This window comes from Talpa europaea, assembly GCF_964194135.1.
Source record: "Talpa europaea genome assembly, chromosome: 16".
Taxonomy (NCBI): domain Eukaryota; kingdom Metazoa; phylum Chordata; class Mammalia; order Eulipotyphla; family Talpidae; genus Talpa; species Talpa europaea.
The window spans coordinates 1,966,247-2,037,201 of NC_140084.1; the positions used below are offsets into that span (position 1 = coordinate 1,966,247).

General features: G+C 49.9%; 2 protein-coding genes across 3 annotated transcripts; one reads left to right on the forward strand and one right to left on the reverse strand.

Annotated features, from left to right (window-relative positions):
* Positions 1-13,047: 13,047 nt before the first annotated feature.
* Positions 13,048-21,602, forward strand: CIBAR2 (CBY1 interacting BAR domain containing 2; the record flags this gene model as incomplete). The annotated part of the gene is given in 10 exon segments (XM_084256536.1): positions 13,048-13,067; positions 13,805-14,039; positions 14,522-14,590; positions 14,673-14,789; positions 15,653-15,757; positions 19,124-19,237; positions 19,364-19,468; positions 20,323-20,409; positions 20,411-20,465; positions 21,508-21,602. Coding segments are annotated over 10 exon segments (1,002 nt in total).
* Positions 21,603-24,613: 3,011 nt separating this feature from the next.
* Positions 24,614-50,570, reverse strand: BRD7 (bromodomain containing 7; the record flags this gene model as incomplete). Of its 2 annotated transcripts, none has more annotated exons than XM_084256778.1 (17): positions 50,517-50,570; positions 49,923-50,131; positions 45,929-46,058; positions 45,559-45,616; positions 42,551-42,695; positions 39,610-39,720; positions 35,718-35,905; positions 34,750-34,873; positions 34,050-34,125; positions 32,362-32,469; positions 31,839-31,974; positions 29,676-29,787; positions 28,013-28,069; positions 25,659-25,770; positions 25,238-25,381; positions 24,903-25,046; positions 24,614-24,669 (listed from the first exon to the last, which is right to left on the reverse strand). In XM_084256778.1, the coding sequence occupies exons 1-17, from the start codon at positions 50,563-50,565 to the stop codon at positions 24,614-24,616; spliced, it is 1,959 nt and encodes a 652-aa protein (XP_084112904.1). In that variant the 5' UTR covers positions 50,566-50,570. The 2 variants fall into 2 exon arrangements, with proteins under 2 accessions (XP_084112904.1, XP_084112903.1); XM_084256777.1 differs by having other exon boundaries at positions 25,659-25,773.
* Positions 50,571-70,955: the final 20,385 nt, after the last annotated feature.

Here is a 70,955-nt window from a genome sequence, read left to right on the forward strand (position 1 = left end):
GGTGCTCAGCAGGGGCACCTCGTGGTGATTCTCCTCCAACATGCAACCTTCTGAAAATCTGCCCTGCAAAATTTAGGCATTTTGTGCCTCAGTTTACCTAGCTGAGAAGTGGCGGGAACTCGCTCAAAGATCATGGACCCGGGGGAGGTTCTACGTTTCCAGTCCCCTTCCTGATTGGATTGAAATCCTTGCCCCGAACTTCTCCAAATTTGGTCCTGCCAGACTCTGCACACTGTTTCCTGCCCACCCCCCCACCCCTGCCGCCACCCCTCCGTGCTGGCCGCCAGAGGGGCTGCCTTGTTGGGGCCCTCCCTGAGCCCCCAAAGCTGCTCAGAGAGGAAATCCTCTCCCTCCTCTTAGAGGCTGGAAGCTACAGAATGTTTCTTTTGGAATTTTTTGGCTTGCATGCTGTAGAATGTTCTAGCCTCGTCAGCCACAGGCCCCCTCCCCTTTCCCTCTCTGTTGGCTGGTAAGTCTTTGGCCAGAGACAAGCTGGGACCATCCCTCCCTCCCTTCTCCTTCCCGAACCCCTTCTTCTCTTATGTTTGGTGCAAGCAAAACTAAACATGCCAAGGAGCCCAGAAGAACCAACCGGAAATGGCCCAACGTGCCTGCAGCTGGTCCTCCCCAAACCAGAGAGCTGGGGCGGCAGGGACACGCTGGACGGCGTCCCCGGCAGGACGAAGGGCAGACAGGGGGACAGCTGAGGGGCTGGGCTGGAACCTGCCTGGCCTCTAAGAAGAAAAATCCAGCTCTTTATTCATTTAGCGCCTCCCCTCCCCTCCCCTCCTGGCAACAAAATAATTAAATATTCATGCATTTTCTCCTGCCCCGAAGAAAGTGATAAGTCAGATTTCTGCACACACATAGGAAAAGCACCCGGAGGCGAGGGCTTGGCGCCAAATTTCAGCTGAAGACAAAGGCTCCACTTCAATGTACGAATGAAAACACCCTTCACCTTCGCTGCTGTGAATTTCCTAGATACACTGGGTCAGGACAATCCGAGAATTATGAGGCTCCAGGACCAATTAGGGCTGTTTGTGTTGACGTAGAGTCTGGAGGAATTTTTTTCTTCCCCGTGCTAGTATTTATGATACTGACAGATGCAACAGGAAAAAAAAAAAAAATCCCAGAACAGGGATAAGCCTGTGGGGCCGCGGGGATAAGGATTCAGTGTGAAAGCCCCGGCTTTGGCTTAAGCTGCCAGGTCTGCCTGTGCCCCGGCTCTGCGGCTGCCGGCGCCGAGACAGGGAAGGCGAGCAAATGACTGTGCACCTACTGCACGCCCTCACACTCAGCCTGTGATAGCCACCCGAGGGTCCCCCCAGTTAGCAAGGGGGGATGTGAGGCCTCCAGGGGCTCATTGCCTCCAGATGGCTGAGGCCAGGGAGGGGAATGTGACCCGGCTCTTCCTGCCACAGAGACCACCACCTGTCGGGAAGCCTACTCCACATCAGTCCTACTGGGTGCAATGAGCAATGGGGTGAACGGAGGTGCTGGGTGAGGCTCCTGCTCTGCCGCAAGTGGGAGGCAAAGGTGGCCCCTTGGGACTCTGCCCTGAAGCAATCCCCCTACCTGGGGAGTCGGGGAGGAAAAGGGTCCCCAAGCAAGCTCCTCTTCCCAGGGAATGAAGTCCTCACCCCAGGGCCGCTGGTGGGTTTTATTGCACCACAATGCTCCCTCAAGCAGACCTACTGTGTGCATGGGGACAGCATGGCCTCCTCCATGCTGACCCTGCAGCCTGGACAGTCAACTGAGCCCTATGGTGTCAGCCTTCCATGTGGAAAGTGTCCCAGCAGGCCGTGAGAAGCCCCTGTGGCCTCTACCAACCCCGCGAGGCCTGCGTACCCTCTGTCCCAGTATCCCCAACCGGAAGATGGGAGGGGGACTTGGCTCCTTCAGGGGCTGCCGCGAAGGACAGAAGAGCGTGCTTGTGCTGCACAGATGCAGTTCATGTCCCATGTTGTACCTGATACAGACAAAGATGGCTGGTGACTGGCGGCGGAGAGAAGCAAGGCTCATGCAGCCCCTGGGTGGAGTCAGAGTCAGGAAGCACAGATTATTATCACTAGCTTCTACCCTGCAGTCAGCAGGAGCCACAGAGAGTCTCATAGTGAGGGGTGGTGGTGGTGGTCACACTTAGCAAAGTTCTGTCTCAGGCATGTCAGAAGCCAAGTACAGGCATTGGAACCACCAGCCCCTCTGTGTGAGTGGGGAGAGGGCCCCCAGTGGTGGCCAGAGCCCCAGGCAGGGCACACAATGTGCTGCATGGAGCTGGGCACCCTGGTACAGTGCACTACCTTCCTGGCCGTACCTGGCAGCTCTGGTCACAAGGAAAGGAGATGTCTGTGGACTGGGGAGACTCCACCTCTGCCTCTCTCTGCCTCGCTGGCTCCACCTCACCCCTCCATGGAGCGGGCAGCCCTAAGCCTGGAAGCCCACGCAGCAGATGGAAAGGCTCCCCAGCTGGCCGGCGGGCATGTGTGTGTGGGGGGGGTGGAAAGGGGGCGGGTGTAGCTGTTTCCTGTGCCCCAATCCCAGCTCGCTAGCTCTCTGACCACATTTTTCCACCTCACTTTTTTCCTTATAATGCGTTCACGCGTCTCAAGATCGAGATTGTTTTTGTGAATGGAATGTAACTTGAGAACTGGAAAGTCCCAGTGTTGGGGGGGGGCGGGGGGGCGAGAATAGTTGGGGAGGGTGCCCCTCTCCATGTGAAAGGCAAGCCAGGGCGGGCCAGCAGCCTCCCTGGTGGCCCCTGAGATGGACAGGGCCAGGTGGGGAAGGTCATGGCGCCGGCCAGGCCGACAGGGGTGCGGCCTGGGTCCCGCTTCCCGCTCCCCCACCACAGCTCCCCGTGCAGGCCTCTTCAGCCCAGATTTCTGGGCTTTGTGCGTTCAACTCCAGGGCAGGACCACCCACGGAGAATCGACCTCTGCCCAGGATGGGGTTCCTGGGGGCTGTGGCCTCTTTTGGGAGGGGTCTGGTGACTTCCAGAGGCCCCGGCCCCATCTCTGCCCTGCCCAGCAAGGACCAGCGTTCCTCCTTCCCATGCTGACTCCCTGGTCCGGATGCCGCCCAGGCTGCGTGGGCCCTGGCACAGCTGTGATCGCCCGCAACGGGCGGGGAAGTGACCCGCGGTGGGCCTGAGCCGCTTGTGTCCGCCCCTCAGCCTGTGTCCCTCGTCCAGTCCTTGCAGTGACTCTCCGAGGGGATCAGCCGCTTATTTCACAGATGAGAGCATGGAAGCCGCGGGGATTAGACAACTCGCACCAGAGCAGGGCTAGCTAGCCGGACGCAGGCCCCGCTGGCCTGGCAGTCTGACCCCCATGTCCCTGGCACAGGGAGCCCCGGTGGTGGGGAACTCCCGCCTCCCAGGGGCCTCCCAGGCGTGCTCAGCAGGAAAGTCAGGCTCCTGCTGGAGTCGCCGCCGTCCTACCACAGCTGTGACAGGGGCGTGGATCTGGGTAATGAGGAACCCCCCAGGCCCCGCCACCCCACGTGCAGAAGCAAGTCTCACTGGATGGTGCACGTGAGGGTTACAAAGTTCCTCAGAGGTAAAATGACATCTCTGTGTCTGGCATACAGCAGCTGCTCAAGAAAGGCTGCTTGCACGGTGAACAAGCTGGCCCACAGTATCTCACAGGACCTGCCCTGTCCCTTCATGGAAGGGCTGGACGGTTAGACTGAGCACCCAGCAGCGGCCGGCTCGGACAGGCAGAAGGCTGCAACGTGTGCAGACCTCCTGAGAGAAGCAAGAGGGCACCATCTCCAACCTCCCTGCCGCCTCTAACACGCCTGTCTGCGGCGAGCACTTTCTGGGCTCAAAATGTTCCCGACCTGCCCTGGGCAGCGCGAGTCACAGACCTGCAAAGATCTTGAAGGAGGAGCCGGTTCTATTACGGGCCTTGGACACTTGGAAGGTTTAACAGGAAAGTGTATTGTGTGTACTTTTCAGGCTTATGAGTGGAGAGACCCTTAAAAGATCAAGAACCCTCATTCTCCCAGCCCTCTCCGCCTTTCTAAGCATGCAGAGATAACTCATAGACTATATAATCAGTTTTAAAGTGCACCACTCAGCCGTGTCAATATCTCTGCAAGGGAGCACGCCCATCACCACTACATAATTCCAGAACATGATCACCACCTCAAAGATATCTCCTATAATGTCACCCCCCTGCTCCTGGCAACCTAAATCTAATCTACTTCCTAACCTATGTGAGTCTAAACTAATCTACTTTCCATCTCTATGAATTTGCCTGTTCTTGCAGTTCACAGGAATGAAGTTGTACAATATGTGGGGCTTTTGTGTCTTCTTTCACTGGGTATGATGTGTTCAAGGTCCATCCACATTGTAGCATGTAGGGGGCCTTTGTTCTTTTTCATGGCTGAGTAATATTCCACCAGGTAGACCTGGTGAGTATTGCTGCTGTGGACATTTGTGTGCAGGTTTTTGGTGGACGTTTTCATTTGTCTCACGTGGACACCTTGGAGTGGGTCACAGGGTCTATGTTTAACCTTCAGAGACACCTCCAGGCTGTCTTCCAAAGCAGCTACCCCATTTTCCCACTTCAATTCTGTCACATGCTTGTCCACACATGTGAAAGTCCGTCTTCCCCATTCCAGTCACCCTGGTGCTGGTCTCGTGGCCCCACTCTGTTCTTAGCTCCCCCTGGTACCAGAACTTTGGAACAAAGTCCTTATGCCCATGGAACAGGTCAGTTTTTGTGGACCTGGGGCCTCCCCTGGAAGTCAGGGTGCCTACCCGGTCCCTTGGGCACAGCAGTTGCTCAATAAAACTGGTCCTAAAGCATTGCCATGTTAAGGCGAGCCCTTAAGATGATTTTATCACTGAGAAGTCCGAGGAACGATACCAAACTGGTCTTCCGTGGAAATTTCCAAGTTCTCATCCAGTGACTTATCGTCGCTCCAGGCCCTGCCTGGCTGGACGTCCTCAAAGCGGCAGCTAGGGAGGAGGTCTCCGGGTGGCGGGAGGGCGGTGTGGGTGGGGAGTCAGGGGGTGACTCTGCTGGCCCTGGGGCTGTGGTTTTCTTCCTGGACGGCGCCCTGGCCTGGCAGGGGCCCAGCCTGAGTCTTGGCCTCTGAGGTGGTCATCTGGGCCAAACGTGGCGGAACGTCAATTGCCGGGCGGATGTGCCGATGCCGCCCCGGGAGAGAGGAAATGCAGGCGCTCAGCACTTATTGTTTAAAGAAAGGAGTTCTGCAGGCGGCCAGTTGTCCTTGCGGAGTCAGGGAGCCCGCGGGGAGGTCACCCTTTGTTCCCGCTGACAGAGGCGGCGTGGACATGGCCAGGGCCTCAGGGGACCCTGCCGTCAGCAGAGTTGGCCTGGGGTGCCTTCCACTGGCCGGCCCTGCTCCCCATTGTCCCCTCCCCGTGGGAATGCTCCCCCCCCCAGCCTGGCCACGCCGGCCCAGGATGGGGGTGAATGTGGCTGGGGGCGCCTGATCACATGCCGGCCCTGAGGGCCGCTGTTGTTTCCCCCTCCTTGAGGAAGGGGGCTGGTCTCCTGGCCCATTTCATGGATGAGGAGGCCAAGGCCCAGAGCAGTCGGAACTGCCCCGGGGCAGGTGGGAAGGCAGAGTCTTCCGTAGCAGCTGTTTGGGAGTTTGGTTCCCAAAAGGTGCCTGGGGTGCATGGGGGCTGGGGGCCAAATCATTGGGATTGCAAACAGAAGAGCAGGCTGGGCCTTCAGGAAGTGAGGGCGGGGCGGGGGGACAGCTGGCCTCCCTCCTGAAGTTGTGGCTTTTGCGGGGGGTCAGCGTTACAGTCGTCTCTCTCCAAGTCCAGTCTCTCTGGGGGTTCAGGTGCTCTTGCTCAGCCAAGTGCAGAGGGGTCGTATTTGCCTCGGTGTCCCCAGGACGGTTTTTACCCCCCGCATTCCTAAACTCAGGTTACAGAGGAGGGAGGACACGGGTGTCCGTCGGGGGCTCCACTCCTTGGACACAGATCGCCGACCGCCCCCTGCCTCAGTTTCCGCGTTTGTCGGCCAGGGACAAAGTCCCAACCCGGTCCGCCGGCCCAGCCTCACCCTCCGCCAGCTCCGCCGTCAGAGCGCAGGCCGGGCAGGCGTTCCGAGGGGCACGTTCTGTTTCTACATCTCAGTTGTGGGGACCAACAGAGCGTTGTTGCCAGTCTTCTCTACCAAGTAAGGGATGTGAAAAGGACCCCACTGGCCCAACAAGAGGCGCCCGGAGGAAGGGGGCAGAAGGCCTGGGTTGTTTGCGCTGGGAAAGCGGCCCCGGCCTGGGTTGCTTCTGCTGGTGCCAGGGCCAAGCAAGGCCTATTTCAGGACGTGGCTGGCTTTCGGGGTCCACTGGGCTGGGTCGCCCTCTGCGTGTGCCGGTTGTGGGTTCCCTGCCAGCGGGGGAGGCCCCCAGGACATTGTCTTCCTGAGGAAGGGGGCCCCAAGGGTCCTCCCCCTCACCTGAGAGGCACCCCCATTTCCCAGGAAGGTGGGTGTGAAAGCCCCTCCCCCTGCCTCTGAATCCCAAAAAAGGCTTTATGCAAAGTGGGGCTAAGACGCACCTTAGGGTTCGTGGCTCTGCCATCCCGCCCTCTCTCGTCCCCAGGGAGCTGCCCCTGGGCCCGCGCCACCCTCTCTTCACTCGGAGCGAGCAGCCTGTCCACTCAGCCTCGCGAGAAGAGGCCGCTTCACCTGGCACTGGAGGGGGGCTCGGGGCTTCCTGGGCTGGGGGGTGGGCCCGGGGCGGCAGGGACGGCGGGGCTGGGTCCCTTCTCGTCGCACAGATGAGAACGGGAGCAGAGAGGGGATGTGGCCTGTCCAGGGCCACACAGCACAGGGTGGGACTGGCCCCCTGGACCCCCGAGTCCTTCCCTCCAGGGTCCCTCTTTTCGTGCCCCCGCCCCATACCCCCGCGCCTCTCTCTGCTCGGCGAGCTCAGACAGCAGCTGCCCCCACCGCTTCCCGACATCCTGCATCACCCGGTTTTGAAATCATCCCTAGGGGTTCCAAGGGAAACATATTGTGAGTTTTCTTTCTTTTCTTCTGCTCATTTGAAGAAATCCGAGAACCCTCCCTAATCGTTTGGTCAAGACTGCAGACAGGCAGCGAGGCCCGCCACAGGCAGGATCCCGAGCCAGAGACTCAAGGCCGCCGCTGGCCTGGAAGGACGGGCCTCCAGGCTGTGACTGGGGCTTCCTCAGCACGGAGCCGTGAGTTCTAGGGAACATGGGAGCTTGCCAAGTTCCCAGATCCCTGACCTTGGGCCCCAGACAGGAAGAACTGTGGAGTCTACGCTGAATCCTCAGAGGCTGGGGCCTTCGTGGCTGTGAGTGCTGACAGCCCAGGGGAGCTGACCTGCCAGAGTGAGGCCCTGTAGACTACATTTCCCAGTTTCCTTTTCAAGTAGGTGTGGCCGTGTGAGCAAGTTCTGGCCAGTGGGATGGGAACATAAAGTGATGCACAAAACTTCAGCAAAGTAAGGGATATGGCTTCCTCCCCCCCTTCTTCTTGCAGACCAGAGGGCTGGTGTGATGGGTGGAGTTTCAGCAGCCATTTTGCTATGAGGTGACTCTAGGAATAGAAGCCAATAGAAACATAAGATAGGAGAAGCTGGGGCCCTGACACCAGGGAGTCTCCTACAAGTGAGAAATCATTTTTCCATCTTTCAAAATCCAGTTATTAGGGTTTCCTTTTTCCTATAACCAATACTATTCCTAAGTCATGCACTTAGGAATAGTATTGTAGTATTGGATGTCGGGTAGGTTGCAGTCATTTGCAGAATAGTTGCAGGGGGCTCTGAATTGGATCATGGACCAGGAGAACATTATGGCTGCTTATTTGCCAAAATGACATTACTAGGACAAGTGTGAAATCTGAACAGTCTTCAGATTTGATAAATTGAATATAGTGTTAATAGGTAACACTCTTGTATTTGTCCTGTGGCCAAGCCCTGTTCTTAGGAAACAGACCCAGAGTGTTGGGAAATGACTGGTGGCCTGCAACCTGCTCTCAAGTGGTTCTGAAAAGAAAGCACAATCTTAGAGAGGATAAGACAGGCTGAGAAAAATAGCAACAGTTGGGGAGTTGGGAAAAGCCTTTGTTTTAGTGTGTGTGTTTGACTGACATGTGACTGACATGAAAAGTGATGGAAGAGAAAGAAAAGTCAGCATCCTGAAAGCAAAAAAGGTTGGGTGGCGGCCTGCAGCTCAGGAGAGACTAGATGGGAACAGCCCTCACAACATGTCCCGACACAGCGACAACCCAGCAATCATGACATTAGTGGGGCAAGAGGGGAGATGCAAATAACAGCAGCACATTCATCTAGTGGAGCTGGTGTACTGCTTGTGTCACATGAAGGCTTGCAGCAGAATGTCTTTACTCTCTGGAGACTCACGCTAGACTTTGGGCAAAGGGTCAAGATGTCCACAACTCTCATGAGGTTTGGCAAAAATGTATTTACAGAGGCGAGAGTGAGGGGAGGGAGGGAGTGCCTAAAGACTCTAAACAGCCTGGATTGCACAGGGGTTCTGTCACGGACAGATTGAGGGGGCCCTGGGTCCATGGGCAGGGAAAGGGTGACTGGGCTGTGACCCTTCCTTAGCCCCTCAGGCCTCTCCCCGATCTCTTAGCTTCTCTTGCTCTCTAGCCACTAGAGGTTTCTGTGTGACCCTATAGAAGGTGGTGTTTCAAGAGTCTCGAAGTGTGTAAGTGGTGAAGTAAGCCCCCAGTGGTTCTCTTCCACCCCTGCTCTGGCTCCTGCTCTGCCCGAGGCTGTTTTTTTCTGGAATGCACACCCTCTGGTGTTTCCCAGGGATCATCAGCCCTCCTGGCCCTCTTCCCTGATCATAGTCCATTAGGCGGTCTCTGCTGCTCTCCAATGGTCACTGCCTGTAACTGCCTGTAGCCTCCTCCAGGGTCTCAGAAAAGTTCAGGTCTCTGCTGCCCTCCGGTGGCCACCTCCTGTAACTGCACCGTCCTCCTCAAGGGTCTTAGAAAGGTTTGGGTCTCTGCTGCCCTCCGGTGGCCACCGCCTGTAATCACACCATCCTCCTGCAGGGTCGCTGAAAAGTTCAGGTCTCTGCTGCCCTCCAGTGGCCACCACCTATAACTGCATCCTCCTCCTCTGGGGGCCCAGAAAAAGTTCAGGTGTTTGCTGCCCTCCTGTGACCACCACCTGTAACTGCACCGCCATCCTCCAGGGTCTTAGAAAGGGGGGGGTCTCTGCTGCCCTCCGGTGGCCAATACCTGCAACTGCACAATCTTCCTGCAGGGTCTCAGAAAAACTTAGGTCTCTGTTGCCCTCCAGTGGCCATTGCCTGTAACTGCATTGCCCTCCTCTAGAATCTTAGAAAAGTTCAGGTCTCTGCTGCCCCCTGGTGGCCACCACCTGTAACTGCATGGTCCTCCTCAAGGGTCTTAGAAAGGTTTGGGTCTCTGCTGCCCTCTGGTGGCCACCGCCTGTAATCGCACCATCCTCCTGCAGGGTCTCTGAAAACTTCAGGTCTCTGCTGCCCTCTGGTGGCCACGACCTGTAACTGCATCACCCTCCTGCAGGGTATCAGCAGCATTCAGGTCTCTGCTGCCCTCCGGTGGCCAATGCCTGTAACTGCACCACTGTCCTCCAGGGTCTTAGAAAATTTTGGGTCTCTCCTGCCCTCTGGTGGCCACAGCCTATAACTTCACCCCCCTTCTGCAGGGCCTTAGAATGGTTTGTGTCTCTGCTGCTCTCTGGTGGCCACCACCTGTAACTGACTGCACCCTCCTGCAGGGTCTTAGAAAAGTTGAGGTCTCTGCTGCCTTCTGGTGGTCACTGCCTGTAACAGCACTGCCTTCCTCCAGGGCCTTTGAGGGGGTGCTGGTGCCACTGCCTGTAACTGCATCGCCCTCCACTGGGGTCTTAGAAAGGTTCAGATCTCTACTGCCTTCCAGTGGCTTCTGCCTGTAACTGCCTGTGCCATCCTCTAGTGGCTTGGAACCTGACAGTTTGCAGTCTGCCCATTCTTAGTACAACATACCCAGTGGATATACCAGGAGATTTATTTTAAGGAAATGAAGACTGCAATCTACAAAGGGAGCTGGGAGCTCATGCGGGAGGCAGAATTTCTACATGTTAGAAAACCTGAGTTCCTGTTGCAGGCTGTCACATGATTGGGGAGGTTCACCCAGACTCAGGCTGTGGAGAATGTTTCCTTGACTTAAAACCACAGACTGGGGCTGCTAATTCCACCACACATCTTCACAGCACACAGAATCATGTCTGATGAAGTGAATGGAAAACATAACCCGCCTGAGTTGATACAGAAAACAAACCCTCAAGGTTGGTTAATGGAAAAGATTACATCTAAAAGTAAAGTTTCAGCAAATTATGTTGTGCTGCTGACTTCCCACCCCTGCTTACAAACAAGAGAACCCCACCCTTCTGAGGGTGACTAGTGAGTGACACAGACATGATGGCTCAGGCCCCGGCTGGAGCAGTGTTGTCCCTGGTAGGCTTGTAGACTTTAGCTGCTACTACTGTGAGAATGCCTGCAGGAGTCATTAATGCAGTCAGACAGAGACGGAGACAAAGGGAGAGGGAGAGACATTGTACAAAAAGATATACTTGAGCCTGGGCATAAATAGAGCTTTTCTCCAAAATTGCAGGGAGTGAGGGATGCAAGGCTGCACAGGACAAAGCTTGCACTGCTGGCCCAAGGACAAGTGTGAAACAGTTGTGAAAGGACAGAGTCGAGAAAGTCTGGGGGTACTACAGAGACACCAAATTCCATTTTGAGTTTTTGGGATGGGAGGAGTGTCCTCCTGGGGCTATCCCTGAGCAGTGGGGGTATTTGCAGTGATTCAGTGGAGGTGTGGTCTGGAGTGGCTCCTCTCCACTCCCCACCCCAGGCTCACCAGGGGGAGAGGAGGAAGCCAGGAACTGGGCAGCCTCCAGGGGTAGGAGTTAAGATGCAGAGGGTGGGGACCAGAGTAGTGACATGGGGGTGACTGGGGAAGGGGCAATAAGAAGAAAGTCTGCTGGTTTGCAAAGTACACAGGAAGGGGGAGAGGAGAGGAGACAGAATGGACAAAGGGAATGTCTCCATAACAAGGAGGGATCTGCTCGTGCTGAAGCCTGAAGGAGCAGGTCATGGTGGAGGGCCAGAGTAGATGGGCTTGTCTGCCCAAGGACCCAGAAAGATCCCAGGGGAAGGCCCTGGGGATCAGGACCAAAGGTGCCTTGAGGGGAGGCGTCCTCTGTTCTGGCACCTCTGTTCACCAAGGAGCCCTTGGCAAGGTTGGTGATGAGGGAATGAGCAACCAGTGGGGTCCTTAGAAGGGGTAGGCACCAGCCATGAAAAGGCCAGTCCTAATGGAAAGGGAGGCTCTGAGCTGGAGAAGAGAGGTGGTGGGTGGAAAACTAAAGAATGTGGAGATTCTGCTGGGCAGGACAGCCGGCCGCTATGGGGGCCCAGACAGGCTGTGGGATCCCAGGTGGGGGCCCTGGAGCTGCTGTGACAAATATCCACAAAACTGGGGCTTCAACCCACAAAGATTCAGCCTCTTCTGGCTGGAGGCCAGAAGTCCAAACTCCAGAAGTCACAAGACCACACTCTGAGGCTTCAGGTGAGGCTCCCCCACCTCTTCAAGGAGGTTCCGGGCTGGTGGCCACACCCTTGGGATCTGGCCAGCTGCGCTGCAGCACCCTTCCCTGTGTTTCTGTTTGCTCGTCCTGCCAGGGTCCTGCCATCAGAGCAGAGCCCACCTCCTCCAGTAACCTCCAGCTGATGCCTGACGTCCTGGTGGCAGCGCTGAGGTGTGAGTGGGGTGTGATGCGGGAATAGCCATGGCTGCTGGACAGACCCCTCCCCACCCTCACACAGCGAAGAGGACCAAAGCCTCAAGGGCTACTCAGTGCCTCCATGTGGGGAGTCACAGGGACACATGTCCAGGGCCCCCTGGAGAGAACGTGTCCATGATAAACAGAGAACGTGGGAAGGGGGTGTCACCATTTGGGGCTTGACCACAGGGGGGTCTAGGCTGTACCCTGACACCTGCCACCCCACCAGGCACTGACAACTGCTGACACTGAGGAAGTACACACTGTGCCAACCCCATGGTACAGGGGAGCAGCAGGTGCCCAGAGAGGTGGGGAGAGTTGCCCCAGTTCTCAGAGCAGGCTGGGGTGGGCTTGACCCTGAGTTTAGCTGACTCTACAGTCCCAGCTTCCCTGCGCACTTCAGCTCACCCAGCAAAGCGCTTCACTGGACAAAGCTCCAGACACACTCGAGGCGAACAGGCTGGCGCTGGGTCCGGGGCTATTCTTGTTGGTCTCGGAGCCCCCTCCGCAGCACTGCGGTTACCCCCAGGTTTCTACTCTCTCGGCAGAGTGCGGGGCACCTCGAGGGACAGCCCTGACAGTCAGCAGGATGTACTTGAGCTGGCACAGTTCCAAGGTGCTGTTGTATTTGCTTTTGTGCCATGTGCTATGCTGCTAACAATGAGCAGGCAGTGTCTGCTGCGCGGGGGAGCACAATAAAATGGTGGTGAAAATGCATCTGATGTTCCTGTGGGTTGATGCCCTGCCCCCTCCATCCAACTGCAAGGCCCCAGAGCCATGGCCCCAGAGCCCAGGCCCCCAGGTTTACTCTGCGCTTGCTTGCCCCTACCCCTGGGGAAGGGCGGTAGCCTCCCAGAGGAGGAGCCCCAGCTCCCAGCACCCATCAACAAGGCGGGCCCAGGGCTGCACCCCAGCCAACAGCTCTAAATCCAAATGGTGCCACCTCCAGGGCCCCCCAGTGCTGCCTGGCCCACAGCACCTCCATCTGACAAAGGGGGCTCTCTGGGACCCCCTGGTCAATACCGGGCAGCGCCAGGCCTTCTAGCCCCCTGGGTGGGCAGGGCTGGGAGAGGTTGCCAGGCTACCAGTGAGGCTCCTCCCCCAGCTGCTGTGGGAGGTCACGTTGCCCAGCAACCAGGTGGCAGCGTCCCTGGAGCCCGCAGCTGCCTGCTTCTCCCCCACCTGGGAGACTCCTGGGGCGGTGTCCTCAGTTCCCAAGCCCAGGACAGCGGCCATCCTGTCACAATGAATATTGTCCTCTCCAGGTGAGTGGCCCTGTGCTGGCCCCAGCTGGGACAGAGGGGGAACCTGGGGCTTTGGGGATGTGATACACCACATGGGGTGCAGACGGGGTAGCTGAGACTGCTGCGAGGGGCAGTGATTAGGGTGCTCTCCCACCCACACCTCAAGCTTGGGGGAGGACAGGACTCCGGGCCAGGGAGGGTGGCAGATCTGGCATCTGTGCCCGCGGCCCTGTGGCCACCAGATTCAGAGTCTGTCCCTCCTCCCCCAATGGCCCCACCTGGAAACTCCCTCGCCGTGCCTCAAAACCCTGGAGGGCACCACCCCTCTGAGAGCCGTTCGGACCCCACTCTGTCCAGCCCCTTGAGGGGGGATGGGCGAGGGTCTGTGGGACCCTCTGGGCTTCCTACTCCTTCCTGTAACCCTCAGCTTGCTCCCTCCCCAAAGGGTCCATGAGTTTTTAAAAGCCTCAGGGTTCAGTAGAGGGAAAGGAGTCCCACCACTTGGGGAAAAGGCAGAGTGGGGAATTTGGGGGGACTGATGGGCTGATGGAGAACTCCTCTGAGCCCCAGGCCTCGCTCCAGAGTCAGCAGGGGAGGGCCGGGCTCGGAGGCTGAGGCTCATAGGTGCCCGCTGGTCTCCCGACCCTGCCCGCCCTGCCCCCCGATGCTGAGCGCCCTCAGGGCCCGGAGGAGGGCGAGGGGCAGGCGGCTTGGCCCCTGTCCTGCCCCTGAGCGGCCCCTTGTCCCCGCCTCCCCAGGGACAGCCAGGTGCGGGTGATGGAGGACACGGTGACCCACGCCGAGAGGTACTTCGGCCAGTTCTGCGCGCTGCTGGCCTCCTACACGCGCAAGACGGCCCGGCTGCGGGACAAGGCCGACCGGCTGGTCAAGCAGCTGCTGGACTTTGCCAACACTGAGAACCCCGAGATGCGGGCCGCCATGAAGAACTTCGCGGAGGACCTGGCCAAGGTGCAGGACTACCGGCAGGCCGAGGTGAGGGCCCGGGGAGCGGGCGGGACGGGCAAGCCCCGGGCCTGCTCCCATCCGTCAAGTGGGGACCGAGACGCACAGGCTAAAGGGAGGGCGAGTTACCCAGGGGAGGGAACTTAGCCAGGGGTTACCCCGGGGTGGGGGTAACCTCGCCTGGGACCTGTCAGAGTGCAGGTTCTTGGGCCCGGGTCTGAACCTACTCCTGGACTCACATGGGGGCGCGGGGCCTGGAGCACCTGGCAATGGGCTCTTTGAGGCGATGTCGGTGGGGTGGGGACGCTCCTTTGCCTGCTGATCCGGACGGCGCTGGGTGCAGAGTGGGGACTTACTCAGTGTCAGCTTGGCTCATGTGCCTTGAGACTCAGTGGCCCCCCGGGACCTCCCGCCCCCCAGCAGCTCTGGGTATACAGACAGAGTCAAGGCGGGGCTGCCTCCCCCTTCTCTGGCTCGGCCTGCTCCCATTTTCTATGTGTCTGTGCCCCCAGGTGGAGAGACTGGAGACCAAGGTCGTCAACCCCCTGAAACTGTACGGGGCACAGATAAAGCAGACACGGGTGAGGGGGGCCGCATGGCAGGGTGGACAGTGAGGGGGCAGCAGGGCTTGTCCCTGGGAGTCAGTCTTTCCCTGGCCTGCAGGCAGAGATCAAGAAATTCAAACGTGTCCAGAATAACGAGATCAAACAGCTGGAAAAACTGGAGAAACTGAGGCATAAGTCACCTTCAGACAGACAAATGATTGTATCCTTCCGGGAAGTGGGCCTGGGCGGCGGGGATGAGGGTGGCCATTTGTCACAGAGCCCTTGGGGCCCCAAAGGGCTACTGTCCACCGGGCTCCTTAACAGCATGGTCTGCAGTCCCAGGTGAGTGCCACAGGTCGGCCTGACCCGCAAGCAGGTAATGAAGCACCTCGCAAAGGGCGGTGAGGTGAGCTTGCCCCTGGGCAGGTGTGTGTGGACCAGGACAGGTGAGTGGGAGGTGTAGGGAGAGTGGGCGGCTGCGGGCCAGGGGACCTGGTTCTGCCCCCTCTGGGTGCTAAGCAGCAGCTGGCCGAGCCACCCCCTCCAGGGCCGTTTCCTGCTGGGCTGCCTGTTCACAAGGCGGGCACTTCTGGAGGGGGCACCGAGGCTGAATAAGGTGACTTGCCCAAGGTCACACGGGAAGTTAAGTGGCAGAGTCGGAAGTCAGTGCCTGTAAGATCCAGGTCCTTCATGCGGGGCTTGGCGTGGGGTCAGCCTATCTGGGTCAATCACCCAAACACCATCCACACGTGGGATTAGTAATCACCAAAGGGGCAGAGCAGCTGGGCGCACAGTAGCTGTTTAACTCTCACAACAGCCCTGCAGAGCTGGTCTTCCTGTTGTCTCCAGGTTACAGGCAAGGCAGGTGAAGCTCAGAGACATTGAGAGACTTGTCCAAGGTCACATAGCCCAGAAGCAGGTTTGCCCAGGCGGTCCCTGCACCTTTAGTCAAGGTGCCACAAGGCCACACCTTTGATGATCAAACTGGCAAGAGGCACTGCTGACACAGGAGAGCCGGCCCCAAAGGGCAGGGGCATTGAGAATGATCCAGAATGAAATTACCCCCGACACTTCAAACTCCCATGTCCCCTGTTCAAGGCAGAGACCAGTGTGCAAAGGGCCTCAGTCGATGCCAGCCGCACCACCCGCCAGCTGGAGGAGACGGTGGACGCCTTCCAGAAGCAGAAGCTGAAGGACCTGCAGGTAGGGGTGCCAGTGTGGTGTGTGTGTGTGTGTGTATGCGCGAGTGCGTGTGTGTCCACTGTGAGGTTGTATGCACATGGCATGCACATGTGTACTTGTGTATGTGTGCGTGTGTAGGTACTATGGTGCGTGTGTCAGACATGAGCATGCTGTGAGTGTGCACACATGCGGGATGCGGGTGTGGACGTGAGTACGGACATGTGTGCATGTGCGTGGCCTAGTGCCCACATGACTGTGGGAGCCAGGCTCGGGCACAGTTAATCCTGGCCTAATCCCTGCCTCAGGGGCAGGAGACCGGCTGCTGGGGCAGCTGTCAGCCCAGCTGGCCCGCCTGGCAGCCAGCACTCGGTAGCCCTGCCCCTCAGCTCCAGGCCCAGCTCCCCGCCAAGAGAGCTTGTCAGAGTCTGTCCACACCAGGACCCCCAGGAAGAGCCAGGACATCCCCCTTGCCTCTGTCCCCTGCCCCGGCTCCAGCACCACCAGAACCTTGACCCCAGGGCCGCAGCTCTGGCCAGGGGGCTCCAGGGAATTGGGGTCTCCAGGGACTGCTCACCATGGAGATTCCTGGCCCCTCTAGGCTATTTTCCAAAATGCAACACACATTCCAAGAACAACCTCACACAGGGGGCTCCATCCGTCCCTCCTGCAGGTCCCTGGTCTTACAGATAAAAGCCAAATCCTTCCTGAGCCTCCACAAGCCCCAGGTGAGCCCCGCAGCCTGGACTTGCACACGCCCCTCCCGCACAAGTGCAGCAAGCCCTTCTGGACCTCGGGGGCCTTTGCACAGCTGTGCTCTCTGCTGAGACAGCTCTGTTCTCACTGTGCACTGAGTTAACACCTCCTCCTGCTCCAGGGAAACCACTGGACCCTCAGGCCGTCTGGCCCACGTGGGTAGGCTCAGCTCTGCTCCTGGGGGTTAGTTATCCCAGGGAGGCAAACTCACTCTGTTATTCACTTGCCAACCCAGCACTCCATGAATACACTCCTACTAAGTGCCTGGGGCTGGGGGCACCACAGCCAGCACAGCGAGGCCCCTGGCTGCCTGCAGCCTCCTCTGTGGGGTCCTGGCACCAGGTCCAGGGCCTGGCACTTCGCTGGTACTCAGTAAATACTTGGGAGGTGAATGAGCGAACGGGCAAATGCACTCATGACTGCAAATGGCAGCTGGCACTCAAGCATGCTCACGCAGACCGGCCGAGGGCCCCAGCAGACGGCAATCAAGCACCGACGAGCAGAGCCCCGTGGGCGGCCTCGAGCCAGACGAGGCTCCTGCTCCGGGGCCAGACGCACAGTTTAGAACGGGCGACCTTTAAGCTTCTGGGGTGAAATTGGAGGCGACGCCGACCCGAACCAGCCCCCAAGCCCTCCACATTTTCAAAGCGATAAAATACCGGCGGCCTTTAGGTCGCATTTCTGAAAAATGATCATATTTGCAAAACGGCTCTTAGAAAAGAAGGCAAGCCTTGCTTTCCTACCGTGTGCTGGCAGAGCTGGAGGCGCGTCCAAAGTCACCTGGAGGGCACCTAAGGCAGCAGCTGGGGCAGAGGGCGCCCCCGCATCTCCTCCCAGGGGTCCAGGGGGGCTTCTTGAGGAGTGACGGGACCAGGGCTGCCGCGCTGACGAGATCCACGCCGTGCGAGTGGCAGCGCTTGTGCAGATGGAAGACCGAGCCTCAGAGAGCAGACTTCAGGCCTCAGGCCAGCGAGGGGCAGGAGGAGGCCTTGCCCCCCATCTTCTTCACAGTCGCTACCAGCAGTGCTGGGGGGTGGGGGTGGCAGGAGGCAGGTCTTTGCAGCCCTAGGCCCTCTGTCCCCTTTCCTCCTCCTCCCAGGCTGCTACGGTCCTTGCCCCGAGCCCGAGCCCCCACCAGGTGCTTCCCATCTTGCCTGAAGGGCTGTGCTTCCACACTGCAGGCTCCAGCCCCTTCCTCCCGGGCCCTGCCCACCCTCCCCACGCCTGAGTCCTGCTGGGGCCAAAGCAAAGCAGTCACCTCCACCAGGGCCCCCACACAGTATGAGTTTGTGCCAGGCCCTTGAAAAGGGGCAGGAAGGGCCACAGTGCAGGTTCTCTATGATTCTATGCAGATGGGGTGAAGGAGGAGGGAGTCCTGGGTGGGTTTTCAGGCTTTTTTTTTTAAAGATTTATTTATTTATACAAGCACTGGGTACAGTCAGAAGCGGGAGGGTGAGAGAATTCACCAGAACCGGAGCGGGGAACAGAACAGGCAGACTGACGAAGTACACTGCTGAGGGGAGCAGCGGGCGGCAGGAGAGGTCTGCGCACCATGTGGGACCCTCGCCCGACCGCCGGGGATCGAACCAGTGCTGCAGAGGCTGCGGGCATCTTCGTAACCCAGCGCTCAACCGCTGCGCCACCAGGGAGGCCCGGTTTTCAGGCTTTTATTGGGATTTACCAGACACACAGCTGGCAGGGGTGCTGGGGGGCCGGGAGGCTGGCAGGCCTCCCAGCCCCAGCAAGTCCTCACTCTTGGCTCTCCGGCCTCTCACATTCTCTCTGCTCTTCCTTTCGTTCTGCTTCTGCTTCTCTGCTTCTACTGGCGTCCCCATGACGCCGCCCTTAAAAGCCCAGTCTTAGCTCAGCTGAATCCCATCTACCTATGCCCACACCCTACTCCAGGTGCCCGCCATCAGGCATGCATTCAGGACCGCAGGGTTCCATCATCTATCCTAATAGCAGGAGGGCAGAAAAGCCTGATACTTTTACCTTACCCTACAGCCCTGCACACAGTAGGAGCTTATGGTAGTCCCTGCACACAGTGGGAGCTTGTGCTAGGCCCAGCACACAGCAGGAGACCCTCTGGGACCAGACAAGCAGTATGAATCTGGAAGAGCTTGCTGTGCTGGGCCAAGACAAACCATCAGATCTAGAGCAGCCAACATCTCTATCACTAAATTGTGCTGTGGGGCCTCTGGGCTAAGCAATGGCTCATCCCAACACACACTTCTCTCAAAAGATTCACTCACAGCCCATGGGTGACAGACTGAGGTTTTGCAGCCATCAAACTGCGAACACCTGTCCTGGGAGTGAAAGAAGCAGATGGTGCTAAAGATCCCAGGGGTCAGAGCTAAGAAAATGCTCCCCCCTCACTGAGTCTTGAACATTTCTAGAACAACCCCTGTGCAGGCAGCTTTGCATGGGAATACAGTATCTGCTCAAATTATGTAGCATACTGACCTAGGCCTCCTTCCATCCTCACCTCCCACATACCAGTTTGCCCACCATCCCGGCCACCCCAGGACTCCCCTTTGAGTGAATCCTGGCCATCCCAGGACTCTCCCCAGCCTGAATATCAGGGTCCAAACCCGCCTCTGTGTGGTGATGTAACTTGGGCTTCCCTCTCCGTAGACAATATTTTTGGACTTCGTCACCATTGAGATGGTCTTTCATGCCAAGGCTGTGGAGGTGTATTCCAGTGCCTTCCAGACGCTGGAGAACTATGACCTAGAGAGAGATCTGGAGGTGGGGCATTCCTGTTCTCTTTGGGGTGAGGGCGGATCTGGCCTTGTCCCACCTTCCCTCCCCATGACACTTCTTCCACACCTGTCCTGATCCCTCCATCCACCCTGTCCCCCCCCGCCCCTCCAGGACTTTAGAGCCAAGACTCGGAATGTTTGTGGGCAGCCTGACACTGCCCGGCCACTCCGCGGCACCAGCCCACCCCCGGCTGCCCCGTGGTTTCTCGTCAGCCAGGTGAGCCCTGGGGGTGGTGGGGTGGGGGTGGGGGTGGGGGTGTCGGCTGGCACAGAGGGTGGTGACTGGGGAGGTGGCTGCAGCAGTCCAGAGGCAGGGGTTGCTGAGAGCCTGGACCTGGAATGGGGTGCTGAGGAGAGGACTCAACCTAGGAGGCTCAACCTGGGAGGGCTGCCCTGGCCTGACGCAGACTTTGCCTCAACTGGAATCAATAAACCAAATATCCCAATATCCCAGCGGGTTTGGGGGGTGGCTCCCTATGGAGGAGCATCCCCTGGAGGCCCCCTGAGCTGTTTCCAGGCATGCAGTGGAAGGCTTTGCCTCCCAGCTCCAAAAGTCAAGAATTCCAAGGATTTCAACACAGCAATGCGGTGTTTTATATATAACACATCACCCAGCGAGGCTGGGAATCAGGCACATTATGTTTCTGCAGAGAGCCCTTGGGGTGTTGAGCCCCGTTGGGTAAATAAAACTAAGCAGCCTCGGGCCAGTCAGGCCAGGTTGTCACTCAGTGAGTGGGGCATGAATGGGGAGCTGGCCTGTGGTGTGTGCAGTGGGGGAGGCAGGGGTGGCCTGGATTTCCTGGCATTCTGGACAATTCTCTGGAGGAGAATTGGACCCCAGCCTGAATACCAGGGTCCAAACCCAAGCTTTGTGATCTTGGCAAAGTTCTTTAACCTACCTGTGCCTTAGGTGTCTCACCTGCAGAGGGGGGCTAATAAAGTAACCCCCTCAAAGGCTTGTGATGTTCAGTGAATGAATCTATGAGAAGCACTTAAGAAATAATATTACTATGGTGGCACCATTACTGTTACTGGCATCGATGTTGTTGCTGTGCTGATGATTCCTTTCAGAGTGCTCAGAGCACCACGCAGAGCCAGAGGAAGGAGGAGGCCAGCGAGGATGACTCTGCTGAGGAGGACCCCGTGGAGGACCTGAGGGTACAGGGGCAGGGACTCCATCAATAGGATGTCTTCTGAACAGTGGGAGAAGCAGGGTCAACACAGGACGCTTGGAGAGCTCTGCTGTGCCCCACTACACGTGTCCCCTGAGTCTCAGTTTCCTCATCTGTACAAAAGGCTTAACACCACTCACCTCCCGGGTAGTGTTGCAGATCAATGTGCCTGGTGCATAGTAGGTGTTCAATAAATGCGGGACCCCCTGACCCCAATCTTGCTGCTTTGCTTTCCTACCTCGTGGTGGGGACCCCGGGGTGTTACACCATGTTAATATTGAGAGCTGGGGGTCAGTCTCCCAGGTCAGCCTTAAGCCACAGAATCATCTCTCCCATGCATGGGAGAAGTCTGGTCAGGGTGGCGGTAGGGATCCCTTATGGGCTGAGGCAGGGTCTGCCCAGGCCCCTCTTCCAGCCCCGTGGCCTGCTGGCATCTTTGGATTCCTTGCTTTGTAGCAGCATCACCACCCTGGCCTTCCCTTCACACGGTGTCCTCACTGTGAGTGAGTCCAAATCCCCTCGTTTGCAAGAAGAGAGTCATGCAGGAGGACTCCACCCTGGTGACCTCATCCTTACACACTACATCTGCAAAGGCTGGCTCCAAATAAGGTCATGTTCTGAGCTGCTGGGAGTTAGGACTTCAACACACAACACCCAGACATCAGGTCTTGCTGCATAGGGATGACTTTGGAGGAGGAGACAGCAAAAACCTAGGGAGGTAGAGGTGTGGGGAAGGTGGAGGAAGATGCAGTCACCATGATGTCCTCATCAGCAAAGTGGGGAACACAGTATCTGCCACAAGGGGTCACGGCAGGATTAGTGTCCTCAGCACAGTGATCTGAATTGCCCCAATCCTGTTCTGCAGCACCTCCTCAGGGAAGCCCACTGGGATTCCACCAGGGAGGATAATCCACAAATAGCTAATACCTGTTTTTTCTGTCTACTGAGTAACAAAGTCACATGTCACAGACTAAATTGGGCATGACAGTCACATCTACATACTTTCTCTCTTTTCCACAAGCATATGTAGGTGCACACACACAAATGTATGTTTCAGCCTCAGCCGCACCTGTCCCCCTTACAGTTTCTGATGGCAATGACCTTACTTACTCTTTGTTCCTGGGCCCCCTGGTGCCTGGCACACAGTTGGTGCTGATTAAATGTGAGCTGTTTGTGTGAGGCAGGAGATATAATCAGGCTCCCCAATTACCCCCAGATCCCCACAGGTTCAAGAGGCAAGGCAGCTTCAGTTCAGGAAAAGCAGGCTTCTGATTCCAACTGGAAGGGTTTTGAGACATCCTGGAGGCTGGGGCTGGGATCCAGCCGAGTCGGGGCCATTCCCTGTACCCACCCCGCTTCCAGGGGCATGGGACCACTCAGGGCCCTCGACCTACAGCTGCCCTTCCAGAGTTTCCCACGAGACACTCATGTGCACAGAAGCCAGTTGCCCAGCCCCTGTGGGGGACGTCAGCGCTTTGACCTTAGAAAAGCCACTGATGTCACTCGATAATTGCCAATTCCAGAAAAAGCTGTCACAGACCTGTGAAAACAGAAATGACAGACTGACTTTTTTTCCTTTGAAAGATAATTTATTTCAGTTCCCACCTTCTGACAAAAGCAGGTGCAGGAGACAGATTTCCTTCTGCACCAGGACACAGCTTTGATTTAGCACTGTTCTGAGGGCTGAGCCTAGAAACTTCCTCCACCTCAAAACATAGTTTTAGCACATGACCTAGTGGGGCCACAACTGCATGGCTCAGGAGCCCATGCCTCAGAACTGGACTTCTGGACACCAAAGGCCACGCCAGGATGCGACGCAGGCAGGTTTAGGTCCAGGAAGGACTGGGTGCAGGAGAAATCAGAGCACACAAGTGTGAACGTTGCTGAAAGCCCCACACAATCCATGATTCATTACCAGGCAGTAACCGTGGGACCTATTCTAAGTGAATAAATACATGCCCGTCGTTGCAATTTCTAGCATTTACAGTTGTTCAAATGCTTGACTTGTCTTACACGGTGGCCACAGAAATCAATGGCCCAGGCTTGCCTGAGGATCGTCCCCACTCCAGGATGCAGGGAGCAGAACTGAGCCACACTGACGCCTCCAGTGTTGGGCAGCAGGTGGTGTGCCTCTCTGCCATTTCCGCCAGCACCACCTCTAGAACAAGGAGGGAACAGCCAGGCCCAACTGGAGAACTGGCTGTAGGCCAGAGGGATTTACCGCAGCAGCCCTCTTCCTAGTTCAAGTGCAGACCCCGGCAGGGCCACTCAGGTGGGGCTCCAGTCTGACTCTTCTTGTCAAAACCCCAGTCTGCAGGTGGAGCCAGGATCCGGGTTCTCCCAGACATACTGAGGGAGGTGGGTATGTGGGAGGGTCAGGAGAGGGGTCATCCCAGGGTGCCCTGACTCTCCTGAAAATGAGTGTTTCCTTTCCAATCCTGAGAACAAGGCCCCCACTTACAACACTTGCAGGGAGTTGGGTCTGCTCAGAGCTCATGCTGGACAACTTGGGGACACAGGCCTGCAGCAGGATGCCAGGGTACAGAGCAGAGTGTCACCCTCCCCCCCACCTTCAACACTGCACTGTATCAGACACAGGCCCAAGAATGGTAAGGGAGACCAAGGCACAGAATGAGCCCTGCCTGAGGCTCCGTGGGGTGGTCTAGTGTTGTGTGCCCTCTGGGTGTGAACAATCTAAAATAATTCATCCCCCCGTTATCCTGTGACCAGCACATTTCTGTTGCCAGACACGTGTGGGTTACGATACACTGGGAAGTCTGGTCTGGTGAGCAGTTCTGCCAGGGTCCATCCAGCACTGCATGTCAGTCAATGAGGGGCACTGCCAGTCCCTTTACCCTGAAACTCAGCTGTAGGCTCTTCATGGGAAACACCTCCCAGAGTTCTAAACAATAAAGGCTTTATCAGAAAAGAAGGCCTCGGGGCTCCCCACCCAGCAGCTTCTGATGTCAAGTTGAGAAATACGCCTAGCCTGAGACCAGCAGCTGGCTACCCTCCTCAGTGCCCCTACCTCCTCCCTTTACCCCCCATGCTGCCCAGGGTGGTGGGCAAACTCCTTGCTGCCTGGCGGCTAAAGTTTCAGGTCCTTGCTATTAGAGTTGCTGTCACCACATGCCCATCTGACTCCTTTCTGAGAAACCAACGAGGCAGCTGCTGTGGCTCCCAGGAGGGCCTGGTCTGCCTAGGGAGGCCCCACCTCTGGTGGGCTAGACAATGCCCCTTAAAATTCCTCCGGGGTGTGAACTCAGTGCTCCCAGAGCTCAACTAACCACTCTAACAGTCTGTGGAAAAATATGCCTTGGGTCTACAGCCTCCAATTTGCACCCGTGAACCCCAGCATCTGCTGGGCCTGGAGAGGTGAGTGTAGATGCAGTGGCTTCTGCTCCAGAGAGGGACATGGACAGAGCAGGCGATACTGCCTTTGTGGGTTCACTGCTTAGCAGGCATACCCCAGGATTGGATTTGGGTACAGAACTCAGGTATCAGAATACTCTTTGTCATTTAAGAGCTCAGTCCACGTTTTTTTCTTTCACTAACAGGAAAATCGTAGTTGCTCCATTTCACTGTATAAACAAGAGGTGGTCAGTGCTGTGGTTTGCACGCTCAAGAGTGCACATGGCAGAAGTGATCTGCATATGAAGGTGCCCCCTTGGACACCGATCAATGTGCTAAACTTGTAACAAAGGTAAGGACACACAGAGCTGCAGCTTCCACTGTCCCGCTCTCGAGGCAAGAGCTCTTAGGAACGTGACTGGGTTTGCGCACCCTCTGGCTCACTGGCCCTGAAGGACAGATGGCAGGATCTGCCCAGTGGCCTTCAGAGTGCCTGGTCTTGCACGCTCGCCCTGCTGGGGCTGTACTCTGTCTCCAGAACAAGGGAGCACTCCTTGCCCTGAGTCCCTAGGATGTCCCTGTGCACACAGGAGGGGCCCCTCCTGTATGCTGGCAGCTCCCGAGTGTACCTGCTGGCCACCAGGCACCCCTCGCAGCTGCTCGTCCAGGGAGAGATGACATTCCTTAATAGAAGGCAAATCTCTGGAATACTGCAATTAATTGTTCCAAAGTTTAATTAAAAACACAATTTACAAATATTTAATATCTTCTGAAAAGCATTTCCAAGTTTAGAATGAAAAAAAATATATACATAATATGTAATCAAATGCCGTTTAGCTTCAAATCCCAACAGGTCCACACTTAACCACATCAGTCTTTTTAGGTTCTTCAAAATCTGAAAGGAAAGAGATAGCACTTCATTTGGGTTAAAGGTGCACAGTTACCACTGTAGCTTTTAAAATTATTTTGGCAAGCATGTAAAATCTTTATTCTTTAGGCAAATGGATAAAAACCCAAAGGAAGCTTATTTGAAACATAAAGAGAAACTGTCAAATGTTTCTTGCATGGGGAGCATGGACAGTCCCTTGACTCACAATGCCTCCATCTCCTGGGGCCCCTGGCACATACCTGCTGTTAAATCCACGAAGTTGTTTTCTACGACAGGGGAGGGAAAGGAAATCCCCAGCGCCTTCCGCACCCCATGCATGCTCACGATGTCCCCTGGTGTTACTTGCTGTGCAAGTTCTTTAAGATTATTGGTGACTTGTTCAGCTAGAAAGAAGAAAATCACAAACAGTTCCACGTATTGAAATGTGGTCCTAACTTTAGGTAATAAAAAATAAATCAAAGAAACAATAAATAACACAAAAAATAAGCCGTTGATGGTCTTCCCCCCAGTACTACCGCTCACAAGGTTTTTCCTTTAAGCACCCCAATTCTTCTCTTATGGAGACGCAACATACCAAGATGCATTTCTCTGTACGAGGGGCCCAAGAGACAGATCATGTTGGGTGGGGGCCTGGTGCTCAGCCGCTCGTTCTGGGCTTCCTGGAGCTCCCTGAGCAACCTGGTGGTTTCATCAAGTTTCCTCTGGAACACTTCAGCTTCTGCGAGGTGAGAAAAAGACCACGGAGCATAACATGCTTGTGTCTGAGCCTGCGCAGTAAACTGAGTCATATGTGCTAGGATTTTTGCTATTTATTGGATAGTCTTCTCCAAGGAGAACACCCCCACATGAAACAGCACCACAGACGTGCTTTATCACTCATTTAAGTGTGGCCGCTGAGATCTCCCTGGGTGAATGGCCAGGTTAATCTTTGCTGTGACACTGACCCCAACAGCCGCCATCATCACGTTTCCATCACGCTTTCTGGAGATACGCACCTTCAGAGTCAAAGACTTCCACTGGGGCGCCGACGCTTGTTACTGCTTTCAGCGCTGTGAGCCTGTCCTGATTATTGGAGTCTAAATGCCCCACTGGCTCGATTTCCGTAATCTGCTATTAAAAAAATAAAGCATTGAGTTTGCCAAACTGTAGCAGTGTAGAATGAGAAGAACACAAACAAAATGGTTTGTGTTCACATAGGTAGCTACTCCATTTATTTATTTTGGGGTCATGACTTTGATGCCTAGAAAAGTCTTCCCAGCATACTCTTACAACGCCATTTCCAAATCCAGGCAAAAAAAAGTGTCCATAAACCTCACTTTTCATTGACTTCCAGTGTAATCAGGAGTCTCTGGCTATCTGCATCTGGCTCCTGCGGCCAACACTCCATCTCTGGAAAGTGGCGGGAGCCTGTGACTAAGCTGTGGGATACTGCTGGTGTGACCCCGCCTCATGCTTCTGAGGCTCCCCAGGCCCCTAGTGACACACACTCTTACATGACATCCTGAAGCTAAGACATTTCCTGGATCTTGGTACCCAAAGTTAGGCTGTCAGTATTGTATGGGAGAAGCCAAATCTTGAAAAGGGTAGAGTTTTATTTTTGAAATCATCAGGCTCAGTTTCCGTAACCTCAGCACTAAGTTTTAGGAACAGATCAACCCAGGTAACGGGACCAAAAGCTCACGGCTGCAGATACCCTTTGGTGCTGCATTCCAAGCTCAAACAGTGTGAACACCTGATCTTTCCACCTATACGTGGGCTGAAAAGGGTGGAGGAAAACTGCCGCTGAGGAACTTGGCACCACACATACTAAACATGTGCTGCTGCAGTTGGGCCCTCACTGCCCCACACTCGATTGTGTGTGTGTGTAGAAGAACTGGGGTACGGGCCAGAGGTGCAGGGGGCGAGAAGATTCACCAGAGATAGAGTAGGGAACAGAGCAGGTGTATTGACTGAAATCCACTGCTGAGGGGAGCAGCGGGGAGACAGGAGAGGTCTGCTGCGCCCTGTGGCTCAGCTCCCGGGCCGGGATGGAACTCAGGCCTCAGGGTGACAGTGCTGAGACAACCCGAGGTTAAGGGAGGCCCCCACGCTCGTCTCTGTTCCGTACCTGGCTTCCTTTTCCCGTTCTCCAGGTCCCTTTCACTAAGCATGTGGCCTCGCTGGGTTTCTCTTTCCTTGACAACGACATGGTTTTGTAAACACCATCTACCTGCATCTTTACTTGAGCTCACACCTTCATGTTTACTTTCCCCTCACTGAAGACGATTATGTCTCTAACTCCAAATGGCCCTGCAGTTTACTGGACCCGTCCTGTAACGGTCGGAAGTGACACTCACTGGGCTCCTCTCAGCGGGCTCCTATGCAGCATCTGACCTGTCACCTGTCTCCACATGCTGTGCTTTCACAGTTTTTCTGTCTTAACCCTGGGTCTTCTCCAAGGTCCTGTTGTGGCCTTTCCTAGCCTAGGGTTGGTTTTGTTCACCCCACCAAAAATTCCACTTTTATGCTAACAACTTTCAGATCCACATCCACAGTCCAGATCTTGGAGTTCCAGGTCTATACCTTTAATGATGTCCCCAATTACTCACCACATCTGAAACCCAATGTAATTCCTTTCCCTGCAGAAGGTGTACTTCCTTTTCTGTATTTCTGATGGGAGGTGACAGTATGTTATCTAACTGCTGTCAACTTCAGTTCTGTTGTATTCCTTAAGCCTCTACTCTTGTCTTTTACATTGTTGTGTTACCTACCTTCTGGCCTGGACAAGCTCCACAGCTCTACACTGGACCCCCCTAGTAGCCCCTCTCCTCATTTTATCATAATGGCCTACCTTTAGGATATAAACTCAATTTCTTAGCACTGCCTACAAGAAGCTCCCCACCGCTTCCTCCTCACCCCTGCAGCCTCCTCTCACAGGTACTTGATGGCCACCTGCTCTCCAAGCTCTCAGCACATGTGCTTGTGCTCTCAGGCCTATTGCTGCTGTTACACATGCAGTTCGCTGCAGCTGACTGAGCCTGCCTGCTGGGGGAACATCCAGTCATTCTTGTAGACACCCCCTCTGTGAGGCTCTCCTCAGCAATCCAAAGCAGTTCGTTTCTCCAACCTGTGCTCCCACGACACAGGCATTTAGACTGTGTGGCACCTGCTTTGGCTCCCTTGGTGACAGGCCTGTTTGTTGCACTAGCTACCTCTGTTGTCCCCACAGGCAAAGGAAGTTTTTCTACCTCAGGAGAGTCTCCAAAAATATTTTCCTTCCAAAACAAAGTTTATCATTGAGGGCTTTTAGTTTACTCGACATTTAAATATTCCTCATAAAGAATACTTTCCATAAAGCAGAAATAATTACCTCCATTTCTTTCACTGCGTCAAGTGTCCTAGTCTGGTCTTCACCTTCAGGCGATGACTGCAAGAAAAAGAAAAACACCTTTTGTTTATTAAAATAGACACATGAAAGGCAAATATCAAGAAAATAGAAAAAAATACCAAGTTTTATAACAAGAGAACAGGAATAAGAATATAGATTACTGGACTGTAACTTTTAAAACCAAAAGGAAATTAGATATAGTTACTAGCATTTTGAGAGTATTTTTTGAGTAAAGAATAATTGTCATTGGTAACTTCAAGATTGATATTTCTATGCCTGATCAAAGAGCTATTCAAGTTTAAAAAGATATTTAGCATGGCCAAGCGGTCTAAGGCGCTGGATTTAGGCTCCAGTCATTCTGATGGTGTGGGTTCAATTCCCACCACTGCCATACTGCTCCTTTTTCTATGGCAACCACACCCCAGGGGGGAGATCATATATTGTCCAACAAGTTAAAAAGGTATTTAGCAAATAGCAAACAAGCACATACATAAACGAAGCCTATTTCAGTAATAGCTGTAATGAGGTAGGAGGAACTCTAGGGACTATTTTGCATTAACAGAGGCAATATTCTAATCCAAACTGGAGGAACAACTCTAGGCTGCAAAATATTCAAATGCTAAGGAGAATGTGAAAGCTTTCCATAATCCAAACATGTTAATGCCTAAGTAAGCAATATATCCTTATTTATAACATTTTCTAGGGTGAAGTCTGAGAAAAAGAACTGCTAGATCCAAGGGCAGAGAAACTAAATTAGAACTATTTTGCCATTACCAACCAAATGAAAGATAGTCAATTTTATGTCAGGACAATGAATTCGGATGGATCGGAAGGGAACAGTAAAACTGGCTGTGAATTGGTATAAGTGTTTTCAGGTGATGTGCTGAGACCGCAGAGCAGTTCTCACTGACCGTTAGGTGCTGGTTCAGCTTCCTGACAAATCCCCCAAGGGCGAGTGGCCACAGGTACAATGAGGGCAGGGGCAAGCAACTACAGCCACAGTCCAGAGGGGCTACCACCCCCCAAGAGCTACAGGGCTCCTCTGACCAGGTGAAGAGGATACTCTGGAGGTCAGCTCTCCTCTACACCACAAGGAACATTTTCTGGTTCTAATCTTTAAGTCAAGTATCTGAATTATTTCAGATATGAAGTATGTCCAACTGAACTGGAGAAAATTCACAAGTGTTAACAAAATACAGCAATGAGGAAGCTTTTTTCTTTATCTGAGGCTCCTACCACTGCGCTGTACTGCGTAACAAGGAAGAGGACATTCCCTTTTATTAGTCAATGGCTCAGTCTGAAGCCAGAAAACAAGATTTCCCTTTTTCCGTAAGGGGACTATAGCACCCTAATGTTGACTTCTAAGCTGAAAACCCCATTTTTGACCCCTTTATACCCACAATGAGGAGACCATGAAAATTCTCCGGTCTTCACAGATCCCGGTAGCTAAGTTATTTCTTCCTGTTCTTTGTCCTCCACCTGTGGTCTCCACCGGCGCTGGGCCGTCCTTTCGGGGAATGGAGGTCAGCTGCCACACTGGCTAATCCCATGCTTTCGTAACACCGAGTGACTAATGCTTGGAAGTCAATACCCTATTTGACTTCAATTACCCTAAATTACCCTATTTCTTTAGCAACAGTCTTACCGTCTCCAATTCTTGCAGGGTTCTAGAATGACCTCCTTTTGTTAAAACATCCAGCAAACTATCTGCCATGACATATGGATAATCTTGACATGTGGCCAAAAACTCATGGATGCTGAAAGAGAGTGTTGGCAAAGTCATTTTTATATGAATCATCTCCACTGGCTTAATCATCATAGCCAATTTTTTTCATCAGATGGCCTTAATTTGTATTTGTACACCATGATATAAAACTTTCTGTCTAGAAACAATACTGTATTTACATATCTACCAGGGATAAGCTTTTCATCACTGGGAGAATTAAACAACATCAAGTATACAGTGACAATGAAATGCGCCAAAGAAAAATAAGACCTGGGTGATGTAGGGGCCCCGGGTTCAGTCTGTGGAGTTCCACTCCCCATGTTATACCTCCAATTTGGATCACACCCTTCAGCCAGTTCTGTCTGCATGGCTAATAGGCATCTCAGACTTAAAATGTCTAAAACTTAGTTGTTAGATATTCCTAAAGAAGTCCTTCTAAAACCTCCCCCTTGTCAATAAACACCAACTTCATCCTTCCAGGCTCTCTGTAATCCTGCAGTCATCCTTGACTTTCTTTCTTCTCATACCCCACTTCAGCTTTGAAACACCGCAAGTTATGAAAATAAGAGTCAGTAAAGAAATCTATTGATTACCTAATGATCCCTTCTCAGCACCTCAACCGTTATTCTCCGAGTCCAGCTCTTCTTGAGGGTGAAGGCAGTCTCCCTATGTCTACCTCGCCCCCCCAGGCAATCTATTTTCCACCCATTTGAAAATTTTGAGTTGGAACGGGTGATCAATCTGCTCAAAATCCACCAGTACTTTTCCATCTCACTCAGACTAAGTCCTTACAAAGATCTACTCCAACCTGCCGCTCTGTAACCAGTTTGCCCTGCATATGTTCTGCCTCTTCCCGCTCTCCTTGCTGTTCTCTGCATGTGCCAGGCACGTGCCAACCCAGGGCCTTGTACCATGACCCCACTGGCTGGAACGCTGCTCCTTCAGATGACATCACCACCTGCTTCTTTACCTCCTTCAGTTTTTGCTCTGTGTTCACCTTCTTAGTCAAGCAGGGCCATTTCTTGATGACCCAACTAAAGTTACATACCAATCCCAACACACTCTACCTTCCTTTGTGTCTTTACTTTCTCCTCAGCACTTATTAATAACTGACTGGGGGACATGGATCTTTCTTAGTATTTGTCCCTTGTGGATCCCTCAGCTCCTGGAAGAACGTCTGGCACACAATGAGTAAGCAATGCCTATTTGTGGGATGCATAGATGAATAAACCAGAAAGAATTTGTCCAAACTGGTGAAGTCTAAAAGAAATAAATGACTTGATCTTAAATTACAGTCATGCTCTGTCTTAAGGACCCATCTTATAAAAACACTGTGTTGATACCACCATGCACACATGAAAGTGAACAATTCCCTCACTGACAGAAAACCAGTGGATGGATTAATCTATAGGACTAAATTATTATATAAAGTCAGCAAACTACCAATGCCAGCTCAATGCCCCACCGAGTCAGAATCCTGGTAAATGAGGGTGACATCTCATCATAGCTATGGGATACAAAGGTCCAAAGAAGAGCAAAACAGGGACTATCTCCCATGGGAAGATTTCCTGAGATGGGGAGCATAGCTGCAACAGTTTACTGGTATGTGATGGGTCTAACAGGTCTCTATGTGGGTCATCTTAGGAATCAGGTCATCATGTCTTGACTTTTATCTTGAGGGAATGTGCTGTAGGTCCCCAAACTGACTCACATGACTCACATGACTCACTGACACATGACAATGTTGCAGTAGAGCAGATGGCACACCCACATTCTGAAGTAATAAGTTCCTGAATTTCAGTATCAGTTGATACAGCATCTTTAAAAACATATTTTAAAGAATTAAAATATCGCAGATGCCAACATCAGGAAGGACTGGGGAGATATGTTGTGTGTTTAGAATGTTTAGTTTCCACTAAAGGATGTGATAACTAAGGGTCCATATTTAATTACTATCAATTAAGAAAAGGTATACATTTTCTACCTTTTGGGTAACTGTGTAAGTCTATCCATTGATCACATGTGTATATAAATATTTTTTGAAAATGTTGTATTTGGAATATTGAGGAACTAGAGACTCACCTGAAATCACTGGGCAGGTCAGAGTCTTCCCCATAGGTTGAATAGATTAAATCAGAATCGTCCTTGCTAATATTTGCAAATGTGGAGTCATAATGTGGTGCATAAGAACTGTAGGGTCCATAATTCAAGTATAACACTGTTGACAAAAATCAAATATATATTATTCATTACTTTGTATGTCAATCTAAGTTTTTTTGTTTCATTAAATATTATTCCCTTATACCTTTACTTCTTTACTAACTGGATACAGATGTAAGAAGACATTTTCCATCCCAAACAGATACTTGCAAAATTACAAGCGATTTTTTCCCCCACAGAAGGGAGAGGGAAAAAGAAAAAACAAAATTCATTTAGAATACGACTATCTGACTTTTCAGTTTCCTCTTAAGTTAACAAAACAGTCTTGCAATAATACCACTCAGAGAGTTAGTGAAGAAAGCAGTAAGTGGGAACGAACATGCTTCTTTCCCCTAATTCCCTGAAGTGGAAGAGAGAAAACATGGCCACCATGTGGGAGACTTACCTGGAGTTACTTTGTTCCTTTTATCTTCTTTGAATCCCTGCAAAGTATTCACTCCAGACTGAAGCCTTCCAGTTGTCATCCCCAGCCTCACGGGGCAGTAGCCTGGCTCTAAAACAAGAGGGAGGAGGGAGGCCCACCTGGTGACGAGATGGCCGTGGCAGCACTGTGTGCAGGCACACGCCTTCCTGCCATCCCAGGGCGCTGGGGAGGAGGCTGAGCAGCCCTTACTATAACCCATTTTCACCTAAGATATTCTGAGTTTAGAAAGCAGAAATGTAGACAGGAGCAAACCCTAATTTTCATTCTACTCTACTGCTTCCTATACTTCTTCATGATCATGTTACATTTCAGCTACCAAAAATAAAAAATAAACGTTGAACCTTTTAATGCTCAGATGGGTCCTCCGTGGTGGACTAGGCATTTAGTCTCAGTGCTATCATTGTTACAGCCTGAGTTTGATCCCCGGCCAGGCAGCTGCCCCACATGGCACATTGACCTTTCCTGTCTCCCCGCTGCTCCCCTCAGCAGTATATTTCAGCAGATCTGCCTGTTCTGTTCCCCACTCTGTCTCTGGTGAATTGTCTCTCCCCCCTGCTCCACCACCTCTGGCTACACCCCAGTTCTTAAAAAAAAAAAAAAAAAAAAAAAAAAAAATTAATGCTAAGGTGATGGAAGTAAACCAGTTGGAAAGGTTAGGAAAACACCTGGATTAAAGATAACAAGAACTCATAATATATTTAGAATAAGAGAATTTACAAGACATATCTTAGTGTACTGAGTGATAGCCTTTTAAGATGTGATCCCCAAACCAGAACAAACCCCTATAATGCCACTAGAAATCTGTGACAGGAGCAGAAGAACTGAGAAGGACAGTATCAGAGAAGGATGATGTCAAGAAAATATGCAGTCTCTGACAATACCCAAAGAAAGGGTGTTTTTCCTCTCCTGAAGAGGAGTCTGGTTCTCGTAACATGATCACCCCAGAATAGCGTTTACAGGTGATCATCAGGGTGACAGAATAAAAGTGCTTGTGAGGAACTTCAGACATCTAAATTGGCTCTTCTCTGCTTGGCAAGCACTCTGGAGGCTGGTGTCCTAATGGGTGCTGGTACCCCCACCAGGAAGATGAACCTTGGGAGTGAACAAGGGCATCTTCCACCTAAATAGGAAAATAGGCCTCCTGAGGAGAGCTGCTGTGAATGTGAGGAGTCAAATCAACTTTGGCCACATGTAATTATGGCTACAGGGGTCAGAAACCAGACCAAAGTAGAGTCTAAACCCGGTGTAAAGAAAGGGGCAGATCTGAAAGTATCACTCAAATCAAGCTAGTTGCATCTCCTATCATCAAATTTTTACTACAGCTGTCCTGGAAACAGCAAGGTGTTCAGCCCTGCGGCATTTTATTTGACCCAAAACCATTTAAAATTCAACAGTGAACATTTCATAAAGGAAAAAATGAGCTTTGTTTTGAAGACATGAGCAGCTCCTTTGTCCCTAAGTCAGGGAGCCTATTAATGTTCTCTTAAGCAATTCGTGATTGGAATGCACTTAGTGCTAGGCTTGCCCTTTTAGTCCTCAAATGCACCAACTGTCGCCTGCTTCAAGGTTTATTTTACCTATTCTTCCCTGACCCTGTACTCACCACGGGGTCATTAAGCATCACATGCAGCATAATTCTGTGCACCCACCTCCTACAATGGGATCCACAGGGTGGAGAAGGCCTAACGTCGTCGTTCCATCTGGCTTTCTTCTTTCAAATTCACACTGCAATGAGCCAAGGTATTCAGAGGGCATAAGCAGTTTTATACACACACAGTATATATGAAACAATCATATCTTATTTCTGTATTAAGTATTATATATAAATGCACATAGAATAGAAACCAGAGAGCCTTACTTTAATCAAACTAATATAAGCGATTATTGACATACTCAGATATTAACTTTCATGCCTTTCTGCCTGTAGACAGATGCTGATGAGCTGAAGAACAGGCCACCCACTTTTGTCCACTGTTAAAGGATAGTGAAGAGCAGGGAAAGGAAGTGACTCGATGAGAATCATGTATTAGTCCATTTGGTTTTAAAACCAATTTGTTAAATATTATTATTTTAAAAGACCAGAGTATGTGTGTTTTCTTGTTAAGCTTAACATAAAATAGGTGGTTCATTTTCTAGTTTCAGAACACATTAACCTCACTCAAAAGAAAAAAATCCAGTCATAGAGCATAGGATTAATAACATACTTAAACAAATTCATCAAGTTTTCTTCTGAGCATCATACCAGAGTGTTCTCCAAGCAGATATGGACTAAGAGCGTACAAGCAACTTAAAAACTTCAAGTTTCGGACAATCTGCATCAGCAGGCAGTGAAAAGAAAAGTCGGGTCACCTGACTGTTAACGAGCCGCCGGGTTAGCTTTCCTCCAGATTCCTTAACGATGCGGTCAATCTGCTCCTGCTCTCTCTCTAAATTACTGCTTCTAAATTTATCTTCAATCAAGTCTTTGTCTTTCCTGAAAACACATATTAATACTAAGTAAAAAAAAAATAATAAATAACCCAGTATGTTGGTAAGTTCCCTCTATTTTTGCATCCAGTGTTAATTTGCTTTACTGTTTTTCTCAGTACATTCATAAAAATGAATTCTACTTAAAATACATTTTGAAGGGAAAGCAGCAAAAAATTTTTTCTTTTTAAAAAATTTCATTTTTGGAATTTAAAATAAACATACATTTAAAACATATAAACCTTAGAAATACAACAAAAACTCGTCAGAAGTTTACTTTTCTTTGCACTAAAGAGCTCCTGCCCAGAGCTGACGGTGAGGCGGTGGGCATTAGGCCTGGCAGTCAGTGGTGTGAGCCGGATGTACAGGACTCTGTCCAGTCATGCTGGTCGCTGCCCGGCAGGACCAGTTTCGTCACTGCTCCCAGCAGCTGCAGTCTGGGGAAAGCATGCATGCCTCTCAGTGACAGCCCCGCCATTTAGGAGTAGCTGTAACTGCTTAGCTGCTACCTCAGTTCCTCTCCTGAATGAGACGTGTACATTTTTTCTTAAATAGTTGTTTAATAAACTCATTAAAAATATGAGTCCCTAAAGGTGAGTTATTGGCTCTGCGAACTACCTTGGTAAGTATACATAGAACAGTTTTCTGAACTGTGTTAGGACAACTCCATGTCATGCGTTGTACGGGAAGAGGGCATCACATTATCAAAACAGATCTTCGTGGCCAAAGCCACTACCCCACCAGAGACAGGTCTTCGCAAGGTAGGCCCTGACTCTGTATCGCCACCACCCTCCCCCACCTCCCTAGCCTGAAAAAGACAGCTTAACCTTAATATTCTGAAGATACTTTACTTTTTGTTTTCCTTGCTGGGGCTCTTGAGAGCCTGTGCTTCAGCCTCCCCAGTGTCGTCCCGGTCTCTCGGCCAGCCACTGCTGCTGTCCTCCCCGCTCTGCGAAGTGTCTGTCCTGTCTTTCTGCTTGCGACTTTTTTGCAAATCTGCCATGAAATCTATGCTCTGCTTCAGGCTCTGAATTCTCTCCTAAAAATATTCAAACACATTCTTCCTAAATGTTTGTCATTAATTTTTAAAGGAATACATTTCCCCCACAAGACTCGCACATATCCTGTCATTAACTAGGGAAGAAAAACAAGCATAATTATACCAAGAGTATTATAGTTAGGAACCAGAACAATAAAGTCTATTCCTACAGTTGAGATAATTTAATTTCTAATATAAAAGAATTCTTTATAACTTTACTGTATCATCAAAAAGCTCACAGGAGAGAAACTATGGAGACTATTCTTTGCTTATACTGAATTTAAAAAGTAAAAGTGTAGTAACTTGGAACAATCTTATATCTCACAGAATGGTTTATCTTTGGAAATTCAATAATTAGGAGGTATTTTAAAGTCTACAGCACAGGAAGTACCCTTATATTCTGGTATCCTGGATGAAGACAGATGACTTTGGCATTTTTCTATGGAAACATGTTTCAAGGAGAATAAAAGGTTACCAACGCTTTCTCAGAGAGTGCATAATGTTCTTTTAACCAAAGAAGTCTTGTTTCTATTTTGTGAAACACATGCTTAATTTTCCACTGCATTGATATGCTGTGAAATTTTTATTATGGTTAAGGGTTTGGGACTTCCAGACAAATGGGACAAGTAGATTTGTTCCTGGAAATCTCTGCCTTTTAATTCGAGAATTATCACTGGATAAAACATGGAGGGCAGTCTCCTCAGGGCTGCCTAGCCACAACAGGGAAGACTTTAGTAGAATAATAAAAGCTAACAAGTGGAAAGGACCAGAGGTCATGCAAATAAGAACAGTGTAGGCAGGAATGCTAAATGACTCCTCCAAGGTCACAGAATGAGTGACTTAGGTCCCTTGTCTCTTGTGCTAGGTCTTTTCTATCTCACTCTGCTATCACAGTGCAGACTGTGAGAGCCTCCCTGGGTGGTGCAGGGCTGAAAGTCTCAGTGCTACCAAGCTATTGCCAGCTACTGCGGCCTGAGTTTGATCCTGGCCAGGGAGCTGACCCACATATGGGCAGCAAACCTCTCCTGTCTCTCGCCCGCTGTTCCCCTCAGCAGTGTATTTCAGTAGATACACTTATTCTGCTCCCCACTCTCTCTGCTGAATCCTCTCATTCCCCGTTTGGTTCTTTGTCATTAATAATAGCTAATTCTTATTGAGCACCTACCAATGTATCAGACATAATTCTATGAGGTAAATACTATCATTATCCCATTTTATGTGACAGGAAAAAGGCTGAGTGCGGTTGACAGTAGCTTGCTGAGGTCACACAGCATCTTAATGGCAGAGCTAGAATATGAACCTTGAAGTCGGGTTGTACAGCCACTAGGCTAGAAATAGTACTCCGTGTACTATAATGCAACATCTTACTATTTATCTAGGATATCAAAAGTTATTCTACTTATGTCTACTCTTTATAAAACTAATGTCAAAAAGTCACTATTTGGGGCCTCCCTGGTAGCGCAGCGGTTGAGCGCCAAGTTGCGAGGCTGCCCACAGCCTCTGCAGCGCTGGTTCGATCCCCGGCTGTTGGATGAGGGTCCCACATGGTGCGCAGGCTTCTCCTGCCGCCCACTGCTCCCCTCAGCAGTGTACTTTGTCACTCTGCCTGTTCTACTTTCTGCTCTGGCTCTGGCAAATTCTCTCACCCTCCCGCGCTTCTGACTGTACCCAGTGCTTGCATGCATGCATAAATAAATAAATGGGGAAAAATAAATAAATAAAACTTAAAAAAAAAAAAGTCACTATTTGTGCATAACAAAAAAAGTGATGAATGAATACTATCTTTATAATGAGCATTAAAGAACAGTTTTTTTTAAAAACACTATTCATGGAAGTGTGCTGGGTGCTCTGGCGAGCACTGCTATTAGTTAACCCAGAAAGGTAAATTTGAAGGTTTAAAGGTCACTACTATAAGGATCCCTCCCATCCTGGGTGGAGAGAACAGTCACAGGAAGCTCTAACATAGGATGGCTGGGCTCCTCAACAGGAAGAGATCTGGAAAAAAGAAAGATCACAGAGAAAAAGGGAAAGAGGGAAAGAAAGCTCATTTTCTGTTTCTAGCTATCCCAACCTGGTAGAGTAAGATATAATGGAATCGTTTGCAAGTTAAATTAACTACTACATTATTTAAAGAAAATAATGATAAATCAAAGTCTATAATTTATTTTGGACATGCTTAGATATATGTTTAAACCTTCTCCTAAAAAATTCAATGTATATATTTTAAAGTGACTAAATCTTCATTTGTTGGCTATACTTTCACCTCAAATACAACAATAGCAAACATTTGCTAGTCTTTAAACATGGACTGTAGCTTTGTTCTGGATTCTGAGTCTTTCTGCAAAAAATTGTATGAATATTTATTCCCCTTTCCTCTGCAAATTTTGCTGACATTGGGTAACTAGTTCTCATTTGTTTCTCAGGTCATTAGGGAAGATGGCTAACTATTAGGAGTGCAATGATAATAACCAATCCAAATGTTCTTCTTTCCCCAGTTAAGTGAACCCAGGGACCTCTCACAGCCAAGCACACACTCAGGTATCTGTACATCAAGCCATTTCTTTGAATGTAAAATTCATACAGATGAGCACCCTAACACCAGGAAAACATGTACATTTGCACATGACTCACTGCCACTGTGTTACACCTCAGGCTCTTCTGATTTCTTTCTCCTTCCTATGTCTTCTACCCACTCAGTTCTGCTCTGCAAAATCTCGCTTCTGTTCTGCCCTTTTTTTTTTTTTTTTTTTAATAGTCTCTTCCTATGCTATCAATTGTCTGGGAGATCACAGATTCAACATTCTTTACATATGAGAACACTGAAGCCTAGAGTGGTTAATGTCTAAACAAGATTCACAAGTTAGTGGGAAAGAGTTAAAATGAAAATTCAATCTTCTGACTTTCTATTGGGGTTAAGAGCCAGGATTACCTCAGCTAACTTGTCATCTTACTCATAGCTATGAGAAAGACTTCAAAAGATGCCACTTAATAGTGAGTTCTTTTCTTCTAGTAGATGAACAGCCATCAGCTCAATTCACCCTCAAGGTCTTTCATCAGCTGTCCCCCTGAGATGATACTTCAGTAATTTTCTGTGACTATGTATCCTATCTGTTTTGAATAAGCCATCATGACCAAGCTTGCTCACAGAGCATGATGCCATCAGTGCCTCTCCACACAACCCGGCCCCCCCCCCTCCGCCCCCCGCCTTTACTACACACCAGAGCTGATCCTTGAAGGGATAGTCTGCTCCCGGGGGAGGAGACTTTGAGATAGTTCCAAGTTATTGCTCATTTGTATATTCTGTTTCCCTCTACTGGGAGGACTTGCTGGGCTTTACCAGCACATCAGAGTTCATCCCACAAAGGGAAAGAGAGCGCTTTGTAGGAAAAGTCTAATTCTCCCCAGCAATTGAACCTGGAGTTCAGGCTGATGCTTCTTTCATAGGAAAAATAAGTCTAATGACTATCACTCAAGAGTATCTTAATAATTATAATGGGATGTCAAGTCTTCTTATTTTAATTTTCTACTTTATACTAAGGAAAAAAATTTAATTTTTAAAAATAAGTTTAATATTTAACATTTCATACTTTAACGTGAGCTTCCTATAAAATGAGTACTTTATAAGATCTGCTATCATCATGACCAAAAAAACAAAGAGCTATAAGTTTCAGGACAACAGCTATTTATGACAGAGTTTTCTTTACCTGGCTAAGAATTTTCATCCCTGAGTGCAACAGCTTCTTTGCAGCTTTATAATAAATGGTCTCTGGTTTGTTGTAAATCATAGCATTAGTGCACATTAGCTTGAAGTTATCCTGTAGAGATAAAAGGGAGGAAATGCATTGAAACAAAATAAAGTATCCTCCTATCCTGGTTTGATATAATATAGGTACTTGAAAAATTAAATAAAAACATACAAAATCCTCTTATTCTTTTAGCTCACTGTTTTAGTAAACAACATCAATAGCAATTAAATTTTAAGACTCAATAACCAAATACTGCTGAATTAAACATTTCACTATTCTTTTCCAAATTCCTATTCCTATATAAAACTTTAAATTCCAAGATGAAATTTCTAAATGGGTTTCTTCAGTATTATCTTCCTGCACAAAAATAATTAAATGTTAATATTTCTATTGAATATTTAAATGGAATAATCTTAAAATTGAGTAATTTGTGTAATTAAACATAATTTTAAAACATTTTCAGTTTCCGTTTATGAATTAAATATTTTATTTCCGATCTTGACTGAAAACTGGGAACAGAACTAAATTACCACGACATGTCCTACCAAATTCAAATTAACTGAGCAAAATTATAAAAACATTTACACTAATTTTCTTTTAAACATTTGCATACTATTATGAAACTAAACACAATTTGCAGAATGTTGTTAAATCATGCCAATGTGAGATAAACCATACAGGCTCAGAGTTAAAACATGTAACTGGACAAGTCAACTTATCAAAATTGTACTTCTGATTTAAATTTGAAAGTATGCACTTTCAAACTGATTGAGGGAACTCAATCCCATAGCATATTTTAATCATTAAGTAATTTCTACATTGTATAAATGTGAGTGATTATAACAAGGCTATGCTAAGTTAAAAAGACAAACACACCCCCAAAAGAATGTGTTCCTCCAAGAAAAAATAAAAATCCAAATTCCAAACAAACCATCCAAATCCTACTGCTTAATAACAGCAATGATAGATTAGAAAACAGAAATGGAATAAAAATAGATAAAATGACTTTACTTAAAAGTGTATGAGAAGACAGCTTGAGGGTTACAATAAATCTGTATTGAATTTAAAATGAAGTACATGCGGATTTCTCAGTTCCTGGCCAAGTCTGCACCCAGGATTTTGTTGGGTCCTGGAGCTGTAAGACCCTAACGAAAGCCATGGGTCCATCTCTCATATGCGCACGTGCACGTACATACACAGAGTTGAACAAAAACATTTTCATGTAATTTTAGAGGTCCTGGTCCCACTAAAGGCTCATCTGCGACTACCCAAAGGACCCAAGGTTAAGCATCTTTGTAATGGATATTCTGAAAAGTTTCCATTTTCCACAAGAATTATTTAATATATATTTGGGAAGAGGAAAGGCAAGTAAAGGGAGATAGTAGATGACTACCACTCATACTAAATGGGCCTATACCTGGCAAGAGAGTAATGGATTATTCTACTAATTCCAGTTCGGATCTGTTAAGGCAATTTGTAGATTCTATACATCTTAACCATAATGTGCTAGGCTTTTGTGTAATGGAACTAGGTCACTCAAACAGGGGAATGACTTTTCTAGGTACTTTTCATTTAATTTAAAAAAACCAACTTGCACAGCCTATTAAGCCTATTTATTGAATTAACTAGTAAATAATGTTCTTGGCTATTGAATTTTCCCTAGGAAAACATGTAGTAACGCAGAAAACTCCAAAGACAAAAACACTGCTCATTTCAAATATGATATTAACCACCTGTGCAAAAACACCTGGGTGCACACTTCTCTTTCCTGTCAGCCTAAGAGAAAATCAGAGGAAACTGTCCACCAAAGAAAAAAGAATTATGAAGACTTTTTCTATTATGCAACAATGTCAGGAATATGCTGAAATAAACAGCTCTAGACTAATTTTCACCAGAAAAAATTGGGAAAGTGTCCATTTCTCTGATTACAAGAGAATATAATTCAGTTTTTTCAAAGTAGAATATTACCTATACACTCAAATTGATGGTAAAGATAGAATTAAATACTGGCATTATTCCTAAGTCTCAGCTGATAGACATCTGCATGGAAAAAAAGAGACCAAGCAGAGATAATGTTTACAGTCTTATTTTTCTTCTGTAACTAAGGATTAAGCTGTAGGTCCCATGAACATTATAATGGTCAAAGAGAAAAAATAAAGGTCACTAGGTTTTATCTAATCCAGTTGAGGACAGAAATTTAAAAACATTTCCATTTATTTAATGATTGGTATACCTCTGAAGTCAATATACACTGAAACTAGTCAAATGGAAAAAACGTCAACCATCACATTAGGCACCTACATCACCTCGGCGGCCTGTAGACTCTTATGTTTTTCCCTCTTAAAGTTGAAGAAAATGTGTTCAGCAAACACAGTTAAAAGCAAACTTAGAGGGAGCAAGTGCCTTTCATCAAACTAAAAAAATGTAACTACTGCTGGACAAATCAATTTAGTTTTTATTTTAGAAGACACTCACACCTTAGATATCCACAAGAAAAAGAAACGAGTGTAATTCAATTTTCATTAAAATATGACTTTTATCCACATTGACCTAATTAAACACCTAATCAAACACCTTTTCATATTAAAGGCTGGAGAAAATCTGCTGTGGAATATATGAAATTCAAATTTTTTCTAAAAATAAATGAGGCAATGTAGTAGGTGGCTTATTTCATCCTGTTTTCTATCATTAAGCTCAAAGGCGTTTTCTAAGACAGAAAAAAACAAAGATTTTGAATACTAAAGTAAATTTAATTCTTTGGAAAACAAAAAGTCAAGCAAAAGATCCTGAATACAGGCATAAAGACAGAATTCAAGAGTTTGCCTCTTGACTGAATGAAGACACATGCTTTCTACTACAGGGCGGTGCTTCTCCGCTCCCAACAGTCGTCAGGAGTTACCTTCAGCTCCTCAATGGACTGGTAGTCATTGTTCCTGATCTTTTCTTTCATGGTACTAAAATCCATTGGGTGTTTGATGATCATGGAGTAGCCCGGAGCAATAAAATCAGTCACAGGAAATGAAAAGAAAGCACTTGGGTCTTTTCTGTGAAGATATAAAAAAGGTGATTTTATTTCCATTATAAACAAATCTGGTGGTCTAGAAGCACAAGTCAGAGGAAATGCTTCTGATGTAGAAAAAACTCGTTTTTCAGTGAAAATTGCAGGGATGATTTTAAAGACTAATAACAGGGCCTCCCCGGTGGCGCAGCGGTTGAGCGCTGGGTTGCGAAGCTGCCGGCGACCTCTGCGGCGCCGGTTCGATCCCCGGCTGCTCCCCGGCCATCGGAGGAGGGTTCCACATGGCGCGCAGACCTCTCCTGCCGCCCGCTGCTCCCCTCAGCAGTGTACTTTGGTCATTCTGCCTGCTCTGCTCCCTGCTCTGGCTCTGGTGAATTCTCTCACCCTCCCACGCTTCTGACTGTACCCAGTGCATGTATAAACAAAGAAACAAACAAATAAATAAATAAAACATGCCTCTATAAAAAATAAATAAATAAAATTAAAAAAAGACTAATAACAAAGTTAATTAAGATGTTTTACACACTACTTGTATCTTTTAAAATGTGTAGTCTTAACAATGATGTAAAATATATATAAATAAAAACAATTAAAAAAATAAAATAAAATGTGTAGTCTTAATTATTTGTAGCACCTCAGGGAAAAACGAAGCAAAAAAGACTAGACTAACTGGACTTTGTGATATTAATACTCTATATTTTTAGCAATCTCAGAAGAAAGAACACAAACAATAACTATGGATACACATCTATAATCTTCTTTGCACCCGTGTGTACATTTTCTTAATCAATGGATATATCTCTTGTATATGTGTTTCTGTCTGTGTGGCGGGTGGAGTATGCCCAAAAACCTGACATTAAAAGATTCTCCTCAGGCCTCCCTGGTGGCGTAGGGGTGAAGTCTCAGCATTGTCACTGAGAAGGCCTGATTTCCACCCCTGCACAGGTTGGAGTCTGATCACTGGTCAGGGAACTGATCCACATATGGCGCAGCACACCTCTCCTGTCTTGCCCGCTGTTCCCCTTAGCAGTGTATTTCAGTAAATTTGCCTGTTCTGCTCCCTACTCTGCTTCTGGTGAATCTTCTCACCCCCTGTACCTTTGGCCTACACACCAGTTCTTCTATGCACAAACAAGTAAATATTAAAAAAAAATTCTCCTCAAAACCCTCAAACTTGAAATAATCAGTGCTTTCTATTGTAAGCTCTTAACTAACTGATTATGTATAAGAATCATTAGAGGAGTTTTAAAAGCATTTCAGTGGGATGGGGGAGGCTCACCCTAGACATACTACATCATCCCAACACCATAGAATCTCTTACAGGAGGAGGGCGGGGCAAGGCATTGGTATTTTGGGGGTTGAGCACTGGTACTGGTATTTATTTGATAGGCTTGAGAACCAATGCTCTATATGATTAATTCACTTTTCTGATTTTTTTTCCCCTCTGAAAATAGGACATACCACTTTCTTACTCCAAATAATCATAATAAAAGTGGTCCAAGAATAATAACAGCAGCAATTTTTAAAAGGCTTTGACCATGTGTCAGGCCTAGTATTAGGTAGGTACTTGACGTATTCTGTATGTAATCCTCACAAGTCATCAAGGTGGCGGTACCCTCCTGTGGAGATGCAGATACTAAGGTTCAGAAGGGCCAAATCCTTAGTTTTAGGTCATAAATCTGACAAAACTTAAGAGCCAGAATCTGAACTCAGGTTTATGTGAATTTGCCTTTGTTCTTCCCAGAGGTATCCCTAAGCAGTAAGACTAAAAGAAATAATGAGAATAAGCAAAAACCCCACTTATATCCAAATGCGTGCTACCCATAGTAGTTAGTGTGAGTAACAATACTAATCATGTTGGGATGACCTCTTTGGAGTGCATTTTCTTCAGATGATTGTGACTCTAGATTTTAATTACCTGAATGTTTTGAACAATGTGAATACCCTTGGACCAAGAGAAACACTGTTACGTATATTTCTTTTAAGGGGATATCACTCTAGTCTTATGGTAAAAGGAATAAAATTAAGTCAGCTAAAACACTTCACAGTTCCAAATTCTAACTGAGATGGAATGCCAATATTTACCCATTCACTCCCCTGGGATAAGAAATGATTTATTCTAGCATACTAAAGATATAAAATATGTTCAACTCTCTGTAACACCAAAAAGGAAGAGAGAACACTAATTTCATCTTAATTACAAACCTGAATAGGTGTCGAATACAGACAGCATTATAGATTTTATCTTAAAACATTATTTATGATGTGTTCTGGGGTGGACATCTAAGTACACCTCAGTGAGAAGAAAGTTCATTATTAGAATATATACCCTAGTCATGAATCCTCTACAAAAAATGTAAATGTTTCTGAATTGAAAATTCAATTTCTGAACAAAGAGGCAGCAAAATAAGTATTTTTAAGAAAGATTAAGCTTTTTCCATTTTAAGAACTTAACATTGGCTTAATATAGCGAAATTTTAAAAACAATTTTCTGCATTTAAGAGAGGGTTACAAATCCTATTACTGGCATTTTTTTCTTTTTCTAGATTTAATAGCTTTTGAATAACCATAGCATAAGCATTATACAGAAAGCACTTCCATCTATCAGCAAAATAAAAATATCTATTATTTTCTCTTGGGTTAGAAATTTAGCATCAGAAGTTACTTTAAAGAAAAATCTGACATTAAAAGTATTATTTAACACTCAAGTTGCCAGTTAAAACAAACTAAACAAGAACATCTAAAATCAGTTTCTCGGAGTACTTTCATTGCCAAGCATAATGTTTATCATTCACTTTAAAATCCAGTACATTTGGATTTAGAGCACAAAATGTAGCTTTAAATAATCAAATCATTAAATATTATAAAAGGTTTGAAAAAGCACTTACCTCTGCAATTGTCTCATCAGTTGATTCAAAGCTTCTTGAAGGGGTGTCTGTTCTACCTCTAAAGAGAGGGAAAAACAAGGAAAAGGGTGTTTTTAAAAGGAAGATTCCAGATTATCAGCTCATTATCTATGTGATTTCAGCATATCTATTATTTAATATCTCATACAGAAATTCCACTTATAAATGCTGAAACATGAGAACATAAGTTCAAAACTGAAGCTAATTTAAGGTCTTGTGCAAACTTTAAAAATAAAATTTTAGTTTAAAAAAAAAAAAAAAAAAGCTAGAAACCCAGTCATTTTCCCTGGCTATGACTCTTAAAATAATTTCAACCTTCTCATTAAGGACAGCTACTCAAAGTTATTCCAACCTTCTTGTTTGGCTAAAGAGCTGGCAAGAGGCTTCTCAGGAGGCAAGTCTAATCTTACAGGCGTCTGACATTGAAGATCTTTTTCTGCCTCAGTCTCCACACGGTCCCGATCTCGCTTCCTTTTATCCTCCTAGATAGGACAATGAGAGGTAATTTAGAGATACTCTAGAGTCAATATCTTTTAAAAAAAAAATCATTTTAATTTCAGTGAAAAAAGAATACCACTGAAAAGAAAATAATTCTTAATGATGAAATCTTCATGTATTTTATCGCCATCTACTGGAAGAAAAGAGAATAACAGCCTCATGGGGGAGAGCGAGGGTGGGGGAGAAGGTGCTTCTACAATACAAGAATAACCAATTAGAAAAATAATACTAGGGCCTCCCTGATTGCTTCACACTAAGAAGCAATCCGCAGCCTCTGCAGCACGAGTTCGATCCCCCGGCCGGCCAGGGAGCAACCCACATGGCACAGCCGACCTCTCCTGACTCGCCTGCTGCTCCCCTCAGCAGTGTACTTTGGTCAATCTGCCTGTACTGTTCCCCACTGTCTCTGGTGAATCCTCTCACTCCCCACATCTCTGGCCTGTACCCCAGCTCTTGTATGCATAAATAAGCAAATCTTTAAAAAAAAGAAAAAAAGAAAAATAATACTATTAACAAAAGCAAGGTAACACATCTAGGAATAAACCAAATAAGATTTGCCAATATCTTTTGGGGAAAATTATGAAACAATATACAATATTGAAAGGTTATTGGGAAAGAGGTACCTAAAGGAGATATAGTACTGTGTTTATCAATGTAGAGACATTTTCCCAAAAGGAACTTATAAATAAAATGTAATGCCAATGAAAATTGCAAGACAGGATTTCCCAAGGAATTTGAAAAGTCGATCATTCATCTTGAAGAGTGAATGATCAAGAACAGGCAGAACAGCTTTGAGAAAGGTTAGAGCAAGACATCGTATCAGATTATATTACGTATTTATATAGTGATAATTAAGATGATGTGAGTTGTACACAGGCTAGACAAATATTAGCAGACCATAGAGTCCAGAAATACAGCCATGCCTTGTATTCTGAAAGACCACTTGAAATGCTACTTCTTGAGCAAAGTCTTCTGTGATTTCCCTCTAGCTCCAAGAAATCTGGGGCCTTAGAACTAAAATTCGGCCTGTTAGGGCACTGATTTTATTCTTCTGTGTATTATATGAAAGAGATGCTCATTTGAATACTTTTTCAGACTTAAGTCCTCTTAAGAGCAGGATTTGAGTTCTTGTTCAGGCACTGACTATGTGATCTTGTGCAAGTCACTTGACCTCTCTGAGCCTTAGTTTTTTCATCTATAAAAAAAGATAATATGATCCAGATATTCTAGGAGAGATGCTAACTAAAGAGCTGCTCCCAGAGGACTGGGAGATAAGCCTCTTTCCCCTGCTAGATCCTGAAATATCGGCATCCAGGTAAGTCTTCTCTCAGGAGGGGAGGGTTTTTCTCTGGAGAAACTGAAAAGCCCAGAGAAAATATCTGTAGGGTAGATATTTGGGGGATCCCCAACAAAATAACCCAGTCTCTCTTAGTAACTCTACATAAAGATAAACTCTGTCTAAGCACAAAGCATTTAATCTACTTCTAAACTTTTTTGCTGCATGATTAAATACAAAGAGACTACAAAGGCTTAACAGAAAACTAGAGGATGCTTTTAACATAAGAGATGAAACAAACTGAAAAACTTGAGGGGAAACAGAGACAATGCAGGCAACAAAGAAAACTTTCAAGATAGCAAAAAAACTTCAATCAATATTCTCAGAGAAATAAGATACTGCATGTAAAAAACAAGGGCAGGATGTTATTAAAACAAGGACACTTAGAGAACAAGAAAGAGTTCTTGGAAATTCAAAATATATGAGCTAAAATAAAACTCCACAGCAGAGTCAGAAGATGAAGTTTAGAACTCTCCTTGAAGGAAGATTACAAGAAAACAAAGAGAAGGAAAAGAGGAGAGAAAACCCAAGCACATTAGAGGATCAGTTTGTGAGCCCAATACAGAAATGGGCTTCTCTAGAGAGAAGAGAGTAAGTGGAGGGAATGTACTACCAGGACTGCTTCAAGCACACGCCTCAGAGCTGAAGATATGCGTTCTCACTGTGAAACAGAGCAGGGAAGAGAAAGCCGGGAGAGTCTGAAAATTTCAAGGGGGCAAATACTACCTATAGGCAATGGACTAAGAGAGTCAGAATGGAACACATTTTTCAACAGCAAATCTGGAAGCCAAAGGACAAAAGAGCAATGCTTTAATAATTCTGGGAGAAAATAATGTTCCACCTATAATTACATACTAAACCCATCAATTTATATGAGGGTAGAATAAAAAATTGTTCAAATGTGAAAAACTTACAAAAATACACCTCTGATGAATGCTTTCTTAGGAAGTTCCTGGAGTTAATACTGCACCAGAACAAGGGAGGCAGCAAAAGGAAGAGAACAATTAATCCAGAGTAGAGTCTGAGAAGGCGCTTCAAGACAGACGTCTCAAATGAGAATATATGAGCTTGTGAAAAATGGAACTCATATGGGTTAGAGTTTGGGAAGAATCAGTGCAAAACCACCAAACAATGAAAGCAATTACGCATTTGATCAAAATCAGATCTGTATCTGTGTAGGACATTTGTCCCCAGTGAACAATAATTAAACACTGAATACTGATTTAAGCAAGAACTGGGAGTACATATACTGGGAGAAAGGAAGGAAGGAAACTGAGGGAGCAGAGTGGCTTAATGGAATTCTCATCTTCTGTAACGTGTCAGTAAAACAAGTCAGCTGACAAATCATTAAAGTGTGCTAAAAAAACCTACATTCAGAAATGGCAATACACCTCCAAAGAAAAAGCTAAAAAGTTTAGGAAGCAAAACTCCAGGATGGAGATTACTTTAGTGTTAAGAGTCAGAGATCACTCTTGACTTTTTCACACTACATTCATGAATTACTTTACTGTAATAATTAAAAACAAAAAACAAAACAACTGGTTACCTCTGCAGACTCTATGAGGGACTGAAGGAAACTCCCCTACTTCCCATTTCATTCACTACTGAACCACCTGATTTCTTTACAAGAAAGTCATACACACGTATTTGGCATTTATAATGTGGGAAGGAAAGAAAAATGTCAGATAGTTCTGTATGTTTTCAGTCTAGCTAAAGTCGATGAAAACTGGGGAAGAAAAAGGGTCAAGAAATTCTACAGAGAGAACCTTTAAGATTTTGGGCCTTCCCACTGTATTTAAAGCACACGGACCATAACCATCATATATACACACGGAAGAAAAACTAGAACACTAACTTAGGGAAATCTATGTTCAAGACTGTCTTAATAAGTCTCTGAGTGACAGGCTAACTCCCACAGTGCAGAAATCTAGAATTCCAGGTACAAAGGTGATCATTCTTGGAAAGAAATTATGAGTATCTGGCACATCAAGACTGAGCAGTCACCTGTTTTCTGTTAGCTGCAAACGCTTAAGAAAAAGCTTATTTTGATTACTGGTGTCATATTCCTTAAAGGTCTCTGATCAAACCCTTTCTTTGACAGACTCAAGCTTTGTTTTAAAAGACATAAGTGGCTCATTCCCTATTTGGCACTGTATTTACTTTGCAACAAAGGGGAACCCCAACAAGCCCCTTCACTTTGAATGACTGCTGCTGACAAACTTTCTTAAGCACCACTTTTTCTCCTCCTAGGCGGAAAAAGCACCTTCCAAGCAGCTCCTGAAAATCAGAGAACTTAACACTTCACTCACCTTAAGCGTGAGACCGTCTTAAGAGTAAAATGATAACGCTTTGCTGCAATTCACTGATGATTCACGTTTCTACTCTGCCCTGCTCCTCCACACAAGTCAGATTTTACAGGCGGTTCACAATCAAGTCAAGTCGGGCTGGCGCCGGCGGCGGGGCCGCTTAGAAAGGGGTCCCCTCAGCCAGGGAGAAGCAAGGCGATGTTTACCTTTACTCGTCTTCGCTTTCTCCCCTTTTCTTCCCCTGGAACCTGCTTCTCTCCTTTCTTTCTCTTCTTGCGCTTTCTGTCCTTGTGTTTGTCATGGTCGTTCTTGTCCTCGAAGAGGCTGGACTCGTGCCCCGAGCTGCCGGTGGAGAGCTCGGTGACTTCATTACCCCCCACCTTGAGGACCAGCTTCAGGGGCTTCTCCACATACTCTTCAACAAAAGGAAAGCGCCCCGGTTACCGGCGGGCTCGACGGGGCGGCGGGCAGAGCGCGCCGGGGGGCTGTGGGGGCGCGCAGGGGGCGCCCCGCCGCAGCACCTGTTGAGCGACCCCCACTCGCCGAGGGGGTGCCCGGAACGCTCCCGGGCGGGTCGGGGTCGCGCCTCGCCGCCCGACCAGAGCCCCCCCTGCCCGGGGCCCAGGTTCGAACCCGCCGCCGCCCGGGGCCGGGGTCGCTCGGCGGGCCGCGCCCCTCCGTGGGCCGGGCCGGGGTCGCTCGGGAGGGCCGGCCCCCGTCGCCCCCAGCGCCCCGGGCGAGCTCGACGGCGCGAAGCCCCCGGGGCCGCCGCGAGCGCCGCGCCCCCGCCCGGGCCTCACCCTCGTAGAGGTGCTTCTCCGACTTGTGCTTCTTGTGCTTCTTGCCCATGTCCGACCGGGCCCCGGCGCCCGCCCCCCGCGCCAGGCCCAGGCCGTGCGGCGCCGCTTCCGGTCCGGGCCAGGCGAGCGGAGGGCGGGAGCGGGGCCCGCGAGACCCCGCGCCGCGAGGCAGGGGGACGGCGCGCGCCCGGCGGCGCGAGGCCCCTCTCGAGAAGACGGCGCGCGAGACCCGGCCGCAGCCCGAGCGCGGCGGCAGGTCGCGAGCGCGGGCGCGCAGAAGGGAGAGAGGGGCCGCCGCGCGCACGGGCTGCCACCCGCTTCGCCTGGCGGCCCCTGGCGGTCGGAGGTGGCGCTGCAGCCGTGGGCGGGGCCAGAGGCGCGGCCGCGGCGGGGCGGGGAAGGGGCGGGGCCTGGGCGGGCGGGCGGGGGCGGGGCCGGCCTGGCGGGGGCGGGGCCGGCCGGGCATGGGGCGGGGCCTGGCGGGCAGGGGGCGGGGCCGGGGCGGGCTTCACAGCCCCGAATCTCCCCCGCTGGCTGCGGTGCCAGCGCCCTTGCAACTTCCCCTCCCTTCCTCTCTGTACCTGTCTTCCTTTTCTCGCCCCTCTTTTCCTTCCTTCTCTATGACAGTCTTCCTTCCTTCCCTTCTTTCGTTCTCCTTTCCTTTTTCTCCCCCATAATTTCCACTCCTGCCCCAGATTTCTCCCTTGGGTACCACTTCCCCTTGCTCTGTCTCCTCTTCTGCAACACCTACCGAACCCCTGGGGACTTTCAGATCCAGAAACGCAGCCCTGGAGGACTCTAGTCTTTTTATTTTATTTTATTTTTTTTATTTTAAGTGCTATTTTGTAAATGTCTCTGAGAACTTAATTAAATCAACATCCACAAGCATGGAGTCATGTGGACTTGGTAAGGCCCGTTTATAGAAACACACGCTGACATCTGGATCAAAAGGCTGTCATAGCCATGCAGAATAGTTAACAGCGGTTATCTCCGGTGACAGGACTTGAGGAGGGGTGGAGTATTTTTGGTTTTTCATATGCGCATTAAAATTTTTTTAAATGAAAAGAAAGATAAGATTTAGATATTAAATTTTAAAAAGGTTGAAGATACATTAGAACCATACCAAGAGGTCCTGACTGACACTGTTACTCTGTAGTTGACTGGTCCCTCCTAACCCTGTTTTAAGTTCTTTTCATTCACTTAAAAAAATGTTTTAATTTTTTAAAGGTGCTCAAATCTCACTTTTACTTTTTTCTTTTAAGGCTTAACAAACAGGGAGACCTTGACTATGAGAGATGACAACTCAGCTGGACGGAACAGCTGTCAATGGCAGAGCTTCAGGGTTTGCACACATGGGTGGTGGGAGGCCTCTTGGCAGAAGCACACTGCCTGCACAGGAGACAGAGCCTCTCTCCATGGCATGTTTATTGGCTGAAGAGGGACAGGACGGGGCTGGCTCTGTACCTTGCCTAGTCCTTCCACAACCTTCCTATAGCTGTGTCCTCCCCCCATCCTTCCCTTGCAGGCTGGTTTGCTACAGCTCTTTCTTGGAGGCACAGTACTTGCCCCCTCTTTCTGGGGTGCGCTGGCCTAACACATTTCACCAGCTCCCTAGAGGAACACAACTCCCAAAGCTTTGGGGGCGAATAGTTGCCGTGATGGCTGCTGGACCCTGCAGCTCAGTGTCCTCCACGTAGCTCCCACGGGAGGACCCAGGATACCCACGCACAGAGACGGGAGCTAGGGTCCAGCAAGGGCAGCAACCGGCCCAGAGCCATATGGCTGCTGGCATGATGGTGGGTCATCTCCCCCCAGGCTTTCCCAGTGTCTCCACTGACAAGGTTGAGAAGTCCCATGGGCTGTCGGGAACGGACAGCAGCCAGCCGTGTTGCAGGGCCAGTGGCAGGAGTGAGAAGTGTAACACGTGCCCCCAGCACTCAGGCCAGCGAAACCCTGGGGATCCGAGTTGGATCCACCGGCTCAAGACCTGGCTTTGCGCTTACCGCTCTGAGACCTGCGGCACATCATCCTTCAGACCTCAGTCTCCTGCCCTGAAACAGGGCAAGGGAATCAGGCCCTCAGTGTCCCAGGGGTTTGGAGGGCAAAAGTAGGTAATGTGTTCACACACACATTACCTACTTTTGCTGTGGCACAGGTAATGTGTGCTGAGGGCACAGGCCTGGGATGTAGTAAGTGCCCCATGAATACCTGCTGCTCATAGCAATTTTTAAATATTTTGCGATCCTTTAAAAACCCAATTCAGATGTCACTTCCCTGATCAGAACCCTCTCGTGGCTTCCCATGTCATGCAGGATCAAAGCCAAATCCTGACCTTGGCATTCAGGGCCTGATCTGGCCTGCATGGTCTCTTCAGCTTGTGTTCTCCCCCGTCCCCATGGTCCAGCCACACTGGCCTCCTTTCTTGCTTCTGACACACCAGGCCTGCCTTTGCCCCAGGACTGTTGGCCTCTGCCTTTCCCTGCCCCTGGAATACTCTCCCCTCAGCTTCTGGCCTGGCTCTGCCCGCAGGCCACCCTACCTCCAGGGGCCTGCCTCAGAGGAGCTTCCAGGCGAGCCACCCTCAGTAGCACTTCTGTCTCCTCAGCCCACACTGCTTTTCTCCTCTTCATGGCATGCTCGGCTGCCAAGATCATGTCGCACCTCTTATGTACCTGTGGGTGTCTGTCCCCACTGAGTGTCTTGGTCTCCCAGCTCCCAGTGGACTGGGACTGGGGCCCATGGCATGCAGGGCTATGGCTCCCAAACTTCACAGAGTTAGGCCCAGTGCTGGGCCTCAGGAAGTCCCTGTTGGGTGGATGAAGAATTATTGCTGGTTTGGGGTGACTGTTCCCTCCCTCCCTTTTCCCTCAGGGTCCTTTTGTTTGGGGCAGGAGGTAACTGGTGGTTTCTGGGAGAGCCTGGGGGAGGAGCGAGACACTGAGGAAAGCTGGCCACTGGGGGGTGTGGCAGTCCCAGGAAACCGCCTCTGCCTGTTAAGTGCAAAGTCCTGAAGATCAGGGGCTTCTGAGGCCCTCACCTCCGCTCTGCTAGTGTTCCTCAAAGCCCTTCATGCAGCAGTGAGGTACCTTTAGGCTACTTAATTCTCTTCTTTTCCCTTGTCTGAACCTCAGTTTCCTCTGCCTTCAGGCCAGACTCTCTGCAGAGCAGTTGTTGCCCTGAAGCTGTCCTGACTGAGGCCCCAACAGGCCCATCCCTCGAAGTGTGCCAGGTCCCCACATAGTGGGGCCACACGCCTGGATACCCCACCCTGGATCGAGTGTGTTCTCCCTTGTTTGGGGCAGTTCTGGCAGAACCCCGAGGGACCCTTTGCAGGTATCACTGCAGAGACGACAGATGGAAGAGGCTTCCTGGTTGCTGACCCCGTGCTCCAGACAGACTCGAAGTCCTGGATATCGGGGGCACAATAAATGTTGTGCTCCACTCTGCTAATATTCCTCAAAGCCCTTCACGCAGCAGCGAGGTATCTTTGGTCTACTTAATTCCTTCTTTTCCTTTGCCTGAACCTCAGTTTCCTCTGCTGAGGAATGACCAGACCCAGCCCTGCATACCTGTGTGCTGGCATGAGGGCGAGCGAGGAGCCAAGGCTTCTTACCCAGGAAAGGCCTTCCCAGATGTAAGGGATCAGAATGGCCTTGGGAAAGGGCCTGCCCTTCTGGATATGCTGGGGGTGCCCTGCCCAGTGTCCTGGAGGGCAGGGGAGGGAGGTGGCATTTCTCGAGCCCAGGTCCCTAGCAGCTGCATCAGGGGCCCCGTGTGGCAGCACAGGCTGTCCTGGCTTTCCTGGCATTGGTGTGTCCCAGCCTCTGGGAGAGGCCCAGGGCCGCTCCCTGGGGTGAGTGGCTTGATGTGATTTGCTGTGACAGGCTGGCGACTGTGCCGCTTCCAGGTTTGCTCGTGGTTCCTGGTGGCTGCCCCAGTGCCTGCCTCTGAGTAAACAAAAGAGATGGCAGATGGCTGCTGTCCTTGGGGTCCCGTGGGCCTCTACCCTAGTGGACTCAGAGCTGTTGCGGGGGCTGGGGTGGCAAGCTCTGAAGCCCTTTGCTAAAAGTGGCTTGGACTCAGAGTCTGTAGTGATGAAGATAAACCTGGAGCCCTGGATCAAATTAGAAAGAGGTGATACGAACCCCTCCCTCCTCTCCGCTTACCTCCCAGCCCCTTTTCTATTTCCTCCCATACTTGTTGAGTGTCTACATTGTGCTAGGCACTGGGCTACATGCCGGGAAAAAGTGGGAGCCCTTTCCATTCAGAATTGCAAAGACAGGATGAGCCAATGTTCTGTCAGTTTCTGATAAATGATTTATTTAAAAAATATGTGTATTTTAGATTTTTCTTGATTCATTCATAGAGGTTTTTTTTTTTTTTAAAGATTTATTTATTTGTGCATAAAAGAGCTGGGGTATAGGCCAGAGGTGTGGGGGTGAGAGGATTCACCAGAGACAGAGTGGGGAGCAGAACAGGCAGATTGATTGAAATACACTGCTAGGGGGAGCAGCGGGGAGAGCGGAGGCGTCTTCTGTACCATGTGGGTAGCTCCCTGGCTGGGGATCGAACTTGTGCTGCAGTGGCTGTGGTTAGCTTCACAGGTTGCGTCTTAAACCCTTGTGCCACCAGGGAGATCCTCATTCACAGAGTTTTAAACTTACTTATAGCCTAAATATTGTGTGTTTGGAATAAATAAATTTGAAAATCTAGATAGGCATAAAGGAGAGTTTGTAAATTGCTCATTACCACACTATTTCTGTACCATTTTGGAATATGTCATTCCAGATAATTTTCTGATTTATTTTCCAAATTAGAGTTTGGTATGATTCTCATCTCTTTGCCTCCAGGGCTACATTGTAACATTCCTTTATTCTGTATTCCAGAGCCTGGCTACTCAAAATGTGGTCCCTGGACCAGATACACCAGTAGCACTTGGGAAGGCGGTAGAAAGGCACAGTGGCAGGCCCCACTGCAGATCTATGGAATCCCAATCTACATTTTAGCGAGACTCCTGGGTGACTCATATATATTTATTAAAGTTTGAGAAACACTGTTTAGAACATGTTTATATCTAGGGTTTATTTTCTTGGACAAGAAAAAGGAACCTCTCTCTAAAGTCAGAACAATCAGATACCAAAAGGAGAAGTTGGATAAAGCCAGATAAACTCAAATGCCCACATTTCTTACTCATAAGATCAACATAAGGATGGAAAAGATCTGAGGGACTTTTTCATTTATCTCAATTCATTACAAATAATATTTTCAACTACTAAAAAATGGATAAAATTCCCCCACTTGCAATTATGTTATTTATATTTTCTTATATAATGATTTGTTTTTAAGGTTTAATTTTTTAAAAAAGAAGTTTTAAGTTCACATCAAAATGAAGGGGAAAGGTGGAGATTTCTCCTGTACCCCAGGACCTCACACATGTGTGGCCTCCTTCACTATCAACACTGTCCACCAGAGTAAAGCGTGTGTAACAGTTGATGATCCTACATTCTCACATTGTAACCCAACCCCATATTTTCCATCAAGGTTCACTCTTGGTGTTGTACCGTTCTTTGGGTTTGGCCAAGTGGCTAATGACATGTGCCTATCATTATGATGTCCTGCAAAATATTTTATGTCCTGAAATCCTCTGTTGGAACCACTGCTCATTTTACTGTCTCCCTAGACTCTTCTAGAATGTCATGTAGTTAGACTCATTAGTTTGTAGCCTTTTTGAATTGGCTTATTTCAAATCTCAAACTGACCCTTGGAATTTGGATAGGAAGCTGGTGTTACCATGGAGCACCCGTTGAGCTCCCCAAGAAATATTTCAGAGCTGTTCATGAGTTTAAGTCTGAACTCGTGCTAGAATTGGAGACTAGGTGCTGGCTAGGCAGAGTAATGACGTTGGGAACAAAATGACGTTGGTTTCTAAACTCAGTGTTCCTACCTGCCTTGAGGTGTGCCCTGCTATTATGAGGGTGTAATGAAAGCAGGATGTAGCCCACAGGCAGGACTGGTACCTGCCCTGCGCCCAGTGGAGACCCCAGGTCTGAGGTCAGGCATGCGCACTGGGTCGCGGGCAGTGCCAGGTGGAAGAGACACTCAGCTTTTAGCAACAGAGCACCTTCACCAATGGGACTCATGAGGCTGGCAGAGGCAGGAAAACCATGTCAGGGCTGCTCTGTCTGTGGATCACATTCTGGTCGCCTTGGTTGACGAAGCTTGCTCTGTTCCCCGAGGGGCGAATATGCCCATTTGCTTGGAGAAATGCAACCTGGGAGGCTTCTTCTCTCTCTTTCCTGTGATCTTTCAGAAGCGGGGTGGGAGTGGGGGGTGTCACACTTGGAACTGCTGACACTGTCAGTCCTAGGGGAAAATTGGTGAGACTCAGCCAGATTTATTTATTCCAAATTTTACAAGGTCATTGAGTTATGTGCACTTGGAAAGCTGGGGGTGTGCTGCAATTGTTTTGGAAGGCGCTGACTGAGGAGTGACCATTTCTTTCTGGTTTCTGAGGCAGAAAAAGAAAAACAAGTTTCTCCTTTGTTCTGGAAGGAAGGTTCTGGAGAGGGAGGGGGCTGCATCATTCTTACCTGTTTGACTTTTTTCCTTCTTTTCCCCTATTAATGTTTTCAGGCATCATCTGTTTAAATCGGCTCCTTGAAAGATATCCTAAGCACTACATAGGCTTAGCACATATGTTTTCTTTCATTATTTAAAAAAAGAAATATCACAAACTCATAAAGAAACTTTGATATAATCAGGGTGGTGATCTTTTTTTCCTTTTTTAAAGATTTATTTATGTATGCATACAAGAACTGGGGTGTAAGCCAGAGGTGTGGGAGGTGAAAGGATTCACCAGAGACAGAGTGGGGAGCAGAACAGGCAGATCTACTGAAATCCACTGCTGAGGGGAGCAGCAGGGAGACAGGAGAGGTCTGCTGTGCCATGTGGGTTGCTCCCTGGCTCGGCATTGAACTTGTGCTGCAGTGGCTGGCAATAGCTTGATAGCTCTGTCTTTAGGCTCTGCGCCACCAGGGAGACCCCAGGGTGGTGATCTTGAGTAATAAAAAAAATCTCAAGTAATCATGCTCTTGAAATAAGTTTCTTGTAGTTACATCCACAAATTACTTCCTAACTAACCATGGTAAACATTGTGTGCAGGTTTTTAAAATGTCCAGAGATGTACATCATTAAAAAAAAAATCAGTCTGGCAAAACTTTTTTTTTTTTTAACCAGAACCAGCAATCCCAGAGCCCAAGCTAAAAATCTAGTGAAAGGAAAAATACCCAGACTCTACAATGGCCCAGAGTTTGTCTTTAGATGGGAGAAAAAAAATTAAAATACACATGGAGCTTTCTAAAAGGTCTTTAACAAGCTACCTTGGGAGTTCAATTCAAAAATAGAGGTTGAGCTACCAAAATAGATGTTCCAGTTGGCTCCACAGGCCTTTATGAATACAGCCATTCGGAGACCGCTCCTGGGTGAGAAGTTTCACTCCTTGTGTGTCTGGATTAGGTGTGTACCCCTCATCTCTGTTGTCATAATTTCCCCAGTAATTCATAGACACCCTGGCTCCTGCTGGTGTGGTCTCTGACCTCACATCCATGGCTATCCCCTGCACTCCCCTGGCCCCGGCCCCCACCACCTCTGGGGCAGCTGCCATGTGCACAATGCACTTGTGTGGCCACCTGACCAGCGGCTTGCAGCCCTCTCTTCAAGCAGCAGGACTTGCTTCCTGCCATGACTGACTTTTTCTCCCAAGGGGAGAGAGTGGGGCAGGATTGTGTCACATTTCCCTCTGACCTCCTAAAGTACTTAGCACGGTGTTCGACTCACCAGAGGAGTCCGGGGTATGGGGAAGGGTGGCCCTGAATGACTTCACTCTCCCTTGCAACTGCGCAGCCAGCCTCTCCTGGGAGAATCATGGATTGGGACCTGTAGGATGAGACTTGGGGGTTTGCAAGCCACAGCCAACTTCTAAACTCCCTCTTCCAGCAGCGTGTCGTGGCCCCTGAGAGTCTCACAACAGAGCCAGGACAGGCCCTGAGAATCATCTTCTAAGGATGTCTGTGGGAGACACTGCCTGAACAGCGATTTCCTTCAGGGGAGGGAAGACCGGTGGGGGTGCTTGATAGTCCCTCGGCCCCCAGCCTTCCACTTTGCTCCTTGTTATCGTCTCTCATTAGACTTGTGTTCAGGTTGGTGGGGCCTTAGATTAGGAACATGACAGAGTCCCTGAGTCCTCCCAGCCAGGATGCTCAGTTTGGTAGACTGCATACACCCTCTGCCCCTTTCGAACTATCTGATCTTGGGCCCCTTATTTAACTTCTCCAAAGCCTCAGCTTCCTCATCTGGTAAGTCAATGAGCTGATCCACGCCAAGTGCTTGGCAGTGACCGAGCACCTGTAGCCGCCAGACCACCTCCAGTTCCCGTCGCGCTAGGCAAGGCCTCCCTCTGGGGGGAATTATGCAGAATGTCCACCTGACCTAGACCACATTCTCCTCTGCCTTGATTACACTGACCATGTGTCTTGGCCTGTCCCTTGAGTGTCCTGTAGTATTTCCTAGACCGTCCTCTTTTGCTAGGTCCCCAGCACTGCCCTTTCTGGCCAAGGGGGTTCTCAGGCTGCCCAGACAGAGGGGGCAGTCAGGAGAGAGGCAGGGAGAAGACTTGGTGCTCATGGGTTGTTTATGCTCATCCAGCACCCACTTTCCTCTTCTCTCTGAGAACATCACCCCAACTTCCCTCTGGAGCCCCCCCCCCCCAACATGACCCAAGTCTGCCAACGAGAGTGTCACTACTGCCGGGCCTGGTGACGGGTGAAGCTTGGGTGTACACCCACGGGTGAAGGTGTTGCTGACGCCAGCTCCGAGTGGGCAGGGGACTGGCCCTGACAGTGAGACTATCACAGCCTCTGGCTTAGTGGGGGGTACAGGGGCGGGCTTGTGACTGAGACTTGACTTTAGTGGGAATTTGAGGGGAGAAAGTCTCCCCTGAGCTTGCTAAACTATTAGTAATGTCAACCCAGAGCTTTGGGAGTTGAGAGGAAACACTGCCTGAGAAACAGCCAAGGGCAGGACCAAGAGATAGTGTCCCGGAGACTGTGCCCCAGCCGGGGCCAGCACCTCTACCCTTACGATCCAGTGGGCCAGTGAATCCCCCTGCTGGGTTTTGACTACTTTGAACACAGATGCTGACATATGTGGTGTGTGTGTGTGTGTGTGTGTGTGTGTGTGTGAGCATGCCTAGCACACACTCACCCTCCACTCAGTGGTTACTGACTATTCCCTCTGCTCAGGGAGCTGTTCCCAGATCACACAGCAGTTACCTGGACTCAGCCCTTTACCCCAAAAGTCCCAGGAGTAGGGATAACAGGGCTGTCTTTTAAAAGCAGCAGAGCCAGCTAAGTACTTTGCAGGGTCTAGAGCAAAATGAAAACGCAGGATCCTTTTTTCTGAATGATCAAGAATTTCAAGATGGCGACGGTAGGGCTTGAACCAAGCATGAACCCTCGGGAACGGCACGGGTGGCTCACTCGGAAAGCAGCCCTGGCTTTCAGTCTGCGACCACATGAGTGAGGAATCTGTCATATAAATCATTGTCAAAGTTTTAATTTAAGATGTTCTGAGAGTCACAGGCCTGGCTTCTTGAAAATAAACTTTGTTAGGGACAGATTTGACAGGAGCTCGGGGAGGCTTGGGCAGCGGGAATGAGCGGATGGCTGTACCAGGTGCCATGGTGGGAAGGGATGATGCCTGCCTGGGAGGGAAGAGAGTTCCTGGAAAGAGAGCAAGCTTGGGTATGCGATGGGGCCGGGGGGAGGGAGCAGAAGGAGCTGGCGCTAGTAGGAAGAGTCCACATTTTGTCAAAAGAAGAACCAGGATCAAGTTTGCAGCGAGCTCAGTGATTGACTCTACAGCCAGGGGACCCGGGCTTGAGCCCTCTTGGCTCGTTTAGCGGCTCAGAGACGTTGACCCCTCTGGGTGCAGTTTCATAGAATGGAAGGTAACAGTGATGTCACCCCCAATGGGTCTGTAGCGCGCATCGAAGGGGATAGTGCCTATTAAAAATCCTTTATAAATGATGAAAATATTACTATAGTCCACCAGCTCTAAGATGGATTTTTTGACTTGATTTTCTGTTTCTGAAGTTGAGCTGGATCTTACAATCCATGATCTGGCTTAATTTAAACGCCGGCTTTTCATTTTTCTTGGTGGTTCATAAAATAATTGTGCGTGCTAACACATTTGACAAAATGGCTGTGGAGATGGGAATCATTGTCATTTCTCCTGCCACTGCTGTCCCCGCCTGAGCTCCCGGAGAACAGAGGTTGCTCCTCTTCTCTATTCCCTCCGAGTCTGGCGTAGGGCACAGCTCAATCAATACTTCCTCCTCTGATAAAGGCAAGTGACCCGCTAAAAGGCTAAAAGCTGGAAGGGCTTTGACAGGCTGACCTTGTCACCTTCCAATTAATTTGGCCACCTGCGGCTGAGGCATGGCCATTTGCATGTCTTGTTTTCTTGGTCATCCAGCACCCGTCCACTTTATGTCTGAGAGCTCTGCAGTCCCTCTGCGTCCATTTGGGTGAGGCGCAGAGGAAGCACCATCTCGCCACCCTCTCACGCCCCCGTCCTCCTGCTCTCCCCCCTCTCCACTCCATGACTGGTTCCATTGGCACCCCTCAGCCTCCATGATTGGTCCAGGCACGAGCATAGGACCCAGTGAGAGCCTCTGTGGTAAGGAGAGTGTTGCCGTGTGTAGTAGTTGCTGCCTGTGCCCGATCGTGCCCCCTGGCATCTGCTGTCTCCATGCACACTGGTTGAACTTCCAGCTGCCAGGCCTTGAGACTCCGCCCAAGGGCTCTCAGGCTGCTGGACCTCCAAGCTTCACAGGTGCAGCAGGCAAGTGTCAGCGAATCAGAGCACTGGGGTGGGCCAGGGCTGGGACTGGGGTGAGGGGTGGGTGTTGCCTAGGATGCGCAGCTCAGGCCTAGTTCCGTTCCGGCAGCAGCCCTCAACCAATGGCTGGTGGGAGCTGGTGGACAGATGCCCCTGTTCCCTTTGAGGTGCATGTTCTACCCCATTTCTCCGTCTACTCTTCCACCCCCACCAGTGTTTCCTGTGATCACTTCCCAAGGCCACTTTTGGGGAAGCCCAAACCAAGACGCTGGAGCTCCTGCTGCTGCTGGGGGGAGGGATGAGCAGCTCTGGGGGCTGCGGCAGCCACATTGTCGGTCATGAGGGTCAGAGCCTCCGAGAAAGGAGCCTGTGAACAGAGTAGAACCGAGACACAAGCGTGCGATGCCAGTGGGGCCTCACTGCAGAGGGGCGCGCTCTTCAGACACATAAAATGCCCCATTAACTCGCCATGTGCCTTATTTTATTCTCCTACAGCCAGCTTTCTGCTCTCTTCCCGTCATCAAAAATTCTGTTGTTCAGAACTGTTCATCTCTGTCTCTTTTAGCTTCTGCGCCCACTCAACAAAATTAGTCCCCTTTGGAGTCACCATTCTGGAAAGTGTTGAGATGTGCATGGGGAATTATAAAGAGAAAGTAAGAGGGAGTTTGTGTATGTTGATAAGGTGGGATGGGGGTGTGCGTGTGCATGTGTTTGTGTGTGCAGGGCTTGCCTCGTGGACTTCAAGGTCAGGAGGTGCACTACAGTGTACTCTAATAGAAACTCAGGGGACCCCAAAGTTGGGATTGGCTCCTTCTCCCCTCCCCTCTTTCTGTCTCTCGGGAACGTGTTTTCTTCATCACTGCTGTTCTCAGTTCTGTCTCTTGTGCTCTACATGCCACGGAGTGATCATCAATTCACGTCCCAATTTAAATGCTTCAGAGAGGATCTGAGGACTCTGCTCCGTTGTCAATCAATAAGTTTGCCTTCGGGTCGTACCCCTTGTCTGATCCCTGTGGCCTTGGCCTTGGGGAGAACAGTCAATGAATCATCTCCCCACCCTACAGGTGTCTACACTCAGGAGCCCCAGGATGCGTCTGGGGGAGATGACAATGGTGATAAAAACCAGAGGCAATAGTGACCGAGCGCTTCTTAAATCAGGCATGGCCACCATGACCTCTTTTGTAAGGAAATTCGATCGAAGTATAACAAGAGCACAGATCTCAGGTGTAAGGCTCAACACATGGGTTCTTTTCATTCCTACAGCAACCCCGCAGTGAGGGGTGATACTGTCATCTCTGAGCAGGTGTGAGGACTGGGGATCAGTCCAGGCCCTCCCCTGAGGAGCGGCTCTGGGATCTGGAACAGGCAGCACAACTGCAGATCTGTAATGTGTGTCCCAGGTAGCCCGGGGCTCACTCACTCCCACCGCGGGCGGGCGCGGGCACAAGAGCCCAGCCCGGCCCTCTGCTCTCGGCCACCCTTCCTCCCGCCGCCGGTGCCTCTCCCTGCTTTCCTGGGCAGCACCGCTGCAGCTGGAGGCGGCCTCTGGGAACCACCAAGCGGCTTTATGATGTGCAGATGGTGTTTCCACCAAGCCCCTTGCTTTTCATGTCGGTGGCCTCTGGGAGCCGGGCCAGCCCAGATGTCCCTCATCGTGAGAAAGCCTCCCTGGCAAGGCTGGCACGAGATGCCAGCGACGGGGGCCCCAAGCCAGCTCTGGCTTGGATTCTCTGCTGAGGGCGCTTGGCTGCATGCTCGAGCGGCGGATGGATTCGTGTCATTTCTGTCCAGCCCTGAAGATTAGGCGAGTGCGTCTGCGGAGCCAGGAATATCACTTCTGAGACCACAGACAAACAGAGACGCTGCACAGCTAGCTTTTCAAAGGGACTCTACATTGATCTTTTTTCCCCATACATGTTGTTTCATCTGACTCTCACACTATCTATGCGCACACACTGCCTCTCCATCAGAGGAGACGCCCTCCTGTGACAGCACAATCTCACCCCCGCCCGTGGTGGATGGGCCAAGGCCAGGGCCATGTGTCTCCTCCATCAGCTTGGGGATTCCACGGGCAAGGATAAATATGCTTCCCCCATCAAACTAAGAGTCATCAGTTCCAGGGAAAATGTGACTCTGCTGTCTGTTCTCAGACTAAGAGCTCCCCCAAATCAGGAAAAGTGACTCTCTATAGGGTTGGGGGGTCTCAAGGTTGAGTTCTGTGTGTCAGTCTCTTCCATCATTTGAAACTCCCCAGGATGAGGTGAGCATCTCCCCACTTACATCAGGTGCTCCCTAGGAGTGGGGATGCAGGCACTTCTTCACTGCTGTCCTACCACAGGCTCTGCCCAGAGAGGATGCCTACCGCCCTGGGGGACAGGTGATGCCCAACCTGGACTCTGCAGCTCTGCCCTTGCTGAGTCCATCTGGGAAGGGTGGGGACAGTGTGAGCCAAAGCAGTTGCTGGAGCTACATGGGTGAGGAAGGGCAGCTGGGAGATTTATGGGTACCTGGATAGTGTCTGCTTTATGAGCCACTTAAGAGCCAGCTTCTGCCCCCCGGCTTGCTCTTTTACAGGATCCTAGTGATGGTTGAAAGAATGAATGAGTGAATGAATGACCAAGACATGGCTCCAAGAAGCTTACTTACCTGGGTAAGTAAGCTACCCCCAAGAAGCTTACTTACCTGTGTACCCCTGTGCCTTGGACCTAACTTTAGCCTCGTTCATGTGCATCACCTTAAACAATGCTCAGAACAAACCTGCAGGATGTTTTATTTCCTCCACTTCTCAGATGAGGAATTTGGGGTACAGAGAGGCAGAGTGAGCTGTCCAAGTTCCCGCAGCTGGGATTTGGGAGAATGAGGGAATTGGGATTTGACCTGAGGTCCTCGGAATGTCAGATGTGCACCCTTTTCCAGGGAACATGATTGTCATTTAATTCTAGAGCTACCCGAGACAGGTGTGGATGAAGTGGCTGTGAACCGAGCAGGAAGGAAGCTCAGGAAGGCTTCAGAGGAGTGACCCCGGCACGGGGTCTGAGGATGAGTAGGAATTTACCAGACAGGGAAGATGGAGGCATGGCTGGAAAAGGAGCGACAGCTTGTCTAGCTGGAACATTCCCTCTGGGCGTCGGTGGGCAGGTGCGCTCTTCCGGGGCCCTCCCTCTTGGGAGTTGGACTTCTCCTCCTCTGTGGGGAGATGTACAGAGGGAAGTCTGGGCGTATGCTGCACCTCACTCCCAAGGTGGCCGGAAGTCTCCGCGGGAGCCCCCACCCTGTGCCGGCGCTAGCTCTGTGCTTGTAGGAGGAAGAAAGGTGACCTGGGGCCCGTTGTGAGGAGACGTTTCCCCTGGGACCCTGGGATGGGGGCGGGTCAGTGGAGGAGGTGGAGGACCCTGGTCCTGCCTCTGGTCAGAGGGAGGAGGCAAAGAGAGATGGGGTGGGTGAGTTGTCCCCTGTGACGGTGGCCAGTGGCCCTCTTCCTCTGGCATAGACAGCATTTCTCTTATCACATCCCTTAAATGTCTTCACTGGGCCTGCTGTTGAGGACAGCAGGTGTCGCCTGTCCTGGGGGGAGTATGGAGTGTCTTCAGTAGGTCCTTGGCTGTGATGATGGTTGAATTTGCGAATGCACCATTTTGCTGAAGTGGGTTGAATGAACTTGAGCTTTCACGGAGGTCAAGAAGCAGGAGCAGAGCCCCTCTAGCCTGCAGCCTTTAAACTGTATGTTTTCAACAGCAGGACCTTACAACAAGCTCAGAGATTTAACCCGAAGTCCAATGCTTGTGACAGGTATAAACAGCTGTGTGGAGTGAGTGGGGATCTAGAGGACTGCACCATCAGCTCCCTCTTGACCCCACCTGGCCCCTCAGGAATGTTCACAGAACCCCAACACCTGAATGGAGTGGACCCCATCACTAAGGGCCACGGAGGAATGGCTGTGGTTGATTCTGTTTGAGTTTTATCAGTAGTGGCCATGAGGAGTACACTACCCCAGATTGTTGAGTGAAATCTGGGGGGCGGGTCCTGTTCAGTTGTAGTGCTAGCTCCGATGATGTCTCCCCAGACCCCCCTACAGGGAGCACCCATGAAATAAGGCTTTGGACTCTGGGCACCATGACCGAGCAGGACGGGGGAAACTGCCCCGGGGTGTAGGCCCAATCGCTTTCACCAGAGGCAAGCTCAAGTCCGGAGAGGCCAGGCAGGACATTAACACAGGACGGGGTCAGAGCTGCCTTAGCTTCTGTTCCTCCACCATCTGCGCTTGTCTCCCACTTAGTGGGCCAAGGGAGGGCCTCCCAGGGGCCCCGCAGATAGACATCAGCTTCAGCCTTGTCCAGGCCTCGCCCAGCCAGGAGCTGTGAGAAGCAGGTTCTGATATGGAAGCTGCCAGGTCCTTCCAACAGGCTGCCCGTTCTAATTAGGACAGCGGCCTTTCATTTCTCTGCCCTCCCCTCCCGCCCAGCCTCACATCAGTTTCCCTTCCTGACTCCGTCTGGTCCGTGCCAGGCGCCCCTCCCGAGCTGGGACACCAGGCAGGGGCTGGGGTGAGCAGGCCTGCCTGTCAAGCATCATCAGGGTTGACACTGGATCTAATTTTTCTTAGGGCCTGCCTCCAGTGGCCTTCAGCTGCCCCTCGGCTCCACCAGGCGTGGCCGGGCCCCTCTTGAGCCTCGGCCTGGAAGGCTCCATCCACTCTAGTCCGCCTGCCTGAGATTACCTAGGTGTTCTGGTGACTTCTGAGGGCCTCGCATGAAAGATAACGCCCAAATCAACAAATCTGCCATTGTGGCTTTGAAGAGACTGTTTCAATCACTTTATTTTGTCTTTATGTCAGGTTTGCCAGATGGCTTGGGTCTTCCTGAGGTCCTGTACCGAGGGGGCGCAGAGAGAACTGGTGCTGCTTCAAAGCTCCTTTTTAATCTTTAGCAACATCACAGCGGCTGGGAAACTGCCTCGGCTCCCTCAAGTCTCTCCCACAAAAGAGGCGCGGCCGAGGCTCTAATGAAAGCCAGATAAAGGGATGGCTGAAATCAGAAACAGAGGGAAGAGAGCAGTCGTTAGTCTTTCTTGTAGCTGTTTCAAAAGAAATTCTAAGACAAATTATGGCTTTGGGTGTTTTTCTAAAAGGACTGAGCAGGGAGAGGAGCTGGGGGAGGATGCTTTGACCCCTCAGCACCCTTCCCCTTGCATAAAAGGCAGAGGAGACTGAAAAAAGGCCGAAATACAACAATAAACCTTCCGCGTGTGCGCGTGGGGATGAAAGGCTCGCTGGCATAATTATGGGCGAGGGCGCGCGGGAGCGGGCGGGCAGCTTTACCTTGCCGCCAGCGCTATTAATGATGAGGCTCCCTCCTTTTTCTTCTCTGGAAGGGGCGCCTCTGGTTTTCGAGACCGAGAGGGTGTGCACCACGCACAGACATTTGGCGCGGGCTGTGGCTCTGTGATGCGTTACTCCATCACATGAGGCCCCAACGTCCTCCCGGGCTGCAGGCACCCCATCATCCATAAGGAGGCAAACGCACCGCTGGCTCACCCTCCCTTCCCCGCACCTTCCTCTCAGGCTGCAAGGCCTGTATCTTGGGGCCTGGGAAGGGGTTTTCTGAACTGCAGTTCCAGCTCCACCTGCTCGTTTTCTTCCAGGTCAGCCCTGTTTCTGGGGCGCGGGGGCGTGGGGAGAGCTGACGGTCTTCTAGCAAAGACGTGGCTTCATGCTCACCATCTGCCAGAAGCCAGGCCGTCAGGGGCCTCTGTGTTCTCAGCAGGGCTGAGGCACCAGGTTACTCTCACCTCCTGAGTCACCTCCCATAGGACCTGGTCTTAAGTTTCTGTTGCCACTATTCCGTGGCTGGTTGGCTGACTACTTGGCCAGGCCTTGAGGGAGGGGACAGCTAAGCTTTGACAGGCAGGTGGCCAGGAGGCAGAAAACTGGACGGTGTAGGAGGCCCTCTAGGGCAAGGACAGGGTGGGTAGTTGGGCGTGCTGAGTAGCATCTTTTTCAGGGCACCGCTGACTTTCAAGGCTGGGGAAGACCACCAGAGCCACCAGAGCACAGTTGGCCCTCAGAGGGCCACTCACTGTGGAGATGGCTCGCCAAGCTCCTGGGAGAGTCGGCCAAGGTCAAACAGCTGTTTGGTATAAACACAACCTCAAGTCCTCGTGTCACGGCAGAGCCAGACGTTCTGAGAGATGGTGTCTTGTGGGATGTGGGGTGAGAGGAAAGTTCAGATGCACAGGGAGACGGACAGGGCCTGCTATGTCCCCCCTGCTTCCCTCGACCTCCTCCCTTTGCCTCTTTGCATGGCCCGGTGGCTTGGGAGCCTTTGCTGAGGGGTGCTCCTGGGGCCTTCAGAGCAGCAGGCACATTGCCAGGGTGGGGGGCAAGCGAGGGCACTGTTTTCACTCTCTTCACTGCTTGAGGTTCTTGCATTGCATTTGACACTTGAGAACAGCAACTGCAGAAATGTAGTTGCCCAACTTTTACCCGCCTATGTTAAAGGTTCTCCCAATACCCCATCTGATTCTGAACCCCAGAGAAGAGAGTGGTGGGTATCAGGAGAGTGTCTGCAGGAAGAGCAAGGGAAGAGGTGGACCCATATCTTTGTATGTCCCCCACTTTCTACCTCGGTCTGTCTGTCTGTCTGCTCCCCATCCCTTTCCAGCGATGTGCCGCCCTGGGGTTCAGTCTTGGGTCTGGAGCCTCGGTGGCCTCCCATCGCCTGTGCCCTCCCAACATCTGCAGTGCCTCATAGCCCTGATGCACCTGTCGAGAGAGGAATCTGGGGTGCTGAGAGTTAGAGAACTCCAGCTGACTGAGCTAGCTGGGAGGGGGGAGCAGGGTGAGGTGGTGAGGGCTGGTGTGTCATCTCCTGCTTCCACTCCTGGCGCAGAGCCAAGCAGAACTTCCCGTTGGGCTGCTGGGCTGTTTTAATGGAGAATTTAGGCAGATTAGAGGTTATAAGCACATGGGAGAGATTTCCCCTGTTCTCCTGTATGTACAGTGCATACTGGACACCCCCAAACTCTTTTTGTAGAAGGTACTGGACAGCTGGGGTGGGCGCAGGCTTTGGAGCCACACTCTTGTCATCTGAATCCTGGCTCCCCAACTTCTTAGCTGGGAGGCCTTAGGCAAGTGGCGTATCCTTCTGGAACGTCACTTCTCATAATTGTACTTAGCTCACAAGGAACGCATGGATTAATACATGTAAAGCACATAGGACAGTGCCTGACCCACATGTACACGTAAGCTATGTTCCCACCTGCATCTCTAGTCTTCCTTGTCAGCAGAGACGAAGAGGTAATCCGCTGTGTGACCTGTCCCCGTGTTTGGGGATCGTGGGGGCGCTGGGGTGATTGTCTCGCTCTCTCCTTATCTTCTGGATACAGATGCTCTCCTCATGGGTGGGCCTAATTCCTTGTAGTTCTAAAGATGGGGTGGAGCCTATTGTGATCACATGGCACAGGCCTAGCCAATCAGAGAGCCCAGTTCCTTAGGCCACAGTGGTTGGATCAGACATATAACCCCGGCAGGGTCAGAGTCCTTTCCCAGAAGTTTGCCAGCAGACCATTAGTAGGGTGGCTTTCCATGGTCTGAGAGTCCAAGCCCTAAGGATGAGAGAGCTGTCACCACTGGAAGCCACATTCTCTAACTGCACGACGGAAGTTACAATAGGTGGAAATGAAGTCATCATATCAAGAAAAGTAGGAATGAGACATGGGGGGGGGAGAGAGAGAGAGAGAGAGAGAGAGAAAATGATGTCTGAATCTAGACAAGGCAATCCCGTTCTGTGTGTGCTGGAGTCAGTTTCTTTGCGCACTTGGAGAGCTGAGTTAGGTTCTTGCCACTGAAGGCTACCGACCTACTGCGAGGCTGGCAGGTCACCTCGGAGGTCCGCGTGTGCGCACCTTGCTCTCGCTCACAGGGCTCATAGCCTTTTTAACCGAGGAGCTATACCGTGAGAAGAATAAGGAGGAGTCCCAGGTGATGAAGGGTTGAGAGTCAGGCTCTGGAGAACTGGACAATTAGCATTGATGTTGAGTCAGCAGAATTTGAGCCTTCCTGGGTGTGGGTCATGGAGCTGGGCTTGAGTTCACGGTCTTGCAGAGATGGTGAGGGGAGGAGGCAAGCGTTCCAGGTTTAGTTAGCATGTGCTAGAGACTCAGAGAGAACAAAGTGCGTCAGGAGAGCAGAGGCCAGCCTGGGTGAAATGGCACCTACCTGGGGAAAGGAAAAGCGGAGATTGGAGCGCTCCTTTAGGGAGAGGGAAGCTCTTGAGTTTCAGGTTTATGGAAGTTAAAAGATTTAGAGCTGTGGAGAGGGTGGTTAAGATGGGGAGGCTGAAGTCAGGGAAAAGACCAGGCTAGAAGACCAGGAGAGAAATAATGGTGTCTAGAGTTGGTGGAGGCTTAGAATGAGGTGGCTATCACGGGGATGGATTTTTATGTTCCGCATCCACTTTTTTTCTTCTGGTACGAATGTCTCTATTTTCCTTCGCGAAATCACCCCTCCCCCAAACTCAGTGTATACAGTGTTGGTGGGAATGATTTCACACGCAGGCCGAGGGCATGACCCTGACCCAAGGTAATCCATACAGCCACGCATTGGTGGTCGTAAATGGTGCAAGGATGGCCATGCATCCTTGAAGGAAGTTACAATAGGAGGGACCGGGGGAGTCAGGCCCACTGTTCTTATGAGTTAGGGAAAAGGAATTCTCTTTTTTAGTGGATTTGTGGGTGAAGGCCGGTGAGTCTGCGGCTGCAGAATGAAGTCACATGGAAGCAAGCAGAGAGATCACGGAGAGAGAAGGATCTAGTAATGACACCATCATCAGAGACCCTGAATCAGACACACCCCTGCTGTGTCTGTATCCTGCACCCTGGTGTATACGCAGACAATGAAGCTGAGTTTCCTATAACTCGTAAATATGAGTGTTGGGACGGACGCAGTCGCACTGATGAGCTTAAGTGACTGATGAGCTCAGTGTGTGCACATGTGTGCCCAGGGAAAAGGCAAGGAGAAAAAGAAAAAGGAGTGGTCTGGGCCTCTGTACCTGAGAGGCTGGTGATACAATTCACAGGGTCTGGGTCCATGGAAGAAGATGTCATTTTCATTGGAAGGTGCAAAGTTTGCCAGAACTCAACATACCAGCATGAATCCAAGGTGGCTGATCATTTCCCCACCGTCAAGAAAAAGGAACAAATTCCGAGAGACTATGCTGATCTTGGGGACTTAGCCACTGGCAGATTCTGTCCTGGGCCAGTGTTGGTTTCACTCCCTGGCTCTGAGGCCCACAGTTTACTGACTACTCGCCAATCAGCGTTGGAACAATGTAGGCTGAAGCAGTGTTTTTCTTGCTTTTTTACTCTGAAATTACATGAACCAGAAACTCCATTCTTCAAAAGCAATTGGCAAAGTGAAAGAAAAAAAGGCAGGGATTGGGCAGACTGAAGGCCAGAGCTCACACCTTGGTTCAGCTGTGCTCTGTCTCCATGACCTTGGGCAATCACTCAGTGGCTTGAAAGGTGGGAAAGTGAGTCAGAGAG